Source organism: Nicotiana sylvestris, chromosome 10 (assembly GCF_000393655.2).
Source record: "Nicotiana sylvestris chromosome 10, ASM39365v2, whole genome shotgun sequence".
Classification (NCBI taxonomy): Eukaryota; Viridiplantae; Streptophyta; class Magnoliopsida; order Solanales; family Solanaceae; genus Nicotiana; species Nicotiana sylvestris.
The window spans coordinates 30,575,546-30,647,634 of NC_091066.1; the positions used below are offsets into that span (position 1 = coordinate 30,575,546).

Below are 72,089 nucleotides of genomic sequence, written 5' to 3' on the forward strand. Positions count from 1 at the left end.
ACAAGCTTATTTGAAACCCTAGTTTGGATTTGTGGAGAAACTCTGTCAAACTTGTGGCAAGCTTCTTTTTCAACATATTGTGGTGAAATTATTAAGTTTGTTGTTAGAGAATTTGAGATTTTGAAAGTAAGAGATTTAATCCCGCTTTTGAACTGGGCAGTAGTTAGTATTTTGAGCGTAACGTTTTCTCTAAAACTTGGATTGTAGTGCTTAAAACATTTATAGAAAGATAAGGCATAGATCTACAATTGTTATGAAGACCAAAAATGGTCAGTTCTATTGTCTACTATGTCAAATGAGGGCTGAAATACAGGGCAGAGTTGCTGCCAGATTTTTACTAAAATAATTGTGACCCATTTAGTCCCCCTTTTTGATATTCATCATGATTTGGTTTAAACATATTTGAATTTCAGACCTTAAGTGAGTGTTGATTACGTGTTTAAGGTACAACAGACATTCATTCAAGCTAAGGAGCACACCTTAGGAAAATCGCTCTTTTCTTGGCTTAGAAAATCTTAAATCCCTTGATGTCATTTGAGCTTTAGAAACACTAAAGCTCCAAGGTTTGCACATAACTTGAGTGTTTCTTTCACTTTAATTTGTTGAGATATTGTAAGTGGTTAAGGTTTGATGAAATTTAGGTAAAATTTGTCGTCATATTGATTTGGTTCTACTTTACTAGTTTACTTGCTTTGTTGCTGGAGAAAGAATATCTTGAGGCATTTTGATTTATTAGTGGTCATTAAGGGTATAATTTCGTAATAGAGTTATGAATATGTTAAAAATCATATGAGTGTCATGTGAAGTATTTTTGAAAGACAATTTAACTCGCCCACATATACCGATTGCTTGAGCATCATTGCATTCTTGTCAGGATTTTATCCCTTTGTGATGGTGACTTTATCACTTTTATTGGCATGCCTTTTGTTTGGATCTTGACCCATCTTGACTTTGGATTCACACTCCATCTTAATCATGGACTTTTTCCATTTTGTGTTGGATGGAAAAGCCACTTTCAATATGACTCTTGATTCTCTTGATAATTGGGTGACGACCCTACTTGATCTAGCACTCCGGTCCTTCTGGTTGCTTGATTATATTTTGATGTAATTGCATGATGCATGTGTTGGGAGAATCAACTAATCGGTGGACTTTCTCGGATTATAGTTGAAAATCTTCTTGATATTGGAGATTTTAAATAATGGTATTTTAAACTATTTTATGATTTGATATTTAGCCCTCTTGAGATGATTGTACCTTCATTAAGTACTTGATGCTGATTTTAATAAGCTCATATCTAGAATTTATTCCTTGTATTTCTTTCATAGCTTACCTTTCTTTTATTATGAAATATTAGTTAAGTTTATGTGGCAATAAGATTTATGCTTAGCGATAGTTTGTTACTATCGTAGGTGATGTGCCGGGAGATGCTTGAGGATATCATTTGAAATAGACTCTTTAGAAGATTAGATGAAGATCACACTTGCATAGGCATATGTAATTTTTTGTTTGTAGACTTTTGTGGACTTGTACATGATCCATATGATATACTTAGATATGCACTCTTGAATGATTACTATGTCATGACATTATTATTTTGTTAACCTAATCTTGGTAAATGATTTGACTATTTTGGGGGTGTTTATGCCCAAGTCTTATATTTTATTAAATTTGGTACTTGAATTGAACTTGGGAGATTATTTTTGAAGACTTAACTAGCTTTTATTTGATTGAGAGTTGAACTTTATGCTTAGTTTGAGTCTCGAATGGTGTATGAAAAAGATATTCTTCTACTAGGTTTGGTAAATTTTAATGTATAAATTTAACTTAAATAGATGTTGCCATTTTCTTCTTCTTTTTTTCCTTTTTTTAATAGTTGTATCTTGAAATTTTAAAGAGATTTTTATGAGATTTTTCTAAGTTGAGATGTCATATGTCGAAGTTTATTCACGGGAATATTTCTTTTCCTCTTTTTGATAGTTTATTTTATTAAAAGAATGGTTAAATTTATAAGTATTACATTAGTGTTTATAAGTAGCATCCTCCTAGGGGGTTGCTACACGGATCGAACCTCATCGTTGGCGGCCACTTTACCTTCGTTCTGAGTTTCTCCAGGGCATAGATTATTTCTGTAGGTGACACACAAAAATTGTGAGCAGACAGTAAGGGGGCATGCCTCTTTCATTCTGGTGAGTCCCCGTCCTCGGCTTAGACGGGCCATCATCATAGAAGAAGGAAGACCGGGAAGGGGGGAGGATGACGTATGGTTGACGTCGCTCCCTGTTTGGTTGTGAGACCAGGTGATCCCTCCTATGTTATCTCTACATTCTTTCCTGGGCTCGTCTTGTACCGAGATGAGCCGTTGGGTTAGTCTATTGAGGTCGTCATTATCTGATCGTACTTCGACACAGTAAGCATTGTGGATTTTATCCCAAGTGGTTAGAGGATACTTCATCAAACGGTTCAACAATTTTTTGGTTTCTCTTGAACCCTCTCTACTCAACCCGTTCTGAAACACTACGACTGCCATCCCTTAGGAGACGTTTGGTAGGGTCATCCTTACCTTGTCGAATCGGGCTAGGAAGTCCCTCAGTCCTGCTCCCAAGGAATGTTTGATGACGAGAATGTCATTTACTCTTGTTTCGGCTTTGTTGGCCCCAGCATGCGCCATTACAAACTTATCTGCCATTTCTTCGAAGGTTTCTGTAGAGCGGGCTGGTAGCTGTGAATACCATGTTAATGCCCCTCCCATGAGGGTTTCGCCAATTTTTTCAGCAGAATAAAGGACACTTGTTCTTTTGTGAGTTCGTTGCCCTTCACGGAGGTAACGTAATGAGTCACGTGATCTTCGGAGTCAGTCTTTACGCCATATATCCTGAGATATGGTGGAATTTTAAAGGTCTTTGGTATGGCATGTGGGGATGCTTCCTCGCTGTATGGCTGCTCTATGAATCTGTCGGCATCCCTCTTTTGCAGTAGCTTAGAGGCGCCCGGTATCTTATCAACTCGTTCTTTGTGTTCTTTCATTTGATCTCTGAACATTTTGTTTTCGTTCTTCATTTCTTCCGTCCTCTTTAGAATAGTGGCGAGGACGTTGTCATCTGCATTGTTAGTAATATTGTGAGTTATACCTAGTGTTGGAGGGTCTGGTTGGTCGCCCTGCTTGTCTGCTCATTGCACGGTGTGGGATCTTGTGGTCTTCATGGTCGTGCATGGAGTAGGTTTTTTGAGCATGCTAACTAGTGTATCGGTCAACCACGCTTCGAGGAGCTTTTTCATGGCCAATGGCGTCCTTTCTCCTGTAGACGTGAAGACCCCTTTTCCATTTGGTTTTGTTATGCCATAATGGAGGGGAGCGACCTCTCGCGCCTGGGGGAGGCAGTGGGTGTCGCGTCATCGCCCAGCATTTCACAGCTCTCATTGATAACGTTCATGAGGTTGCCAGGGAAGTCACCTACCACTTTAGTCTTATCTCCTTGGTTACCTGCTATGTAAGTATCTGTACGTGTAAAGAAAGAGAAAAACTTTGTGGTTCGTTAGGTTAGCTACTCACATGAGTTGTAGATCTAAAGGAAAATAAAAAATTAGCTAAGAATTCCCTACATACGGCGCCAAACTGTTTGATCCAAAAAACTAGATCCGGGTTCAACTAATTAGATTTAAATAAAGTATAGTCAATCTTAGTTAATATTAATATCCAAAAGACAATATGACTGATTTGTAATAAAATAATACGTATGTGTTAGGTCGGGTGGAAATAAATGTGAACAATGTCTACAATATTTAATGGCTCAAAGGGAGTGAGATAACATTAACTAACAATAAATAGCAATGGATGATATTTATTTAAATAAGAACGTATGAGTCACCCGAAAAGGGGTAAGATCCGTTGATATTCCTTTTGACAATGATGAATGATTGATAAGCCTTCGAACACTCAGGTTGTTCTTGGATCAACTGGAAAAGTTAGACAAGAATCTTAGTAAAATGGTATATTTCGTATGTTTGCAATAGGGTCAAATTCTCTCAATAAAGTCAATGTCTTCTCTTACAAGTGAATATCTTCTATCACCTATCATTGCGTCTCTTTCTATTTATAGGGAACATATTCCTAAAATCCCTAATAGTACTGGTACAGAGATATCCACTAGAATATTCTCTTTTGTGTCTTATCTTAAAATTAGTCATTATAACTCTGTTTAAGATGCTCGACCTTGACCTTGATCTATGACGACTTTACGAACTTGATCTTCACTGACTCCTCGATCGCACCCTTCATCGCCTCAAGGATACTTCGACCTAGGGCAGATTTTTGTTGAAATCTTACTGATATCACGTGGCGGCCGATGAAGGCTACCATGATGATGACGTGGCTTGCCTATATCAAAAGATATTTTTTGGCCCATACATGTTGATCATCTCTTACTTGTTATGAATTTATATTTTCAATAATGTTTGAACTATTAATTTCAAAGTTATAAGAAAATGTTTAAATAAACTTTTCATGTTTAGCAAAGAAAAGCAATGGTTATTACTTCTAGTTCAATTAACTTATATTCTAATGTACCTCAATTAAGATTTTCTCTCAAAATTGTACTTTCTTTTGGATAATGAATTAATGATACTAAATTTGTTTTGGTTTTCATTTAAGGCCAAATACATCGACAATCCCTTAAAGTTTTTCACACTTTTCACTGAGATACTTCATTTTAAGTATGTTCCTTTACTTTTACCGTATCATTCAGACACAATATGATAACAGGCAAAGTAAGTGTCTCTCACATTTTTCAAGCGCGTGAAAATGATCTGAAAAACAAACCTTTCATACTTGCCGAAAAATGAATATTTTTGATGAAAAAAATTTTCAGTGAAAATTTCTTTTAAATTTTTAGATCTTCCAAAAACTCTTCAGATCCAAAAAGCTTTGCGGTGAGACCTAATGGGTCGCAGGAGAATTTTGTCGGCACCAATTTATTCCGGCTAGGCAATGTTGAGAATATGCTTAACTTGTTGGTGCACTGGATAAACAAACTAAGACCCAAAAATTTGTTCCTATTGCAGCAACATTAACAAGAAAATTTGCTCAAAGGTTGTTTTTGATTGATTTGTCATTAAGAAAAAGGTATTTTTGGTTCCTCTTATGTTGTGATGGGCAAGGTTTCGCGTGAAGATTTGACGCCGATAGGCGGTGATCCGCGACAACAGCCATGGCGTTATCGGCTTCTCTTTGCCCCATTTTACACAGATATGAGCCTCAAGGATTTTCAGTAAAGGATGGTCGGCCCTCTCTGTCATGTCCATGATTTTTCCATTATTAAAACCAATAATTTTTTGAGAAAAGAAGAACAATAAAAGGAAAATATTGAACCATCTCGGCAGCACTCCTTTATCTCTGTAAAAGGGGGCTATTGTGCTCTTTCTCTTTCTGCTGTTACAACAACTAATTTGCACAAATAGCTGATTTTCTTCGCTAGAAATTTTTTTCTCCAATCATTTTGGTTCCAAACTCTCAGTAGTTTTAACCTAAAATGGAAGAATGAAGAAAAAGAAGAAAAAAAAGTTAAATTTCTGGAGGAGAAGAAAGAGCTGGAAAAGTAATGGCCGGACATTGATTTTTACACTGAGGAGGAATCGTTGGGGAAGATGACTCGTTTTTTTAATTTGATTAAGTTAAATCCACATGTCCTCGTCTTATTCGTTATTGTGGTGTGTGAATTACATGCACCTTTTGTGGTTGGCTGCTTACGAATTTTGTGTCTAAACGATACAGTAAAGGCCTGGTTAAAGTATTTAAATGGAACAAAGTTAAAATAAAATGTCTAAATAAAAAATGTGGACAACTTTAAGGGTCTGTCAATGTATTTGGCCTTCATTTAAAGTACACTAATAATACCTAATCACATGTAAATCATGCAAGTGAAGTGGGACCTTAAGCATAGCAGGGGCAAACAAATTTAATTCACAAAAGGGTATCGATTAGCAAGAACGGTAAAAAGTTGTCACATCGCCCCCCCACTGTTTCTAAAGAAAGAAAAAAAGAAAAGGAGGAATGTATATCTTTAGCAGCTTCCTAAAATATTAGCCGACAATATATATATTTTTTGTATATAGTTATACACTTTTCGACTAGTGAATGCAATTAGTTTCAGCCGACCGACGATTTTACATTTTGGCCAAAGGAAAAAAAGAAAAAGAATCTCAAAATTGAAATACAAGTTACATAGTCTTCCTCTTCCATATAAATTACAAAACCAGAAAAAGATAATACCATCTATTAAATACATTATATATCTTCCATCAATAAGTTATAGGTTCTTGAAAGATAAAATTGGTGGCAAACAAGAAAAAAAAAACATGGAGGCTACTCTTAGTTTACCCCACAACTATAAACCATATCTCAGTATATATGTCCTACACAAAAATCAACTCTTTCCATTTTTCTGATTGTTCACATGCTTTCTTTTGAAAGAGAAAGCCATCAAGCAGATGTGCACCACAAAACATCCTATAAACATAAAAAGTTGTTGCCACAAATAAGAAGAATGGCGGTATAAGCATGACTTACTTCCAGTGGTAGATCCAGAATTTAGATGTTGTGAGTTCTACATAATTCTATCGATATTTGCTTTTCGTGCATATATATAAAAATCAACCCACTTAGGTTCAGTCGAACCAACGAACCTTTTGTTGGATCCACCACTGCTTACTTCATTTTGTCATGCATTAAGGGGCTTAGATTATTCCCCTCTATTTTCTGAAGTCACTTCAGATGAAGCAATTGTACCGTGGAAGCTCTTTGATGCAGGAGTAGGATTATGTTGAGGTTCATTATTCACCTTCCTTTGGCCTGCCTCAGCTAGTCGTCTAAGAAGATTCGTGACTGTAGGAAGGAACTTTGTGGATAAAGAGAGAAGTCCAGGAAGCTGTCAACACATGTGTCAAGATCAGGTAACAGATAGATTGTTATTTTGAAAGTTCTCATCATTGTAATGGAAGAAATGAAGTGCAGCAATCATACTTATATCCCATCCGTTTGTATTGCTTCATGTATAGACCCCTTTTGTCCAGGTCTAAACAGTTAACTCTAAAAATGTTACAGAAAAGAAAGGAAGGTACAAATGTGTTTCATCTTAGCAGACTAGATTAGGAAATAACTCCTGAAAGCCCACATAAAACATTCCAAAGATTATGATGAATCGAAACGCCATTGAAAGGTTAAAACGTATTTGTGTTGGCGATTTTAGCTTTGCATGAACTTTTACAAGAACAACAACAACCCAATATAATCCCACAAGTAAGGTATGGGGAGGATAGTATGTATGTAGACCTTATGGGCAGAGAGGTTGTTTCCAATAGACCCTCGGCTCAACAGAATTCTAGAGAGTTGCAAAAGAAAATGGTAGGAAGTGTCATACTTTAGGACAATGGAGGAAGTTTAACAACAATATCTTATGAATGAGCAAAGACCAACAGTTCATACAGTTATTTGGTCAAATGCTTCTAATGCAACAAAACTGAAATTTTAACAAATCATATTCAACACTTACAGCGCCATTGCGGAATTCGCCCGAGATGTCCAGTTGCACCCAGAGGGCTTTCACTAGTAGAAAGGCAACAAATATGACTCCCAAATACAAAGGATTTCTGAAAAGAGTAAAAAACCAATGTGACATATGTGATTACGGTGGATACATGCTATCATCAAGTGGATATAAAAGCCTCTATTCGTCAAAAGGGGTATCATGACTAACAACAACAATAACAACCCAGTGAAATCCCACACGTGGGGTCTGGAGAGGGTAGTGTATACGCAAACCTTATCCCTACCCCGGAAGATAGAGAGGTTGTTTCCAATAGACCCTCGGCTAGGGGGTATCATGACTAAGAGTATCAAAAATACTCCAAGAGAATGAAACAAAATGGATAGAGAAATGTTGACCCAATTCTAACAAGAAATTGAGAGGTGGTCATTAGTGGGGAGGTTGGATTATGACCTGCTATTGAACATATATTTGACCCAACTCATGTTTACCCAAGCAAATATTAAACGAGTTGGTTACAGCCATACTTTTTAAAACTGTTTTGACTCGCGCAATCCAAACCCACTCATGATCCATAAGTAGGAAATGGTACCTCAACAGTGTCATGAATTCATTGAACCCCAGAATAAGCAACGCGACAACTGCCCATGGAGGTGGCAGCCAATTGTTATTTCTCCTGCTAGCCTCCTAAAGTTAAAAAAAAACTGATGGTCAGAAGCTAACAAAGGAGTCTACAAATATTACAACCCTGAAGAGAAATTTTTTGTCCTGATGGATATATCAAATAGAGATGTCACGGCAGATGTTAAGAAAAAGTGCTATGTTAACATACAATTAAAAGGCTCAGAGAATCGTTGGAATCAAATTATAGAGCTACAGATTAACGTGAATCATACCTTTAAATTTGTCTGATTCAAAGGTACTGAAAAGTGTTGTCAAAGGTGAAAATCATAAAAGAAGAACCAAGGTTGATTGGGACTTTAAGTGCAAAGTGCAATTAACGTGTGAGCTTTAGTTAAGAAGGTGCAAAATTAATAATATATAAAATATTACTATATGTCTGTCCGTTCGTAAAAATTAAATATACAAGGAATGAAGTCCTAAAAAGCACAAAGTTATGTGCAAGATGTAAGATAACGTGCCTGAGCAGCAATGGCTTGTGTAACAATGTATTCAGTCTCAGTGTTAAATTGCTTCCACAACGACTTGCATTGGATAGGTGTGATCAAAGTTTTTGATGCAGAGACCTGCAATGAAAAGTTAATCAAAAAAGATGACAGATATGACAGGTCAAATATGGAAAAAGAAAAAAAAAGGTTACTCAATAAATGTGTAAGTTCAAGAGATGAACTTTTACATCCAACTTTCTAATCATGAAGGTCTAAATATGTGACGACCCGACCGGTCGTCTTAAGAATTAACGCCTCGATCCCCTATTAACTGCTTTCCCCGTGTATATTTCTGCTATTTTGATTTGTCGGGATGTTCGGTTTTGAGTCTCGGACAGTTTTGGGGTACTTAGTCCCTAAATGAGAGCCAAGTGTTGGAAATTTGACCGTAGTCGGAACAGTGTGAAGACGACCTCGGAATAGAATTCTGATGGTTCCGTTAGCTCCGTTGGGTGATTTCGGGCTTAGGGGCGTGTTCGAATTGTGTTTTGGAGGTCTGTAGCTAATTTAGGCTTGAAATGCCAAAAGGTCGAATTTTGAAGTTTCCGGTTCGATAGTGAGATTTTGATCTGAGGGTCGGAATGGAATTCCGGAAGTTGGAGTAGCTTCGTAGTGTTGAATGTGACGTGTGTGCAAAATTTCAGGTCATTCGGACGAGGTTTGATAGACTTTTTGATCGAAAGCGTATTTTTAGAGTTTTGGAGTTCTTAGGCTTGAATTCGTGGTTGATTCGTCGTTTCGGTGTTGTTTTAGGTGTTTTAAGGATTGGTATAAGTTTGGACAGGGGTATTGGACTTGTTGGTGCTTTTGGTTGAGGTCTCGGGGGCCTCGGGATGATTTCGGGTGGTTAACGGGAAGTTGGAAAGTTGGAAATTGCAGCTGAAGTCTATGGGCTGCTGTCATAACCAAATCTGCAGTTGGTAGGCTGCAGATGCGACTACCGCAGATGCGGAGTTGAGCCGCAGGAGCGGCTAAGAGAAATTTGAGCAGGGACGCAGAAGCAATAGGATTACCGCACCTACGGGACCGCAGATGCGGCATCTGGGTCGCAGGTGCGGAGATGGAACTTTAAGTGAGAACCGCAGAAGCGGTATCGCAAATGCGATGGGTGGATCGCAGATGCGGGATTTGCTGGGCAGAACATATAAATAGTTGCCTTCACGAATTTGAGCTATTCTTTCACCATTTTCATCCGGGAAGTAGCTTTTGGGGAGGTTTTTGAGAGGGAATTCATGGAAACTTCGAGGAGGTAAGATTCTTGGAACCTAAACTCGTTATTGAGGTGATTTTTATCATTATAAACATAAAAATTTAAGGAAAATCAGTGGTAAATTTGGGGGTTAGGGCTTGACTAATTAGAGACCTTTGAGTGATGATTTGAGGGACCATTTGAGGTCCGATTTTGGTACTTTTGGTATGACTGAACTCGTGAGAGTGTGAGGATTCTGGAAATGTAAATTTTACCTGATTCCGAGACGTGGGCCCGAGGGGCGTTTTGGTCATTTTACTTAATTTCGCGTATTAGCTTAGAATTTCTTTGTAGAATCAGTTACTTGAAGTGCTATTTACATTATGAAATTGAATTGAATAGATTTGGTCCATTTGGAGTCAAGTACATGTGGTAAGAACGTGGTTTCGAGTTGATTTTGAGCCAGTTCGAGGTAAGTGGCTTGCCTAACCTTTGTGTGGGGGACCTTCCCCTTAGGATTTGGTATTATTGTTAATTGAAATGCCTTGTACGTGAGGTGACGAGTGCGTACTTGTGCTAATTGTTGAAAATCCGGTTTTCATTAAGTAATTACTAGTATGTTTCCTTCCCTGTTTATATTACTTGCACTTTAAGCCTGTAGTTAGCGTAGGAAAGCATGTCTAAGTGATTTAATTGCTTTATTTGCTCAAACTGCTTTACCTGAATTCTGTGCAGCATGCTAGACTAGAATTACTTGTTTGCCTTAATATGAAATTGATATTTGCTGAATATTTTCCTATTACTGATGTGTATTTATATTGGGACTACGGATGTGGGATTCCGGTAGATCCCCCTTGTCTGTTTAATTGGGACTACGGATGTGGGATTCCGGTAAATCCCCTTGCACAGTTATATGGAACTACGGGACTGCACCCGGTAGATTCCCCCAGTACTGGGTATTTATATTTGGGACTACGGATCGGGATTCCGATAGATCCCCGCGCACTGATAGTTGGACTACGGGACGGGATCCCGGGAGATCCTTCAGATATATATGATGGACTATGGGACGGCATTCCTGGAGATCCACTGGATAGATGTAATTGGGACTACAGGACAGTATCCTGGAAGGTACTCCCATTGTTATCTCTGTGTTGAGTTGTATTTCCTTTCTGTGATTATTTGTCTCTGTTCTAGTTGCTGTTGTTCTTTTTATTCTATGTTATTTCTTACTGTTGCACTTAATTATACTGTCTTATTCTACACTGTTAGGCCTTATATTTTATTTAACATCAGTAGGGCCCTGATCTTCCTCGTCACTACCCGACCGAGGTTAGGCTTCGCACTTACTGAGTACCGTTGTACTCATGCCCTTTCTGCGCATGTTTTTCATGTGCAGATCCAGGTATTGACTCACTCCTATCATTCTTGAGGCGAGGCGACTGTTTCAGAGACTTCGAGGTATATCTGTCGCGTCCGCAGACCGAGGAGTCCCTTTCCATTCTATCTTGTAGTGATAGCCTTTCTATTTTCTTCTGTTGATGTAGACATTCTGGAGTTAGAGCATTTTTATTATATTCGTAGCTTGTGATTCATGGGTTTCCGGGTTTTGGGAAAGTGTATTGGTTTTAAGAGTTAATATTGTGTATGCCGAGCGGCACTTTTAAACGTTGTTTTATTACTCTATTTTTATTTTAAATTGTTTTCTTTCTGCAAATTTGGTTTATCTTCCGCATCTTAGGCTTACCTAGTCGTAGAGACTAGGTGCCGTCACGATGGTTCACGGAGGGCAAACCGGGGTCGTGACAAAATACCAAAATGAGAAAGGTAAATAAATGCAAATGTTAGACTAAGCGGCATGATTAACATAGAAGGGTATATATAGTACTGCACTGATAAAAATTGATAATTTAATTGAGATGGTTCAAAGAAAATATTCACATTTTATGAACTCTATTAAATCACTTTGGACAAAACTTGAACAAATCTTGCTTCTCCTTTTTCTTTGATCATGCTTATCTTCTTGTAATTAACTTCTAAGACATACCATCTTATCAACTAAGCGAGTTACCTCATTCCAAGTGCTAGAAGCCAGAGGATCCAGAGATGCAATGCCTTTTTTGGTTGAAGCACCTCCATCCGAAAGAGCAACAGCGAGTGTATTCTCTATGCTATCACGTTCATCTTCCAAACGAATTGCAGCCATAACTGACAGGAGCTTCAGAGACTGAGGAGCGCATTAAAAGGACAGAGATTTATGTGATATTCAAACCTTAAACAGACAACCGAAAAAGAAAAATTAATTCAGTCAGTCATACAGCTGATCTGGCAGTTTTGGTAATAGCTCGAATATTTTCCTTTCCAGTCCAAACTCGTGGCATTGAATCAGAATCATAGCTAAATAACATTGAAAACCTGTCAACGAATTTCAGGTCAGTAGAATATGGAGTATTATATATCTAAAATATTACCATGTAAGAACTTCTGAACAAGATAACCAATATCACTACCTGTCCTTCATACGAATCAAAACCCTTCCAGCCTCTTCCTTCGCCTTTACTTCAACCACTCCACGTGCATAATCCTTCAATCTCAAAACCATATTTTCCCTTGTTTGTTCATCCATTTCAAAACCAGAAAGTGAAGCCGAAAACCCAGCGAGTGCTGTGTCAGTCTCACGCTGAAGCAGTTTTCTTATTGCTGGCCATGTATCATCAGCAGCTCCATCTAAAAGACCCTCCACAGGTCCAGCTAAAGCATCATTTAATTTGGTCTAGACAAAAAATCGAGAAACTTCAGTGCCAGTATAACTACATTTAAAGATACGGTCAATCTCAAAAGATCCAATTATAACAAGGAAAAATTTATTGACATTATGAATGTTGTAAGAGCCGTTCAGCTGTCAGGTGACAATGTTTTGTCATGTTGAACTTTTATTCCAACAAATGCCAGATTATTTGGATCTCAAAATCCTAGTATCTAACACTAGCCAATGATAAACCAAGTTTGAATAATTTTTGATACGTACTACAAAAGGACTAAAATATATGGTCACTAACATCGTACCTCGTAAAGAGTAGTAACTTCAGCCAGCTTGGCAGTACGAATTTCAGCAATATGAGCATCTATATCACGCTTGAGCTTATCCCTAACTCTGGATGAGTCCCATTTTGCTTGATCAATAACAGCATCTGCAAAATAATGTATCAGCCTACAAGTTTCAAAGAGCAATCTGCTGGGACTAAGCTCAACATTTTACGCTCAGCACAATTTATCAGTCACCAATGCTTTGTCTTACTCCACTTTGTTGATGCAATTGTTGAGTGTATATAAATAAAGTCCCACATGAAAAGTAGAAAAGAAAAATAAGCTACTTATAAGGAGTTGGATACTCTTAATGTTGTGAGGACTTTTGGGGAAAAAACTGTGCAGGCTTGGCCCAAAACGGATAATATCACACCATGTTAAGAGTATTTTTGGGCCTTTTTAGCCCAACAGCGATGTTCAGCAAGATATTTAGAAGAAAAATTGTAATGAACACTATCTGCTAAAGATTTGTCAGTTTTGCAAGTTTATCATATAGCAACAGCGGCTGTAATTTTATATCACACCCCTGGTAAACATGATCAGTAATGACAGTTAATATGATCTTATCTCACGAATAGATTAAATCGAGTGGGGTTACAGAAATGGCAGGTTATATCCTGTACCTGCGCATTCTTCATCAAACTGGGACATAAAAGACACAGTGCACTCATGAGCGGCCATTGCAAACCCTATACCTCCCTTCAGTTCCTTATCAAATGCTTCTTTGAATCTTTCCAAAGTATCAGATCGTATGCGTCCCAGCATAGATTGGTAGGCTGGTTGGACAAGCTACAACAGAATCATCACCGTAGCTGCATGAGAATCTTTATTGTATAGGTATAATAACACGTAGTTGGTACATCGTTCTAAGGGATAAACTCCAGTATCAATATACAACCACCACCACTACACAACTTAGATACCTCAGTAGAAAGTACATATACTATCAAAGTCTGTCATCAGGATTTCTTAGTTTAGTCTCTAAATTCAGTACTTTAATGAAAAAAAAAATTCTCTCCATTTCAGACATTCATATCAACACAGTGATATTCGAATGCAGAAAATGACAGAAAATTGTTAGGAATGCAGATGAAACTCATGGAAGAGTTTTAAAACTTTGATGCGAAGTTTTCTCTATCAAACTAACTTTCTACCATGGTTTTGCTATGTTTTCCACTTCTATAACACAAGTCAAGATGATTATCTTAAATGTGCCTAGTCAAACACCTTCATATAAACTTAATGTAGGTAGTATAAATTTTTCTACTGGGGAGGGAAAATGAAATGAGATCAGCAGTTCAGGGGGTAACTACTAAATTAGCACTGAATTCGTTGGGTCTAGGAAGTCCTAGTAGCTGGCATCAAACGAAAGGAATCCACCAAGTTTTATTGGTCAAATAATCAAAGGTAGAAAAGTGAATTCAGCTATATACAAAGGTGTATACACGGAAACAATTTTAAGGGAGAGCATTGTCTAGCTAACTAACCTGAAGCAATTTCTCTTCCAACTGCTTTCGTTTTGTAGATCTCACTCCTTCATCAAAGAATGTAGCCTCTGCATCATATCTGAAAAGAGAAAAATCTTATAGCCCAAGTACGTATGTGCTTATTATTGACAACATGCATACAAGTTCATAACATGCATTAAGTAGTTAGTCATGTATAGTATCCCACATCGGGAAGTAGATACCTATTATTATGTAATCACTGTATATAAATAGGCATTGTACAACACTTTAATTAATTAATAAGATATTTCTCCCGTGCATTCTCACATGGTATCAGAGCAACCGTGAGAAATTTATCGCTGTGCATAAATTCTAGCAATTCCGGGAAGAGAAAACAGTCAACCGGAAGCCCTTTTTGCGGCAAAAACAAGTTTGTCCGCAAGAACCATACTATCTGTCAGTGTTGTGCAAAAACCAGCACCACCAGGAAGTAGATCAAAGCTCGGCAACCAACCCTCACAAAGATCTCCGGCAGAAAATGACCCACGCGCCCTCACGTGCCGCCGGAAGAAGTTTTCCGGCGAAGCTTCGACGTCCACGCTTTCTTCAGAACAATCTCTTCTCCTCGCGAATCCGAGCCTACCCATCCAATTAAAATCAAATTTCGACCATTTTTATATTTTTCCGGCGTGAACAATGAGTTTTCCGGCGAGAACAGTAATCCATAGAAAATTTTTGCTTTTTCCGGCGTAATATTATAATGGCCTTCGTATCAGAAGCCTTTAACTCACAATCCGTTGGATCCAACGCATTGAATCCAATCCATATGGTTTCTTTACTGGATTATATGGAGTTCCTTAAGTACAAAGCATGTAAACAGACACATCTTCAGGGATAGCTTCCGTTGTTCAAACAGATAGTAGCGTGACTTGTGTCTCTCAATCTTCAACCTCCGAGTCTTGGGTCATTGATTCAAGTGCATCTGATCATATTTCTGGTAATAAATCTCTTTTCACTACTATTTTATGTTTTTAATCTCTCCCAACAGTCACAATGGCAAACGGGTCTCAAACCAGGGCAACTGGAATAGGTCAAGCAAGTCCGCTTCCTTCCTTACCTTTAGATTCAGTTCTTTATGTTCCCGGTAGTCCCTTTAATCTCATAGCCGTTGGTCACTTAGCCAAATCACTTAAAAGCTCTTATTTCTTGATGAGCTTGTTTTTATATAGGAACGCAGTACAGGGCATATCATTGGTACCGGGCGTGAATCAGATGGACTTTATTACCTTATCCTTGCAAAATCACATGGACTCATATCTTGTCTTCCTTCGACAACTTCTCCTATTATCGATTCACCAGATTTATTACATACAAGGTTGGGGCATCCCAGTTTGTCAAAACTTCAGAGAATGATACCTGGTTTATCCACTCTAGAGTATGAGTCATGTCAGCACGGTAAGCATACCAGCTCCCATTTCCCTCGGCGTCTTGATAATCGAGCAGAGTCACCTTTTATTTTAGTCCATTCGGATGTTTGGGGTTCTCGTCAGGTCAGTTTTACCTTGGGATTCCGCTACTTTGCCAGTTTCATTGATGATTATTCCAGGTGCACTTGGATATTTTTGATGAAAAATCGATCTGAGTTGTTTTCTATTTTCCAGACCTTCCACGTTGAAATTCAAATCAATTTGGGGTTTCTATCCGCACACTTCGTAGTGATAATGCCCTAGAGTATTTGTCTTCCCCATTTCAGCAGTTTGTGAACTCTCATAGGATTATTCATCAAACATCTTGTCCTACACATCTCAACAAAATGGGGTAGCTGAAAGAAAAAATAGACATCTTATTGAAACTGCTCATACCCTACTCATACAATCTCATGTTCCGTTGCGTTTTTAGGGGGGATGCAGTTCTTACATCTTGCTATCTTATTAATCGTATGTCATCTTCAGCAACCCAGAATCAAGTTCCATTCGCTGTCCTGTTTCCCCACTTACCTTTGTTCTCTCTTCCACCCCGTGTCTTTGGAAGCACGTGTTTTATTCATAACCTTACTCCAGGAAAACATAAGTTAGTTCCTCGTGCTCTTAAGTGCGTATTTCTGGGTTACTCGAGAACGCAAAAGGGATATCGATGTTATTCTCCTGACCTCCAGCGGTACATTATGTCTACTGATGTTAAATTCTTTGAAACCCAATCATACTTCACATGTCCCGGTAATCACTTAGATATTTCTAAGATGCTACCAATTTCATCTTTTGGATATTCAGTCACTATCTCCCATTCATCATCCTCTACAACACCAACTCCCCACCACCTATAGCTCCAGTTCCACCACTTATAGCTCAAGTTCCACCACCCAGTCCAGTTTCACCACCTACAGCTCCACCACCTAGTCCAGTTTAACCTTCTGCAGCTCCACCACTCTTGACTTATCATCGTCGTCCACGTCTAGCATCAAGCCTAGGTGATTCACGTCCTGCATCAGATTTTGCACCTACTGCGGACTTGTCTCCTCTTAGTCAACCAATTGCACTCAGCAAAGGTATACGATCCACACTTAATCCTAATCTCCATTATGTCGGTTTAAGTTATCATCGTCTATCATTACCTCATTATGCTTTTATATCATCTTTGTCCATTGTTTCTATCCCAAAGTCTACAGGTGAGGCATTATCTCATCCAGGATGGCGACAAGCTATGATTGACGAGATGTCTGCTTTACATGCGAGTGGTACTTGGGAGCTTGTTCCACTGTTGGTTGTCATTGGGTTTATGCCGTCAAAGTCGGCCCGGATGGCCAGGTTGATCGGCTTAAGGCTCGTCTTGTTGCAAAAGGATACACTCAAATTTTTGGACTTGATTATAGTGACACTTTCTCTCCCGTGGCTAAAGTAGTATTTGTTCGTCTCTTTTTGTCCATGGTTGTTGTACGTCATTGGCCTCTTTATCAGTTAGACATTAAGAATGCTTTTCTCCACGGTGATCTTGAGGAAGAAGTTTATATGGAGCAACACCTGGTTTTGTTGCTCAGGGGAAGTCTAGTGGTCTTGTATGCCGATTGCGCAGGTCACTATATGGTTTGAAACAGTCCCCTCGAGCTTGGTTTGGTAAGATCAGCACAGTTAATCAGGAGTTCGGCATGACTCGTAGTGAAGCTGATCACTTTGTGTTTTTATCAGCATCCGGCTCCTAATCTGTGTATTTGTTTGGTGGTTTATGTTAATGATATTGTTATTACTGGCAATGATCAGGATGGTATTACTAATCTGAAGCAACATCTCTTTCAGCACTTCCGAACTAAGGATCTGGCAGATTGAAGTATTTTCTAGGTATTGAGGTCGCTCCGTCTAGCTCAGGTATTGTTATTTCACAGCGAAAGTATGCCTTAGACATTCTTGAGGAGATTGGAATGATGGGCTGCAGACCTGTTGACACTTCTATGGATCCGATTGCTAAGCTCCTGCTTGGACAGGGGGAGCTTCTTAGAGATCCTACGAGATATAGGAGGTTGGTCGGCAAATTTAATTGCCTCACAGTGACTAGACCTGACATTTCTTTTCCGATGAGTGTTGTAAGTCAGTTTATGGATTCTCCCTGTGATAGTCACTGGGATGCAGTTATTCGCATTCTTCGGTATATAAAGTCAGCTCCACGCAAAGGGTTACTTTTCGAGGATCGAGGCCACAAACAGATTGTTGGGTACACATATGCTGATTGGGCAGGATCACCTTCTGATAGACGTTCTACGTTTGAATATTGTGTTCTAGTAGGAGGTAATTTGGTCTCTTGGAAGAGCAAGAAACAGAATGTAGTTGCTCGATCTAGCGCCGAAGCCGAATATCAGGCCATGGCTATGGCAACGTGTGAGCTAGTTCGGGTCAAGCAGTTGCTCAAGGAGTTGAAGTTCGGAGAAATCATCAAGATGGAACTGGTGTGTGATATTCAAGTTGCTCTTCATATTGTGTCAAATCCAGTGTTCCATGAGAGGACTAAACACATTGAGATCGACTGTCACTTTGTCAGAGAAAAGATACTCTCAAGAGATATTGTTACAAAGTTTGTACAGTCGAATGATCAGCTAGCAGATATTTTCACTAAGTCTCTTACTGGTTCTCGTATTAGTTACATTTGTAACAAGCTCGGTACATATGATTTATATGCACCGGCTTGAGGGGGAGTGTTAAGTAGTTAGTCATGTATATTGTCCCACATCGGGAAGTAGATACCTATTATTATGTAATCACTATATATAAATACGCATTGTACAACACTTTAACTAATTGATAAGATATTTCTCCCGTGCATTCTCACAACATGTATATCAAGGAAAGAGCATAGAATTATGCCTATGTTAAGATGAATTCTGCGCAATCCAACTTTGCTTAATAGACATAAAGAACATCACCATATAGATATGCTTCACTACAGACATAAAGATACTCCTCTCAAACGTCATTTGGTATCTGATATGTAGTACAGCTACTTTGGAAGGTATAAGAAAGAAGGAGAAAGTTGAGCAAAATTGTATAGATGTATGAAAGATTTATCCATACAGCTATAAAGCATGCATACTATAATGTATGAGATAGGTGTTCTTACTCTGATAAACAAGTGTTCAAAATGGAGCTAAGCTTCTTCCCAAAGCCACCCACAGGATGAGATTGCACTGCCTCTTTTAATTGACACCATCCCTATAACAAAAGATTAATCATTACCTATAATTAAATGCCGGTGTTCAAAATTGGTCAATAAAAAAGAAAAACGAGTAATTCACTAAAAAAATTAATAAAATGCAAATACCTCATTTGCTGTGAAAGAATCATATTTTTCATGGGCAATTTCTTCACAGCGTACGGTAGCTACCATAACCTGCACTTAGAGTACAACAAGCACATCAATGAGGATATAGATGATAAACTGAAACTTCACTTGAGCAGATTCCGGGGACGTAACCTTATGGGCAGGGAGGTCAAGGTCCCTGTTCTCCTTTATAACCTCCCACATATGCTGTGCACTAAACGAAAAACCAGAAGCAGGAACAACTCCCCGCCTATCTCCAGCAAGACCCCCAGGTGCAATAGAATGAAAGAATTGTTGTCTTAGACTAGCCACCTTTACAAGGATAACAAGCATAAACATAATATAAACCCAAAGCTCACTAAACAAAAGAGTTGATTATTTGAGTATGTCGGAAAACACTATACGTCAAAGTAAACAGATTTAAAATAATAAGAGAGAGAGAGAGAGAGAATAAAACGATCAACGAAGTTCAAGTAATTGATTTGTCTCTACCTGCTCTTTAAATTGCTCTTCCTTCTCTTCATAACTAGAAAGTGCAACAACCTCAACCTGGACACATATCGATCAATATCATTACATGCATATGTTAGAGAAAACCAGCTAATAAGAAGGCTACATAGATCTTAACTTAAGAGACTTACATTAAAAAATTCACTTAAAGGTGTTTCCTCATGAGCTTGCGGCTTTGGGACGGAATCCCATATCTACAGTCCAAGGGAATCGAATAAGAACCAAATAATTGAGTCTACAATAATATGTATATTATGAAGAAACATGCACATGGTACCTTCTGAATATCTTCCCTTAGAACAGGCTCCAAATTTTCAAGCGGAGTCTATCAAATATTATGGGAAATTCAAAAAGTTAGGCAATCTTCTCAACAAGATCTGCAGATATAATCAATGTCGGAATATCTTCAACTGGGGAAACCACACAAGAGAGAAGAAGGAACCTACCCTTGTTTTATCGCGTATAACAAACATCAATGTCGTTTTACGTGGACTAAATAACCGCATCATAACCTGTTAAGATTAATCATTTTAAAAACAATACCAAATATTCAGACAAGACAACACTTTGTATTGTACCTGAAAAACAGTCTTCAGAAGAGGCTTATTAGCAGCTTGCTCACGGCCAATATCATGACACCACCTGTATTTGAAACTTTTAAACAATTTGTCCATTTTGATTCTTTTTAAGGTATCAATTTAGCTTAGGTACATGTAATTCACACACTAAAAGGGAACTTACATATTGATTAGCACTATATCAGAAACAGCAAGGGCAAATAAGGCACTTTGCTTCTCAAATGTAGTGTCATCCTAAACAAAACATCAAAATTGAATGAGGCAGGCAGCATTCAATGAACATTGGTAGCAGGAAACTTGGTGGTACAAATCAGTCAGTGAAATTTGACAATTACCAATATAATACAGCTAACAATGGATCCATAGACAGGTTGGAACACAGATATGAGTACATTAACAGAGAGATCAGGGAAGGTGGAAAGCGAAGTATCTCATAGACAAGCAAATCATGAAACTTGTTCCAAAGTTATATCAGTGAAGCATAGCAGAAGGCGGCAAAAAGGAATTAAGAAAACTATGAAGATTGTGGATACTAAATTAGATTAGATCACTTTATACAAAAAGTTGTAGGATATAATTAAATTATAAAAGCAATAAAACAAGGAAGAAATGGACAAACAGTGTTCATATTAGGATGCAATACATGTTACACATGCAGACACACCTAACACTTTGGGAGAAACACATAAGTTGTTTATATAGTCACAGGAACTAACATTCAAACCAAGCAATGGGCAAAAACGAGTATGGGAAAGTAAATCATCATCTAGAAAGTCATTTCAACAAACCTCTCCGCGCTCTCTCCCATCGGTACCCTCCAAATCCATAACAAGGGTGCACGGCTCAATCCCGACGCATCGAGCCATCCATATACCTTTTGTGGTTTGTGACCTGAAAAGAATATCAATAACGCTCGCTTTTATTAGGATACACAGAATTACTATGATAAGCTAAAACACTAATCCATACCTTCCTTTATAAGCATCCATCTCTCTAAAGTTAGTACCAAATAGATGATTTAACAGAGTACTTTTCCCTGGCATAATCTCAGTTGAAGTTTGTCAGGAAATGGCAAGCAGAATATAGCATCTAGTAAGAGTTAACTAAGATGATATATAGAGCTCAAGTGAAGCAGTAAGCGAATCCTCATTTAAGCATACAGAACAACAAGATAAATTTCCGTTAATAGATTACAAACTGGAAAATGGATGATAGCAAATTGAATTTATCTAGAAAGAATTATTACCGCTGCTTTGTGGGCCCATAATGGATACTATAGCATATGAAAGACCACAATCTGCCAGTTTAACTTCCTTTATGAAATTTTCAACTCCAGCAACATTGAAAACGCCATCCCCATCAATGAGGTGTGTGGAACAACATCCATCACTTTTATCTGAAAGCATTGATCCGTTATAACGTCAGCAAGAGCCCAACATCTAAAGATGCCTTGGATTGAACCAGCATCCTTTGTTTGGAAACAAATCAAATCCTCAGGGCATCATAATTCTTCATAGCAAGATAGAAAAGAGACCACATTTCATCCAAAAGCTGAAGGCCATAGAGTCAAGCTCTTAATGAAGGTACATCTATCCATAAATAGGAAAAACTATTATGCTGTTCTTTATCAGTTCAAACAATGCACACACTGACCCCTCTCTGAGCTCCACCACATTCTTACCAGGAGAGAAGAAGTAAAGCAACCTAAGTAAGAACACGCAAGACTCACTAATACCTGCATAACTATAACCAGCAACTAAAGGGCCCTTTATTGGTTTACCACATAAAAATTATGTCCGGCATAGAACTCTACATTGTCACTACAACATTTAGTTCCCAACATAGAAATCTACATATCTAAGGCAACGTTTGGTTACCATTTTTGTTTGTAGCGTAAGTACTACTCACATAAATTCTGGGAAAATCTATGTTGTGAGATAGAATGTGAAAGAATAAGAATAAATTTGTCCGTAATACCTAAAGAAGAGCAGCTAAAATAACAAAAAAAATAACCTTAAAAGTATCTTATCAAAAAAAAAAATCCTTAAAAGAACGACATTTGTTTTAGTATAAAAAAATAAAATCTTTAAAAAAAAAATAACAACATGACAACATTCTATATAGAAAAAGTTCTTAACAATTTTTATTTAAATTAGTTAAAGTAAAGCATGTACATGTTTACTAATTAATAAAACTAATTCTTTTGGTGTCGCAGCCCTGCATAACAATATTTGTATTATAATTAACAATTTAAGGCATAGCAATCCACATTTATCAACCCTACGTAACTAGTTTGCGAACCAAACTACCCTCAAAGCATAAGGTGATCATCTTTCCTTGTCCGGAACATAATAATAAAAAATAAAAAAAGCACCAAGAACTAAACACTCCTTAAAGTAGTTTATCCAAAGCATTCAAACAGCCGGATGAGAAAAACATGCACAAGTGCACAACAAAGAATGCATTTACATTAACTAAATCATCAAAATTAAGGTATTTCAGAATTGCGGCCCCTGTCTTAGGCAAGTTTCACAAAAGAAAATCGACAATTTGACATAAATTAATCGACCAAAATACCAAGCAATAAATAAATATTTAATCTTTATAGTTACAACACATAGCCCGAAAAAAAAAAAAAGAGCTAACCCGTGGGAAGAAAATGATAATAGCACAAGAACAATTAACTAGCATTGGATTGCATATACAGAGCAATGACAAGATCGAATTAATGGCATTGATATTAAAAGCAGAGAATTAAAATGGAGGGTTTCAGAAAACAAATTGTGAATATTTGCAAGAATAAACCGCAATAGAAATGGATCAGAACATAAAGAATAAAATAAAAAAGTTGAAGGCATACCCATTAGTGAAAACTCAAAGCTTGATCAATGCTTGTGGATTGGAATGTACAATTATATGATCGAAGCCAGTGTTGCTGTGCGATTTCTATATTTATGCAATATTTACATTAAACCAGTTATTTTAAATTTTAGCATTCACAATTTCCATGTAACCAAACAGGTGAAAAACTGGGGGGGAAAACAGATAATCTTATGAATAGGACGTGCATGGATCGGATCCCATGTCGTTTTATGAAAATCTTCCCCTTTTCCATCGGATGTTCCTACAAAGGGACACGCCAAATGTTCAAAATTAGTTAAAGAAAGGCAGAATACGATATTATTATTATTATATTCTAATATGTTATTCCAATTAAAGCTAACTTTTACCGTACATTCTATTTCTCTTCTTCCTCTCGTGAACCTATCATTTTTCTTCTTAATTTTGTTTTTTAAAAGAAAGTTTAGTGTACATCTATTTGACTATTCTCATTTACCATGTTTGTTCTCTTTACACGACACTTGTAAGCTACACCAATTTAGACGAGAAATAGAGAGAATAACGTGATATTTCAGTGAAATCGAAACAAGAAGAAGTGAGATGAAGTTGAACGGAGGAAATTTTCAGTGAGCTTTTTAGGGTACTAAGTCACCAGAGCCGATGGTCAGGTTTTTCATTTTCTGAAAATGAGTTTCAATTTGTTTTGGGGGTTAATTCTATAAGATGGAATATTTTAAGGTGTTAGAGGCAACTGTAATACATGCGTTTAATTTTTATAATAATTTTTCTCATATGGTTTACAAAGTGTCTAATTGGCACAAATGTGGTTTAATTGAAGTGCCTAATAGGAACAACTCTATGATTGTCCAAGTGATAAAAAAAGATCAAGTTTAAGGGTCCAGTCATGTATTTTGCCTAAAGAAATGTACTTCATGTACGGAGAATTTTTGTCAACGTGCCTAATTATGTTAAATTATTGTAAATTTGATTATTAACCGGATACTTACGGAGTAACTTTCACCAATTCAAATACAATAACTTTGATTATTAATTATAGGGAAACTTACACAAATATCCCAAATAAAGCTCAACTTACCAACCTCTGGTCAATAGTCATAGACTTACTAAAACTAGCCAACAAAAATTGAAAAACCAAATAATAGGGTTCTTTCTCTCAAAGAATCACATGCAGAATCACCTTCTATATTTTTAAGCGTGATTAGCAACACTAGATACAAGACGGAAAGAAAATTTCACGAATGAGGTAGCAAATAAGGTGATGAAATACAAAAATATATACAATATTCCAAAAATCTAAACAAAAAAGGAACTTTTTCAATGGGTATAGTTGAAATTCATTGAAAATATATAGATAAGTCAATATACAAAATTTGAGGAAGATTGGAGGTGATCTGGATTGGTTTTGTATCAAAATTCGTAATTAAATCGAGTTCAAAAAAGTCTTCTGCGACACATGTATCAAACATGTATCACGCATGTATCTCACACACAGGTATGCATGGATAGACATGCGATACATGATTGATACAAATATGATACATATGTGATACATAAATGATACACAGTGTGATACACATAATTTTTTTGATGTTCAGTTTTTACTTCAAATTTTCAATTCAAACCACTTTAAAACTTCACCAAATCATCCAAAACTGAGATTCAAGCTCCTTAAGTTGTGCCCAATCTATTCTAATAGCACCCACTCAAAACAAAGCAAAAATTTAATATTTTTTTATACAAATAGCTAATTGGCTAATTTGGCTAATATTAATAATATTTTATCAATTGGCCAATTTTTGTAATGAACTACTTATAAATGGACATAACTGATAATTTCCCTTAATTATATATGTGAATTCAAGAATTCGTTATCACAGTTTAATTATGATAGCTAGATTATGACATATGATCACATGATACAGGCGGAGCTAGCTTATTAGGTATGGGTTTCCCACTCATTTTTGCTTTAAACATTATATATGTGCTAGAAACTTATTAAATATATATATATATATATATATATATATATATATATTCAAATCACATAAACTCATAAATTTTAAATACTAGGTCTCTCACATATCACTAATAATCAAGATGAGTGGCCCTTCCGTTGGTGAAAAAACAATTATATTTCTTTTAACATCAAACAAATGACCATAAATACACATCTTTTCAATGTTATAGCGATTCCTTTTATAAATATCATTTTCATATTTGCCTAATTTTTTGTGGGTGAAGTTATCTAATGCATGTGCCGATAGAAAGTAACTATTATTTAACAAAATAATTGAGGTGTGTTCAAGCTGATTTTAACACTATATTATCCAGAAAAAGAGTGATCTTTTTATAACCGAAAATTTTCAAAAGGTTAGTAATTGCATCATTCAAAATTTAATTCAATAAATAATGGATCTGCTTCTCAATCCTTTTCACTTAAATATGTAGTTTTCTGACACACATCACGCTAGGATATAAAGATAATGTATTTTAAATCATAAGAGTTTTATTAAAAATCAAGGAGCCAATGTTGGAATTGGATTGCAATTTATAACCTTATACATCACCAACAATCAACAATAACAAATCTAGTGTAATCTCATATGTGAGATTTAGAAAAGTTAATGTGTACGCAGACCTTACCCCTATCTTATGAATATGGAGAGGTTATTTTTGCTAGATCTTCGGTTCAAGAAATTATGAAAATAAAGCAACAAATAATTACAACAACAAATAACAAGGCAACGAAAACGACTGCCCAATATCTACTAATAACGAACTAAGAATAAGAAAATACAGCAATAGTACCGGTACTACTTGTAAGCCTAGAAGAGACTCGAGACTATCTGTCAACCTTCAACTCTAATACTCAACCTCCAAACCTTCCTATCGAGGATCATATTCTCGGTAGGCTGAACCAATGACATGTCCTGCCTAATCACCTCACTTCAGTACTTCTTTAGCCTACGCCTGCCCTTCTTCATACTAGCTATGGTCAACCTCTCACGCTTTCTAATCAAGATAGTTATGTCTCGCTTTTTTACGTATCGAAATAATTAAATGTCCGAACTATCTCAGCCTCTATTCCTGTGTCCTCCGCCGGGGCCCTCCCACCATATCCCTGATAATCCTTATACACCACAGTTCCTTATATACGTTTAATTTACTGTGGGAAAAAAGGTTCAATTAACCAAAATATAAAGGAAACAAAAGATGACATTAAAGAAGTGTACTTATCAAAAAGGTGGAACCTTGGGAATTTGTATAAAAGCTTCGACCTGACTAATAAAAGTGAAGCATGGAATTTCAGATGGATCGACGAAGATCATGCCAGCTTACAACCACCATCTTCTTCTTCCTCATATCGTCTACTCATTCGTTCTATCTTCCCGGGGTTGCTCCTCGTGATTTTCAATCGGTAACCATTTTCGCTTTTCTTTTTTCTATTTATGTGGTATGCATGCTAAAAAGAATAGTATTGGGACCAGATAATAATTCCCATAATCAATTTTTGAATAAATTTGATATCTTTCGATTTTGTGTGTCCGCTAATATCTATCCATAATCATTCATAATCGTTTCTAGGTGGCCAGTAATTTTTATCCATAATCATTTCTTGAATAATTCAGAAGGGGATCCTTTAAGCAACGGTCAAGTTGTATACCGTGTGACCTATAGGGTACGCGTAATCAGCCCCTGACGCACGGTTAGGCTGCCTACATCACACCTCCTTGGTCTGCGTGAATGCGGGATGCTTTGTGTACCGGACTGCCCTTTTATTTCTTGAATGTCTGATTCTGGGTGTCCCCCAATTTCTACCCATGTTCAATTTTCTGAATAATTTAGACATTTTCTAGTTTTGGGTGTTCAGTAGTTTCTACCCATATTCATTTCTTGAATAATTTAGATATTTACTATTTTGGGAGTCTATAAATTTCAAAAATTTATAACTTTTTTTGTGTACTTGTGAATCATAGTGGTTTGGATCTATTGATTTTCATCTACTGCTGAAGCTCTTATATTACCATGTTTTTTAATAAGGGGTAACCAGCGAAAATGTTTGGCTTGTAAAATGATTGTGAATATAATGACTAATGAACACAGGCGGATCCACAATTTAAGCTTTATGGGACTTTTAAGGTTCTTAGCTTTGAACTATTGTACTTCTATAGTTAGGGGTTCATATCTACTATTTTTTAGTGAATTTTTTACACATAAGATTATGCTCCGAGTTAAAAGTACTAGGTTCAGATGAACCTGAACCTACTACTGCTATGTTGCATCCGCCCCCTGCTAATGAAATGGCCTGTATAGAGTGGAATGATTTCATATGAAGGCGTGGTTGATTGGCTGATTGATTTATAAAATGGGCGTGATAATTGATCTCCTCTATTGCTAAACAAATCTTGGGAAAATAAGTCACATATGTATTAATTCTGATGAAGTTGATTATTTTCTGGATAGGCATGTTTAGTGTCTTATCCTATAATATGATATCCTCTTATATATATATATATAATTTTTTTCTTTAAATTTTTTAATACCTATATGTAGACCAAGTTTGAGACAGTGAATGCGTGTGCACCTACTACCTAATTTTGATTGCTGGATCGTCTTCTGCCTCTTTAGGAGTTTTCTTTGGGGCCTTTGTGGTTTTTGTGTTGGTCTGCTTGAATGAATGCCTTTGGCAGAATACATTTTATTCATGCGTTGGTCTGCTTGAATGATTGCCTTTGGCAGAATACATTTAATTCATAGCAAATGTGTGTGATAAGATTGAAAAACAGTGACTAATTCAGTGTGAACTCAATGTAGAATGCTGTATATTCTAAAGCTCTGAAGTATCCTTTCTCATACATTTTTCTATTGGTTTATGTCTTGAATATCCTGTGCAAGAAACATTGGGCATTGCAGTGATTTCATTTTCCCAGTTTCATCTGGTCATTTAAAACTTGGTACTTCATAAAGAATTTAACACTTTGTACTAGTTGCTCAGGTAGAAACATCAGAAAGAAGATCAATTGAAAGATACCATTTTGCTTTGTTTGATTGTTGCTATCTGTGATATGTATAATTGTCTCTATAACAAGGCTGTTCTTATCTATGTGCTTACAGGGTGATCCACTTAATGTCAAAGTAAACAAGCTGTCATCTACAAAGACACAACTACCATATGACTATTACTACTTGAAGTATTGCAAACCTACTGAAATTTTGAATAGTGCGGAGAATTTGGGGGAGGTTCTTCGAGGGGACCGCATAGAGAATTCAGTTTATACTGTAAGGATATATGCTTTTTCCTTCTAGCTTGAAATTGGCATTAAAAAAATGTTTGTTCGTGTACTTACGAGTGAACAAGCTGAATTGGTTATATCTTGTGAATTAATACACAGTTCCAAATGAGACAAGAACAGCCATGCCAAGTGGTTTGTCGACAAGAACTTGATGCTGAATCTGCAAAGAACTTCAAGGAAAAGATTGATGATGAATACAGAATCAATATGTAAGATTAATCTAGTGTAGTTTTGTTCCAGTTCAGTCCCACCGCAGCATGATATCTTTGCTCATCTTTTTGCACCGCCACAAAAATTAAACATTGATTTTTCAAATAATTATGCAGGATTTTGGATAACCTTCCTGTTGCTGTTCTTAGACAAAGGCGAGATGGAAGTCAATCAACTACTTATGAGCATGGTTTCCGTGTTGGGTTCAAGGGAAATTATGCTGGGGTTAGTGCAGTCACTGAATTGCTATAGAATGATGACTTAATCCTCGCTAAGTAATCTAACCCTTAATGCATTTACTTTCTTCTGCCAGAGTAAAGAGGAGAAGTATTTTATCAACAACCATTTAAGCTTTCGAGTCATGTACCACAAGGACCCTGAAACTGATACTGCTCGTATTGTTGGGTTTGAAGTCACTCCAAATAGGTTTTAATGCTAACCTGTTCCTTTCTATTGTTTCATATTCTTTATTATTGGGGAGAGGAAGGTATAATTATCCCTAGCTGTTCTTTTCTCACTTGTTTTTTTTGACAGCATTAATCATGAGTACAAGGATTGGGATGAGAAGAATCCTCAAGTGACGACGTGCAACCAAAATACAAAAAATTTAATTCTAGGTGGTGTTGTGCCCCAAGAAGTAGATACAAATAAGGAGGTTGTATTCACCTATGATGTTTCCTTCAAGGTATTCTCTTACTGAACCGTTATCTGTCCTACTTCAGGTGTGATACAGTATTTTATTGTTTGTTGATTTCTTATCTGCTGCTATCTGTTTTCTGCAGGAGAGTAATATAAGGTGGGCTTCTCGTTGGGATACATACCTTCTCATGAATGATGATCAGGTTCACTGGTTTTCCATCATAAACTCCCTTATGATTGTCCTCTTCCTTTCTGGTATGGTTGCGATGATCATGATGAGAACTTTGTACAGAGATATTGCTAACTATAACCAACTGGAAACACAAGATGAAGCTCAGGAAGAAACAGGATGGAAACTTGTTCATGGAGATATTTTCCGCCCACCTATTAATTCTGGATTACTATGTGTTTATGTTGGGACTGGTGTCCAGATATTTGCAATGACACTAGTGACAATGATCTTTGCTCTGTTGGGTTTCTTGTCGCCTTCTAACCGTGGTGGACTTACGACTGCCATGGTTCTGCTCTGGGTCTTCATGGGTTTGTTTGCTGGCTATTCTTCTGCACGTCTTTACAAAACATTCAGGGGAACAGAGTGGAAGAGGATTACCTTGAGAACTGCTTTTATGTTCCCCGGTATACTTTTTGCTGTCTTCTTCATGCTGAACGCTCTCATCTGGGGAGAGAAATCTTCCGGGGCAGTGCCTTTTGGGACTATGTTTGCTCTTGTGTGCTTATGGTTTGGAATCTCAGTACCTTTGGTGTTTGTTGGCAGTTACCTCGGCAATAAGAAAGCAGCCCGTGAAGAGCCAGTTAAGACAAACAAAATACCTAGACAAATACCGGAGCAGGCATGGTACATGAAACCAGCCTTTTCAATTCTTATCGGTGGCATTCTTCCATATGGGGCTGTTTTCATTGAGCTGTTCTTTATTTTGACTTCCATATGGCTGAATCAGTTCTACTACATCTTTGGCTTCCTGTTTATAGTTTTTCTGATCTTGATAATCACATGTGCGGAGATAACTATCGTCCTCTGCTACTTCCAGTTGTGCAGTGAAGACTATTATTGGTGGTGGAGAGCTTATCTGACTGCTGGATCCTCGGCTTTATACTTCTTTCTCTACTCTATTTTCTATTTCTTCACCAAGTTGGAAATCACAAAGCTGGTTTCAGGCATCTTGTATTTCGGTTACATGTTGATTGCATCGTATGCCTTCTTTGTGTTAACCGGAACTATTGGTTTCTATGCTTGCTTCTGGTTTGTCCGGAAGATTTACTCCTCAGTGAAGATTGACTGATCACGAGATAGCTCATAAGTTGTTGCAAGGATAGTGAAAATGGTCTGGGGTTCTGATGATTTTGAGATTTAGGAAAAAAGGTCATGTGGATTGCATCATATGACTTTGTGCCAACCGGAACAATTGGCTTCTATGCTTGCTTATGCTTTGTTCAGAAAATATATTCCTCGGTGAAGATTGACCGACTGTCTGACCAAGAGATAGCCATAAGTCCATACCTGTATAGAGGTCTGAATTCTGATGATTTTGATATATAGAAAGAAAGTAGCAGGTTTTCGTGTTGCATAGGAGTGAGGCTGAAGTCTGCCTGCCAACGACTGTTTTGTGTACGTTCACAGGCTTGACTTGTTTCTTGTCATTTAAGTTTATTTCATTTGTTTTGTTGGTTACATTGTTGCAACATTAATTGTAATTTTTTTAACAATACATATGGTAGAAATGTTACCAGAAATTTTGTTCTGTCGTGAAAACTTATGATGATGCATCTACAAATGTATGCAAGCTTGTCCTTTCAATTAGCAAATTGAAAACCATGAGAAACATTTATGCTATACTTCTGCATGTGATTAGGATAGCATTTCATATTAGTTGTCAAGAACAACACCAACAAGTGCTAAACAATGCAAGCACAGAATGCAAACCTCGGTATCTTGACAGATAACACATGCAGATGAATAAGAATGAGAAAAAGGAGCTTGCTGTTACTGCAACATTGTTAAACTATTAATGTGCAAAGCAATGAATAATTGCTTTTCTTACATTGTTTATACAATGGAAGTTCATGGAAGCGAAATGCTTGCCAAGTCTAGCGCAAACAAAATTTGCACAAAATGGACTCATTACAGATCATCCCTATGTGCATTTGGAACAAACCTCAAATTCTTGTTTTACAGTAGCAGGCCAACACCAATCTCAGTAACTAACATGTACAGAATCAGGTGAGCTTTGATGAAAGACGTGTGTTGCTTAACTGTACAACTTCATCCCCAGCAAAGCCAAAAAATGGTAGGTGCTGATTTTTGGATGTGTAGTAGCTTCTTCGAGAAATGTTGAGTGTTCAAACTATTTCTGTCGCGGTGTTTAAGAAAAATCACTGAAAACCACTAATACCATCATGGTGATCAACTGCAAATGGCTTCCACTGAGAGTTTCTTCAATACATTTCGACATGGATCACCTCCGAAATTCTCTGGTGTCACACTCACTGAGCAAGACTCTTGCCCAACACAATTCTGCAAAATAATAACAATAATTAAAGATGCAAGTAGGTTTCTCATGTTTATACAAAGTGAGAAACTCAATTTTGATTCCAAAAATGAAGGTCAAGCTCATCAAACTATGATTCTTAAATACCTTTTCAAAAGCGTCATATGAGTGTCGGGCATGGCAACTTCCCTGCTGAAAGCTTCCACAAACTCCCTCTGGTGTTCCAAAGCTTGCAAATTTGATTGAAGAAATCTTCTGACCAGGTGCACACCGAAGATGGGCTTTAGGTCGGAGAGGTCTGTCAAATTTACCAGATGCTAGCCTCTGCCAATTCAACAACTGTGGTTGCCACTCATATATATCAGCACAAACACTTGCTATTTCTCTTTTGACTAAAGTGATTCCATAAGGATCTCCTCCCCATTCCTCAAATACAACTAACAAATTTCCAGTAGGATGTAGCCACGACCGGGGAACATGGTACCTGAATTTATGCTTCTCAGTAAACTAATTGGAGCTTCATGTTACATAAGAGGAAAATCAACCAAAGTTTGCCATGCTTACCATCTTTGTGAGCCCTCTCCGCAGTTACTTAGGCACTTTTTCTCGTCAAACCAGCCTGTATAGTAACAGGCAGTACAATTACCAGATGATTTATATCCAGGCCAATGGCGTCCGAGGCTCTGACCATTTATCCATACTTGACCTTTTCCCATGGTGTTCATATCTAAAGCCAAAGGCTCATTTCCAGCTGGAGCATTGAATGTAGTCTGCAAATTCAGCAAAGGGATTTAGTGGCTTTTACTCAGGTCTTTTGAAGGCAAAGAAATTTGAATTCTTGATATGAGCTACAGTAAATGTAAGCACTGCACCATAAAGCTAACTCCTTTTGGTGATGCCCGTCACCTATGCTAATATACTGAGCTTTAGAAGAACCTAATATTCCTGACTTATAGAAGGACAACTTTACTTTTATAACTAACCATGATAGAAAAGATATGAGTTATGCACCTTATACCAAGAGAGTGGCTGTTTCTGAGCCACTAAAGAGCCCTCAACCCACTCAACAGATGGGCTACCGCTGAGCGAATGAAGACTCAGGGCTTCTCCTTTTAGACCAACCTGGTCAAAGAAATGAACAGTCAGATAGACGGGCATTTAAGCAAACAACTCTTTTTTCAAAAATCTAAAAAGACAAACCTTGTAGAACCATTTCTGCCATGTTAAATCTCTTGTCCCCTCGTTAAGACCACTAAGTGAAACCGGTCCAAGAACACCAGCATTCCATGTCTCAAAATGAGGGCCAACATTCTACATTCAAGCACATGTAGAAGCAAGCCAAATGATGAGCATATTCTGGAATTACTGAAGTATAACTCTCAAAATCAGTTTTACTCGAATGCAGCACACAGAGCCATGCAGCTGCCATGAGGAGACAAACAGGCATATGTATGATATATGCACGTGGAATAGAGAAGAAGAGGGTGGGGAGAGAGGGACAAACCGGAAGACCAACAGCAATGCTTAGCAGAGAAATCTTGTTTACGCCAGCTCTCAGATTAATACCATTGCTGAAAGTTAGTTTTGGGTTTTCTAAGCTTCCGTACACAGTTCCTGCAAAACGAATGGATGTACAGAAATGATAAATAACAATGTTCAATTGACCTGGACATCAGTTTTTCTTATTAAACCAAATTGTTTCCTCGATTGGGTCGTAAATTGCATACGAAAAAAAGCCCGAAATCTCTGATTAAAAAAAGCCTCGACTCGCAATTGTATGTAACAAAAAACATCACGGACCTGCTAATTGACCATTCACGAACACATGCAATGCATGGCCAGCAGAGAAGACTGTAAGCCAAGGCCAATTTCCGCTATTCAAAAATCCTTCTGTTGGATCAATCTCGACGCTGCGGGTAAACATATTCAATCATAAACATGTGAGCAATCTAAAGTAGTTCGAGTGAAATTAACTTCATTCGTTTGTTTGTGAAGCAATACCAGAAAAAGAGCACTTACTCAGTCATGTACCACAAATAATCAGATACATCTCTTGTGGTATTTATCTGCTCCAATAACCCAACTGTGTAAGTATTGTCTTCATGCAATGCTGCGTCTTCGTTATATGACTGCCAAGAGAATCCTCTAATGACTGGACTCATCTTCATCTGTGCACTTTGAGCACCAACCTTCACATTAAATTAAGAGTGTGAGACATCTTCATTGTTATGCACTAATAGCATAAGTAATTCAGGAGAAGTGCCTTTTTCTCACCCTCGCAGTATTATATACAGTGTTCTTGCAGTCGGGAAGAATGCTGATAGACCAGGGCGGCAAGTTATAATGCATGTTCCCAAATGCCACTTTAGCAAAAGAGTGCTGGTTGTAATTAGCAAGGAAGGCAGCGCAGGCCCCAGACTCCGACTTAAAAATACGGGCCTGTAAGAGAAAAACAAAAAGTTTGATTTCACTTCAAATATGGCAATGCTGACTGGTTTAAGAAGAATTTAAATGAATGTCACCTCTTGATAGTTTCCTAAGGGTGTCACAGTCGGATCAGCAGATACTAAAGCTGGCTCACAAAGCTTTATCGCTCTATGCAGGTCTTTCAAATGACCCCATTTAGGTTGACGTAATAACCCTGAAGATCAAAGGGGGAAAAATCACTTTGGCTAAACAATGATTTCCACTTCAGCTGCTCTTTTTCTTATCTTTTACATCTTCGCCCTAATTCTAATCATGGATTTGATAGTAAAGAAACCTCATAAGTAAGTTTTACTCAATAGCAGCGTGACAAACTGAACAACATAATATCATGTAAGTTTATCAACAGCAATAAACTAACCGAGAAACACAATATCATTTATGATGAAGAACAGGATTTCCAAGTAATTAATTTGATTGAATTGTTAATATCAGCTGGTTGAACTTAATAATAAGCAGTAGACATAGATGTCAGCAGCTTTTGCTTTAAATGCAGCTTGCATGACCTACTATAACACATGCATTTGCCTTCTGAACTAGATTCACTTAAAATTAGTAATCACAGTGTTCGGAACAAATAGAACAACGATTTGTTTTTGGGTAAGTAAGTCGTACAACAGGTAAAATTGTTCCTCAATCCAAACAGAAGCACAGATCATTCGGTCAAGGAGTCACCCTTTTCTGCAGCTGTGAAATGAAAGAGCAGACCCTCGAGGGTGATGTGAAAAATTTAACAGAAACCAGTGTACTAGCGAAGCTAGGGGCTAACACGAGAAAAAAGATAAACCAAAGAAAAAAATAGAAGAGTAGACCAAGTAAATTCTGCTTCTCCCTATTCAAATGGTTTATGGAACAAAACAGGAAGGTATTTTGATCCTTAACCTTCTCCTTAAACTACGATATTCAATCCAAACATTGATTCTAAGAAAATACATACCAAATTCATCAAGAGGTGCATCATAGTCATAACTAGTGGCGATAAATGGGCCACCAGCAGTCCTTCCAAAGTTTGTTCCTCCATGATACTGACAAAAATAGGGAGAAAAAAAAGGAAGTCAGAACAATGTATCCTCCTTGGATTCATATAAAACACTTAACTTGTTAAAGTAAAATTCCAATGAATTACCATGTAGTAATTGACAAAGGAGCCTCCCGTTTGTATAAATCTTGCGACAGCAAATGCCATATCCTCTGCAGGACGGTAAGGAACTGGACCTCCAAATTCAGTAAACCTGCCAAGAATATCAAAACCGAAATTATCCCGTCGTGAACTCTAGCAAAGATGTAAAATAAGATATTATACTATAGCTTATGAGAGATGCATGTGAAATTTACCAAGCTGTCCAGGCCTCAGTCCACATCTTGGGTTTATTAGCCTTATTTGGTAAGAAGTAGTCACAGTAGAAACCATTGCAAGTATTAATCTGCCCAGGGGAAGATATACATTAACATAAAGTACCAAAGTAAATTTAATTTAAAAAAAAAAAATAACAGAAGACATGCCAATACAAGCTTTTCTACTGGATGTTTTAAGTATTAGTAAAGTTAGTTATCACAAAATATGTTGCTCGGACTCTTCGAAAATGTTGCTGGGTGCGTGTCGGATCCTCCAAAAATAGTGTATTTTTGGAGGATCCGATACGGGTGCGGCATCATTTTGGAGAGTCCGCGCAACATAGATCACAAATAGAGCAAGTACAGTATCCCTTTGTTTGTAAGTTTGATTCAAACAGGTAAAAGAATGTTCTTTTACAGACCACTAAAAAGCAAACATAGTCACAAGTCGGTGACTACAAGAGTAAAAGGCAACTGAATATTTTTTTAAGAGACATGAAAACAGAAAGGAGTGGGAACATAAGCCACCACATGTGCAGGAGTTAAAAGTATTCTATTTAATTCATGACTATACATGGTGACAACTGACAACTGACAATAATTGTTGCATAAGAACCCCACTAGAAATGGGAACATAGCAGGAAAGATGCAAAGAACAAGAAGAAAATATACAGACAATAAGAATAGAAAATCAATGAAATGCTATAGAATCCACTTACTATAGGATCAGGGACATCATCTTGCTTGCACATGATCCATGGGACACCTGTGCCAAGATCCACTGCCATTTTTGCCGCCCACTCTGAGTAAGCTTTACCAGGTTCACCTAGTTCCCACTCCATAGGTCCATATTCATTTTCGATCTGTCATAATTTTTCAAAGACGGTTATTTTCACCCAATTTACCTTTTAGTTTTAGCTGTAGGAAGAACCTTGAAATTTGCAAGATTGAAAAGTTTTAACAACCTGAGATAGAATAATTGGACCACCCTGAGATTGATACAACCGTTCTGACTTCATCATATCAACAATCTTGGTAGTGAACTTTTGCATTGCAGCCTATGTTGTAGCATTTTAGATAAAAAGAGTAACACCCAAATTAGAAACCAATCACATCAAAGTAAGACTAGTAACAAAAATTGTTGCTATGAAGAATTTTTCATTTGGCAGCTCAATCTAACCTTGAAAGGCTCGTTGTCTGTTCTGAAACTGATACCTGGAACATACTTTAGCCAAACTGGAAAACCCCTGAAATTGGAACAGGTAATATGATCAAGAACTTAAACTTTATGTCTATATGGGGTATCATTATTTTGGCAGATATGACCATAATTTTGAACATTACCCAAAATTCCATTCAGCACATGCATAAGGTCCAATCCTGAGATGGACATAAAGTCCTGCTTCTTGCACCACTTTAATAAACTTCACTAAATCATACCTCCCTTCAAAATAATACTGGAAAATAAAACAAAAAAATAAGTTAAATAGCAGCAAATGATGAAAACAGTAAAAATTGAAAAAAGGAGTCTACTTTACTCACCTTCCCTTCTTCAGACTCATGTCCATTCCAGAAAACATAAGTTTGTATCACATCCACTCCTCCTTCTTTTGCCTTCTGAATAAGATCTGGCCACATCTGTGTAATCAAAAAACAAGGATAGAGATAATAACCTTATAAAAATCCGATTTTAAACAAAAACAACAACTATACCCCAGTCCTAAACAAATTGCAGTAGGCTATATGAATCCTCACTGCTTCATTTATACTCAACTAATGTCATCATCATACCAAAAGATTGTCTAAACACCCAATCTTTAAACAATAAAAAATAAAAGTTTAGTCAGAGAGTGAGAGAGCAACTAATTTAGACACCCATTTGCCCAAAAAGCCAATCTTGAATAAAACATGGAATATACAACAACAACAACAACAACAACAAGGTAGAGAGGCTGTTTCCGTTAGACTCTCCGCTCAAGAAACAGTGAAAATAAAGCAACAACAAATGTAATAGGGTAACGGAAGCAAATGACACAAAAATAAAACATGGAATATGGAATCAACATATTGAAGTAAAAAACAATTAGAAAGATAACATAAGCATATAAAAATCCAATCTTTAAACAATAAAAATTCAAAGTTGAGTTAGAAAGGGAGTAAGCAACTAATTTAGGCACCCATTTGCCCAAAAAAAAATCTTGAATATAACATGGAGCATGAAATCAACATGTGAAGTAAATTGTTCCCATGAATTATACCTCAGGTATGCTTCTTGGGTAATGAATGGAGCCAGAAATGAGGATTTTTCTTTGGCCATTTACAATAATAGCCTTATGGTCATATGACACTGAAGCAATTCCACAAGAAACCCATGAACTCAATAACACCAATAAAATCAGCAACACATTCCACATTGCAATCCAAGAACAATCCATGTTGGTCAGCATTGAGCATTCAGCACCCCTTGTACCTCAAATTCTTGCGCCTTTTACAAGGCACTTAACTTTATTCCTTCTTTTTTAGTTGCACTTTATTCTATTCTTGCATTATATAGTGAGAGAAAATGTAATAGTACTACTAAATATAGTATTGGGAGAGTGGCGAAGAGAAACAGCTGTTTTTGTTTGTCTTTAGATTTTTCTTTTTCCTTTTTTTGTTTATAACATACTTTCCCTTCTAGTGCAGACTGCAGAGTAAGAGAGAGAATAAAGAAGAAAGAGAAAAATGCTGTCCAAATAAAGGAGTACTGTCGTAGTAGTAGTATAGTTCTGAGTGACAGTGTGAATGTGTGACCAAGTGTGGACATTTTTCCATTATTAAAAAAATAAGGTTTCATAATTAAGATTTTTGTTTTTATTCTTATACTTACGTTGAATCTGGTTTTTATTGGAACTCTTTTGGTTTTATTCGAGACATACTATATGTCATTTTGTTACACTTTTTAAAAATGATATCTAACAGTGTTAATAATTACTCCCTCCCATCTTGACCTTTTACTTGTCATATTTGGATTAGTATTAATTAATAAAATAACTTAATTAAATTATTTTTCTTTATTCTTTTATTTTAATTCTTTTTTTTCATTACATTAATTTTTCTCCACATTTATTATGTAAGACTAAGGTAAAAAAGTAATTAATTCTTCCTTGGTTTTTTAAAATGACATTATTTTGGATCAACTATTTTTAGTAATCATGGCAATTAAAAAAAATGAGAGAGAGTATAGATATTTGGATAAATAATTTTTTCCTTTCTATAATCATGTCATTTAGCTAACACTCTATTAGTTGAACTGTAAGGATAAATTTAAAAAAAGAACTATAAATGTCCTCATATGTTTTTTAAAATATTAAATATTTTCAAAATAAATTCAATCTACTAAAACAACTACAGTAATATTTAAGGTCAAAGGTAAAGTGTGTTACCGTAAAATATGTCTAATATATATTTGTAAATTATTTACAAAAATGAGTTAATATTGTAATTAAATGGATTTTTTTAAACATTAAAAAGTACGAGGATTCCTATAATTTATCAAATTAATGTAGAATTAAAACACAATTAGTTGATCGAATGATTAAGTGAGAAATCGGGATCTCATAAAATGGGGAGAAATTCAAAAATAGCCAGATTTACAAGTAGTCATTCAAAATAGCCACAGTTTCAAAAGTAATCGAAATTTAGTCACTTTTTATGTACGGATAAATCTGAACAAAAACATTGTTCAAAATTCAAAAAATACTCCAGCATAATATATAGGAGTTCCAGTATATAATACTGGAGTTTGGAGCACCGGTGCTCCAGTCTCCAGTATATTATACTGGAGCCAGCAAAGTATATCGGTCCAGCATAATATGCTGGAAGTTCATACACAGGTACACCGAACTCTAGTATATAATGCTGGACCGGTCTCTGTTACAACGAAATAGTGATTATTTTTTAATAACTTGACAAATACTGGCTATTTTTGAATAATCAGTCCATAAACTAGCTAAGACCGCGCTATTTTGTCGTTAAAATGGGTAACTAGCCTATACCTCCTGTTATAGGTGCATGAATATTATTCATCCCACTATAATAATTATTGATGGTCCCACTTATCTCTCCACTTATCCGCAAAGCTTACATTCAATGAACGAATTTCCCCGCTGCCATTTTAAGCATTTGATTTTTTCATTAAATTGCAAGTAGAAAGGTTAATATTTAAAGCTGCTGTTGGAGAAGTGAATTAAATTGCGGGTTTTTAAAGCTACTGTACAAAGATTCCTTTTTTTGTTTTCATTTTCTTATACCCCACCAGCACCGGCGTACCGTAAAAATATTCCCGCCAATCCTTAAAGGGTCGGTTCCGGGTTTATGGGTCGGAACCGTAATATTTGTTCTTGTTTTGTCAAACGACAAACGCGCGTGACTTCACGCTCTTGGGATAATAGTGGCAGCTATGATTGAGGATGATGGTAGCGTGGTGGTGGTGATGGTGGTGATTGAGCGTGGTGATGGTGGTGGTGGTTGAGTGTACTGGTGGTGATGGCATGATGGTAGTTGATAATGATAGGTGGTGACGACAGTTAATAATGAATATGTGATAGTATCTTAACAAAATTAAGTCCATATTATAGATCTTAATCATACAGACTTATTCAGACCTATTAAGTGGTTGTGAAGTAAAAAAAATAAACACACTTAATGATTAAGATCTAAATAATTAAGATTCAGACTTTAAAAACAAACGCACTTAATATCTGAGATCTGAATGATTAAGATTCAAACATCCATTAAGTGCAAACAAATAGGCCTTAATCCGTTGTTCAAAGTATTTTTGTGGTCGCCCAACCTTTCAAAATCACCTTACGTTGAGAAGCCCTTTTTATACCATAGAGTTCCAAGCACAATTAAGAAAAAATAATGTGGTAAGCGGACATCTAGTTCAAAACTAGTGAATATGGTGAATTCTCATAATACAAAATGTATGATGATGTATGCATGCAATTAGACACGTATTACATAATACTAGACTGGTACATACTTTAATAAGTTGACATAGATGATGATGATTATATATCAAAAAGTACTTTGGGAGAAATAGCAAATTGTGTTTTATCAGACATTTGGAAAGTGCTTCATTTAGTATTAGAGGAACAACTTATGTTTGGCCTATAATTTTTAACTTGAGTGTCAAATTAAGGAAAAAAAAACTTTATAATTATTATTATTATCGGTAAGTGATTTTAAATATCTATTATGAGAGGTCTTAATAAAGTTTTTCATGCTAATATAATTAAGATGTAAAGAATCCCAAAGTACATTCAAAATCTAAATCAATATTTATACAGTTAAACCTAAATAATAATATTGAACATCGTATACAATTAACTAATATTTATATGGTGATTTAAGTAAAGTTGTATTGTGAAAAAAGGAGATTGCAGGTTTATGAGATTTTGATCATTGACATTGTATACGGGTGGAACCGGGCTCATGGTATACCTCGGTCTCCGATAAAATAAGCCAAGCTCGAGACATGATGACATGGGACCGAAATCGAGGCAAGGGCCTCGTCGAGTCAGAGTCCGGAGATATGAGGCTCGCCCTCGAAAATATAGGGTCATGGTCCGGGATCGGTCCTAACCCTGAACGACCTCGAAGAACACTGTAAGGCAATCAAGCACGACCAATAGAAGGCCGTAATATCCGCGATCGGCCGGATATCACGGCGTGAATCTTGGCACGTATCGATGAAGAACCGACAATCAGTTAAACAGAAGATTTTTTACCTTTTGTGGAATTGTACCTAGAGTAAGATTCCCCTACTATATAAAGGGGTCTGATAATTCATTAAACATATTGTATCACGCATTCCAAAGCAATATATTATTATTTTCTCTATTATTTAGCTCTTTTTCCTGTTCATTAGTGTTAGCTATTGAGAGCCCGATCGAGGGCGAATATTTCACTAAGGCTAAAGTCGTCCTCCTCGCGTGGTTTGAATTCATTTTATCTTTGCTTCTTCAATCTAATTCAATTTATCTCTTTGTGTCAAATTAATCTGTGTATCCTTAAAACCACTTACAAATTTAATTGTTATCCGATTTTGAGGGTAAACAGTTTGGCGCTCACCATGGGGATAAGGATAATAGTGGCTATTTGATATAAACTTCTATAACATACCCTATTTTACACTTGTTCTTTGGAGTATCTTTGATTTCAAGTTAAAGTTTGAAATGTCGAACTCCCAGTCTGCCCTCTAAACATGCATGCTGAATCCGGCCATCATCACGAGAATAACAATGTAACACCCGATAACGAGGTGCCCCCCATCGACCTCAACGGAGTTCCAGCCGGATACCCGATCAACGCTAGCTCGCATGTGGCCATCAATGCAAATTTGCCTATCGATCCTGAGAACATCATCCACAGGGAAGTCCGATCGGTTGCACAAAATACGCACAACGATGAAAATGATGGGATCAACTTGCGTGTGAACTTCGAAATGCTATAAGCTCAACAAGCAGCAATGCCCAGCTCCAAAACCAAAGCCACGCCGCGAGTAGAATTGAGCCCGAGCCGTCCCGGGAAGTCACCCGCAGAAATAAACCAGTCACGGAGAGGCCGAACGAAAATGAATTGGGAGATAACCCTGGGATCATAAAGATGCTCGAGGAGTTGACAAAACTGGTAGAATCTGAAGAAAAGAAAATCAAAGCCAATGACAAAAATGTGGAAACCTACAATTCCAGGGTCGACCAAATCCTAGGAGCACCGCCGTTATTAAAAGGCCTGGATTCCAAGAAGTTTGTTCAAAAACCTTTCCTCCGAGCGCAGCTCCAAAGCCGATCCCTAAGAAGTTTCGGATGCCCGAGATTCCTAAGTACAACGGAACAACCGACCCAAATGAGCATGTGACCTCCTACACGTGCGCCATCAAAGGGAACGACTTGAAGGATGATGAGATCGAGTCTGTCCTGCTGAAAAAGTTCAGGGAGACTCTATCACCGGGATCTATGATATGATATCACAACCTACCTCCTAATTCTATTGACTCGTTTGTTATGCTTGCAGATTCCTTCGTAAAAGCAGACGTCGAGGCTATCAAGGTCGAGACCAGGAAGTCAGACCTTTTCAAAGTAAAACAGAGGGATAATGAGATGCTTAGAGAATTTGTGTCCCAGTTTTAAATGGAACGGATGGACCGGCTTTCGGTCGCGGACGATTGGGCTGTTCAAGCCTTCACCCAAGGACTTAATGTTTGAAACCCGTTGGCTTCACAGTAGTTGAAAATCTGGTAGAATATTCGAATGTTACTTGGGCCGACGTGCATAACCGGTATCAATTAAAAATAAGGGTCGAAGATGATCAGCTTGGGGCCCATTCTGGGTCCGTTTATCCCGTCAGAGCCGTCGACAAATTCAAGAGAGATGTTGATCGTGAACCAAGATCAAACAGGGATCAGTATCAGCCATACAATGGAGATCGAAGAGGCAAGGGTCTGGACGAAACCCTGTGAGAAGTGAAAGGAGTGATCGAGGTCAAAACAACCGAAGACTCATGAGCAAAAACAGTTTGGACAGGCCCACCGGGCCTAAGGAAGCACCAAGGTTATCGGAGTACAACTTTAACGCCGCTGTCGCCGCTATCATATCTGCCGTCGGACGCATCAAAGACATCAAATGGCCTCAACCTCTATATTCCGATCCAGCCCAAAGAGATCCTAACCTAATGTGCAAATATCATGGCACTCATAGCCATAGAATAGAGGATTGCTGACAATTAAGAGAGGAAGTAGCCCGACTATTCAACAACGGACATCTCCGAGAGTTCCTAAGCGATCGAGCCAAGAATCATTTCAGGAATAGAGATTCTAATAAACAGATCGAGTAGGAAGAACCTCAGCACGCCATTAACATGATCATCGTGGGGTCAATGTTCCCTAGGGGCCGATGCTAAAGCACACCAAAGTATCCATCACAGGGATAAAACAGACTCGGGATTATGTGCCAGAAGTAACCTTGTCTTTCAACGACGAAGACATGGAAGGGATTGTGCAACCCCACAATAATGCACTGGTAATATCTGTACTGATAAATAAATCTCGAGTTAAGCATGTGTTAATTGATCCAGGTAGCTCGGCCAACATCATCAGATCGAGGATCGTGGAACAGCTCGGTCTACAAGATCAAATTATGCATGCAGTCCGAGTTCTAAATGGATTCAACATGGCATGTGAAACCACTAAAGGGGAGATAATATTACTAGTGAATGCTTCCGGGACCATTCAGGAAGCCATGTTCTATGTAATCGGAGGAGATATGAGGTACAACACTCTGTTTGGAAGGCCATAGATCCACAACATAAGGGCAATACCCTCGACCTGTACCAAGTGTTGAAATTCCCAATGCTAAGAGGGATTAAAACAATCTACGGAGAACAACCAGGCACAAAGGAAATGTTCGCAGTAGAAGAGGTAATCCCGATATCCTCACTTACAATGATAAAAGATCCGAGCTCGGTCGCCAAGGAAGGAACCAAATAGCAGTCACCGACACCAATCCCAATCGATCCGAAGAAGCAGGGGACGGTGAGGACGACAACTACGGAGTCCCCATGTCCTTTATAATTCCCTATGATTCTAAAGCCACCAAATCAATGGTCGAGGAACTGGAGCAGGTCGTATTGATCGAGCACTTGCCCGATCGTACGGTATACCTAGGCATAGGGTTAAATCCCGAGCTCAGGAAAAAAACTCATTCATTTCCTTATAGCTAACATAAATTGTTTCACTTGGTACCACCTTGATATGATATGGATCCTGCCGGAAATAACTACTCACAAACTGAGCCTGGACCTGAAGTTCCACCCGGTCAAGCAGAAAAGGAGGCCTCAGTCCGAAGTCAAGCATGCATTCATCAAGGACGAGGTATCTAAACTCCTTAAAATAGGGTCCATCTGGGAGGTCAAATACCCGGATTAGTTAGAAAACGTAGTGGTAGTCCCTAAAAAGGGAAACAAATTAAGAATATGTGTAGACTATAAAGACTTAAATAAAGCATGTCCCAAGGACTCTTTCCCTTTTCCCATCATCGATTGCATAATTGATGCAATAGCCGGCCACGAGATCCTCAATTTTCTCGACGCTTATCTGGGTACAACCAAATTCTGATGGACCCGAGTGATCAAGAAAAAACGTCCTTCATCCCTAAGTATGGTACCTACTGCTATAACGTAATTCCATTCGGACTAAAAAACGCCGGTGCCATTTACCAAAGCCTAGTAAATTGGATGTTCAAAAAATAGATAGGAAAATCAATGGAGGTTTATATTGATAATATGTTGGTTAAGTCCCTGCGAGCAGAGGACCATTTGATGCATTTGCAGGAAACCTTCGACATATTGAAAAAATACAATATGAAGCTGAACATTCATGGTGTATAACCGGGGGATCGAGATCAATCCTGATAAAATCAAGGCCAAAAGAGAACATTACCGTAGTGGACAATGTCAATGCCGTATAAAGGTTAATCGGACGCATATCCGATTTGGGTTGACTCATCTCGAGGTCCTCCGACAATAGCCATCGGTTCTTCTCACTATTGAAGAAGAAGAATAACTTCTCTTAGACTCCGGAGCCAACAAGCCTTGGAGGAACTCAAACGGTACCTCTCGAGCCTACCTTTGCTTCACACTTCGAAGGCAAACGAATAGTTATACCTATACTTAGCAGTATCCGAGGTGGCGGTAAGTGGAGTCCTGGTTCGGGGAGAATAAGGTACGCAATTTCCTATATATTATGTTAGCAGAACTCTAGACGAAGCCGAAACTAGGTATCCTCACCTAGAAAAATTGGCGCTCGCTTTGCTAAGAGCCTCTAGGAAGCTAAAACCATACTTTCAATGCCACCCCATATGTGTTGTAACTACTTACCCATTTGAGGAACATAATGCATAAACCCCAGCTCTCAGGACGACTGGCCAAATAGGCCGTGGAAATCAACGATTACGATATCGAATATCAACCCTAGACCACCATCAAATCTCAAATTTTGGCAGACATTGTGGCCGACTTTACGTCGGCCCTAATACCCGAGGTCGAAAGAGAGTTGTTGTTGAACTCGGGGACTTCTTCGGGAATTCGGACCCTCTTTATGGACGGTGCCTCGAATGCAAAGGGGTCCGAACATGGCACCGTATTGAAGCCACTGACGGGTAATGTAGTTAGATTATCTATTAGGATTGTGAAATTAACTAACAATGAGGTCGAGTATGAGGCTATGATTGCAGGCCTCGAAGGGGCTAAAAGCTTGGGGGCAGAGGTGATCGAACCTAAGTGCGACTCCCTCCTTGTGGTGGACCAAGCTAATGGGACGTTCAAAGTCAGAGAAGAGCGAATGCAAAGATGCCCGGATAAAATGCAGGTAACACTACACCGGTTCAAGGAGTAGACTCTACAACATGTACCTCGGGATCAAAACAGTGAGGCCGATGCTCTTGCTAACTTGGGATTGTCGGTCGACGATAATGAGTTCAACTCAGGGACGGTCGTGCAACTCATGAGATCGATAGTGGAAGAAGGTCACACCGAGATAAACTCAACAAGCCTAACCTGGAACTGGAGAAACAAATATATAGAGTATATAAAGACTGGAAAACTACCCTCGGATCCTTAAGGATCGAGGGCTTTGCTTACGAAGGCGGCCCAGTTTAGCTTGTATGAAGACGATACCTTATTCAGGAGAATGTTTAATGGCCCACTCGTAATATGTCTAGGACCGGGAGATACCGAGTATGCTATGAGGAAAGTCCACGAAGGCACCTGCGTAAATAATTCGGGCACCGAACTATTAGTTCGAAAAATGATCATAGTTGTCTACTACTGGATCGATATGGAAAAGGACGCAAAGGAGTTCGTATGAAAATGCTACGGTTGTTAGAGGCATGCTCCGATGATTCATCAGCCTGGGGAGCTACTGCATTCAGTCTTGTTACCCTGGCCGTTCATGAAATGGGGGATGGACATTGTCGGCCCCCTGCCATGGGCACCCGGTAAGGCTCAATTTATATTATTTATGACTGACTATTTGTCTCAATAGGTGAAAGCCCATGCATTTGAGAAAGTCAGGGAGAAGGAAATTATTGATTTCATCTGGGACCACATAATATGCTAGTTCGGAATGCCGGCCGAGATCGTGTGCGACTACGAGAATTAGTTCATCGGCAACAAAGTGAGCAAGTTTTTCGAGGACTATAAGATCAAAAGAATCCTATCGACACCCTATCACCCTAATGGGAATGGGCATGTGGAGTCCACGAACAAAACCATACTCCAAAACCTCAAAAAGAGGTTGACCGATGCTAAAGGAAAATGGAAAGAAATCTTGCTCGAAGTCCTATGGGCATATCATACGACCCCAAAATCCAGTATCGGGCCACCCCGTTCTCGCTGATCTACGGTGTCGAAGCTTAATACTGATTGAAGTGGGAGAACCGAGTCTTAGGTTCCGATATGCCACCAAAGAGTCAAATGATGAGGCCATGAGTACGAGCCTGGAACTTTTAAATGAAGGGCGCAAGGCTTTCCTCATCCGATTGGCTACCCAAAAACAACGGATCAAAAGGTGTTACAATTGGAGAGCTAACCTTCGACACTTTAATGTCGGGGACTTGGTGTTAAGAAAGTTCATACTAAGCACCCGGAACCCGAACGAAGGGAAGCTGGGGATGAACTGGGAAGGTCTGTATCAAATTATCGAGATCACCGAAAAAGGATCATACAAACTCGGAGCAATGAACATTGAGCGACTACCGAACAATTGGAACATAACTCACTTGAAACGATACTACTGCTAAGGTACGACCCCATTTATTCTTTTTCTTTACATATTAGACTAACACTTGCAGGTAACGACCAAGGAATGATACAACTGTTTAGGCCTGAAAGCACGCGTTGCACTCTTTTTTCCTTGAACCGATTTTTTCCCAAATGGGTTTTCCGGAAAGGTTTTTAACGAGGCAACATCGAATCATGCTAACTTAGAATTGAAGACCGACTATGAATCAGTGTCAAGGATCACATCAACACTATTCGAGTCTTCTCTATGATTGGCCTCGAATACTGGGGGGATCACCCTCGGATAATGATTTTAGCAAGGAAAGAAATTTTGTGCTCGAATAGTCTAAGCTCGGTGGATAGAATTTACTGTAAGGGCCAAATGGTCAAATGAACCATACCCACATAGACCATCCGAGCCCTAACATAAAGCTTGTACACATGTGTAACCTTGTATATTACGCACAGAATGAAAGAAAGTTTCTACCTTGCGAATAAATAATTTGTCCCTTAAATTTTTTTTCTTTTTTAAATTTGGTCCCCTAAAGACATCGAGCCCAAGGGCCACCTCTATCCGGATCCAAGAGATCACCCTCACTCGGGGACTATCGTCTAAGGTAGGCTTAGACTGCTCGGGATATCGAAGCCCGGGGGCACAAAGCCTATTATGTAGTTCCCGAACTTTAAAGTCTACGACCATCCCCATTAGGGGACTATTGTCTTGGGGTAAGCCTGTATGACTCGGGGTAACAAGCTCATTAGGAAACACCCGAACTCAAAAGGCTACGACAGTCCTAGAATGGCTCGGAGACGTCCGAGACCCGTAACCAAAACATAAGGTCTTCAAAATTTCTAAACCGGTTCAAAAGGCTACCCTCGGCAAAATTGTAACCTAAAATATTCTAAGTACTTTGGGGAAAGCTTCCGGTCATACCGAGCCCCCACAAGTCTTAAGCAAAATAATATCAAGAACGAGCCTTGTTCGAACCTCCGAACAAGACCTAATTATACGTGCTAATGAATTTGATATCTTTGCAATCATAAAGAAAAGAGCAAAAGGAAACAAGCTTAGAAATTGTCGAAGGGATAAAGAGCCAAACGACCTCAACAAAAAATACAAAGGTGCAAAAATAAAGAAAAATCTACAAAGCACCTAAACAGCCTGGTTTTCACCGGAACCAGCTTTGTCATCGAGACCACCGGGGTCTTCTCCTCCCCCAAATATGCTGGAACCCTCAGAGTCTTCTTTGTCCTCAGGATATGCCAGCTTCTTGGCCTCGTCCTCGATCCCCTTAGCATTTTCAATCTAGGCCGATAAATCAAAACCCTGGCATGAAACTCCTCGAGGGCCTCCCTACGAGACTGCCACTTCACATATTCAACAATGTCTTTCAAGTGGTCCTTGGCTGCCTCAGCATCGGCTTTTTACTGGGCAACCATCTCATCGGCATCGACCTTGGTTATTTCAGTCACTGACTTGGCTGCTTTAAGCTCTTTGGCGAGGGTCTCCCGATCGGTAACAACTAAGCTCAGTTGAGACTGGAGTTCCTCAATTTTCTGGGACCGTGCCTCAGCCTTCTCCCTCATCGCATGAAGTTGAGCCTCCATCGAGGCCAACTGCGCCCGGGCAGGATCCTTCTCCGAGGCCAAGCGATCTATCTTGACCTTCCACTCTTCGGCCTTGACTTTGATTACATCCATCTTGGCTCGGAGTTGGTCGATCCGATCAAGCTTCTGTTGGACCTGCGGGTTCTGACCGTTAGTCACCGTGTCTAGCTCGTCATCGCTAACTTTACCTGTTCCACCAGGCTGGCATGTTATTTCTGAACCACGTCCAGCTCATATCGAAGGCTCTTGACTTTTCCCTGATATTGCTCACTAAGAAGTTTATACATATCTCTCTTCTCAGCAAGCACTTTAACTTCGGCCTCCAGCTGGCTCAGCTCATCCTGATACCAAAGGAAGGTTTCATGGTAAAGCACCGAAGCCTGCAAATATGAGAAGAGATATTAGGATCATCGAGAACTAAAGTTGAAAGGTAAAAAAGTTTGGTAACAGCTTACCCGGTTCAGCACCTACTGTGCTTCATTGAAAAGGCATGGGGCATCCACCTCGTTCATTTTGGTCTGGTCTTCATCGATTACCAGGCACCAGAGGTAGCTAGCTACCCCGATGAGGGCGGAAAGAACTCGGGCATCCTGCGGGATGGTGATGACGATTGAAAGAACCTTGAGTAACGGAGATAAAAGTGCTAAAGAGTATTGGGTACGAGCATAGAAAGTTTGATGTAAAGTGACAAATGAACAAAGGAGGGGGTATTTATAAAGTTTCCACGATGTTTCGCGTCCAAGAACAGTTAACCGGTGGCTGACACGCATTTAAGGCCATTATGACATGATTGACGAGACGTTTCAGGTTTTTTGTCGTTTGTGACACGTCATATCGAAGAGGAAATCAGGGAGCTCATGTCGTTTCTTGTCAACTTACTCTCCGAGAAATAAGGGGACTATCTATATACGGGTGGAACCGGGCTCATGGTACACCCTGGTCTCTGATAAGATAGCCAGGCTCGAGACATGATGACATAGGACTGAAATGGAGGCAAGGGCCTCGTCGAGTAAGAGTCCGGAGGCATGACGCCCGCCCTCGAAAATATCGGGGTCATGGTCCGGAATCAGTCCTAGCCTTGAACGACCTCGAAGAACACTATAAGACAATCAAGCAGACCAACAGAAGGCCGTAATCGTGACCGACCAGATATCACAGCATGAATCTCGGCACGTATCGATGAAGAACTGACAATCAGTTAAATAGAAGATTTTTTACCTTTTGTGGAATTGTACCTAGAGTAGGATTTCTCTACTATATAAATGGGTCTGATAATTTACGAAACACATTGTATCACACATTCCAAAGCAATATATTATTATTTTCTATGTTATTTAGCTCTTTTTCCTGTTCATCAGTGTTGGCTATTGTTAGCCCCGATCAAGGACGAATATTTTACTAAGGCTAAAGTCATCCTCCTCGCGTGGTTTGGATTCATTTTATTTTTGTTTGTTCAATCTGATTCAATTTATCGCTTTGTGTCAAATTAATCCGTGTATCTTTAAAATTACTTACAAATTTAATTGCTGTCCGATTTTGAGGGTATGCTCTTGGCTATGCTTATTATTGGTTTATGCTTACTGTGGGGATAGTTTGATAAATATAAAATTTTGACAGGAATATCTTCTCCAAGAAAAAATAAATAAAAGTATCTCTTTTTGCTCCACTTAAATTTTATCTTTTTCTCCGTACCTAAAAAAATAAAAAGGCTGCTTTAGACGTTAAACCTTTTGAAACGTGGAAAAGTATAAATTTCACATGAAGCACTAATAGCATCATGCACTAAGTACTAAGTAGTTACAAATGACCTTTGACATAGCAAATATTTAAAATTGAAAAAAGCTTAGACTTATTTGAGGTGAGGCACTTTGAATATTTTGTCGATCTTTCGGTGGTACTCACTACTGTCCAACTAATTGTCGACATTTGACAAGCGTAATTATCGTCAAAATTAGAAAATATTTTTTTATAATATTGATGTCTGAACCAACTTACGTACATATCAACTAATTATGTATATTTTTTTTTAGGTTTTGAGCAAGTTTCTAATATGACATGTCTAGTATATACGCCTCCTTTTAAACTCCAATTTTTTGCCGAAGATTGAATCCTAAAATTGATAAACTTCAATACTTTTTACTATCGCAAATAATCTCTAAATTAATTCTGTTAAAAAAGAATAGCTCAGTATCGAATTGTGCATCAAATGTTGCCATGTGAAGGGCATAAAGTGATAGGGCAAAACCTTCATTTTCAATAATAAAAAAGAGAATGAATATACAGAATAAGAGCGAAAGTCTATGAAAAGTTAAACTTTACCAAAAAAAAACTTACTCCTATTAAGAAAAAAGTCTATGAAAAGTTAAACTTTACCAAAAAAAAACTTACTCCTATTAAGAATTTATATCAAACCACGATGAAATGGAAAGTACTTATAATAAATCAATGGAGACATACTTGTATGGGTCTGAATTTCACCAACCAAAACTTGCAATGAGCACAACAAATGGTCGAGTACCTGCGAGTCGACGCCAAGAAGGATACAACCTCGACAGTAGATTAACCCATCTAGGGGATGTCGAGAATATTCCTCAAGGATCTCTTGCATGTCATTTCTTTGGGGGGAGGGGATTTCTGAATATATAAGAAGAATGGGAGCCTTGTAAAGGAGGGAGGCACACTTTGAAAAACTTACTAGCCTTGAATGAAAAGAAAATTAACAACTCTCTTCTCTCTATTCTTATCATCCTAGAGTTTATTATCTTCAGCTACGATTTACCCCTTCATCTTTGATTGATTTGTCCAAAAAGAGTCTAATATCGTTTGAGTCAAACAATTTGGCGCCGTCTGTGGGGATTTCCATAGCTGAAATCATAGTTCTCATCTAGATTCTTGAGAGTGACGATTACTGTTCTTCAAACCTCATAAAAACCAACAATGACAGAAAAAGAAGCGAGGCTGAATACGATAGCAGATGTCTCAAATAATCTCCTGAACTCCTTCAACAAAGCCAGTAGGGAAGACACTGAGAACACAACACCAAGAGTTACACCGGAGGAGGAGATCTCACATTCTCCACACGGGGATCTGACGGTCTTGCACGAAAGGGGAGCCTCAACGTCTGCGGTGGGAGAAACACCACCAGCAGTCAAAAAGCTGCTAGAAGAATGGTTGACAAGTGCTTTGAGCAACATGCTCGAAAAACCTCCTCAAGGAAATGTTGAAGACCTGCCGCCTATAGGAATCACAGCTACCACTAATGACCAAGCACTACACGAACGGGCAACACCCGCACTGTCACTGATGCGGGTGATGATGCACTCATGGCCATCTTAAAGAAAATGGAAGAGATAGAAAATGAGAACAAGACGCTCCGTGATCAAATGAAGGAGCATCGGGAAAGGGTTGACAAAATACCAGGCGCTCCTGAGCTATTACCAAAATGCGATGTGGGCCGATTCGTCGAACAACCATACAAGGACGGGGCTGCCCCTCATCCTATTCCAAAAACCTTCAAAATGCCGCTATACTTGAAAATATACGACGGGACCATGGACCCGGAGGACCATTTAATCCATTATGTTACTACGGTGAAGGGCAACGATCTGTCAAAGGAACAGGTACCATCTGTGCTGCTAAAAAAGTTCGGAGAAACTTTGATAGGTGGAGCATTGACATGGTACTCTCAGCTACTGGCACGATCAATATCAATGTTTGAAGAGATAGCGGACAAATTCGCCACCGCTCATGCAGGGGTGAAAAAGGCTGAAGCTAGGGTCAATGATATCTTCGCCGCCAGGCAAACGACCGGCGAGGGATTCAAGACTTTTTGGCCTGATTCAACAGAGTAAGGATGAGCCTTCCAAATGTATCAGAAGGGATGGCAGTGGCAGCCTTTCAAAATGGGTTAAACAGGAACGGATCAAAGGCAACCAAAAAATTGCTCAACAGACTCATGAAGTACCCCCCACCACATGGGAAGAGATCCATAACGCCTATTGCGCTGATGTAAGAGCAGATGAGGACGATCTGAATGGCCCGATTCAGCGATTAATGTCAGTTCAGATCGAGGCAAGGAGAGATCGACGTAACGATGGACGAAGATATCAACCCCCACATTTCAATTGAGAAAGGCATCAGCCTTATGTCCGAACATCTAACCTGCCCCCTCCAAGACACGTTGATGTTGTACTGTGACACACCGCACCCCTTCGGAACGAAAGAGGTATGCCTCAATTGCTATCTGCTCATAACTTTTGTGTATCCCCTTCAGAGGTAGTGTACGCATTGGAGAAGCTGGGGACGAAGGTGTAGTGGCCGCAAAAAATAAAATCGGACCCAAGCACCAGGAGGTCGAACGTCCTCTGCGAATTCCACCAAGAAAGGGGACACAAGACTAAAGATTGCATAGGTCTGCGGCAGGAAGTAGTTAGGAGGTTGAATCAGGGATACCTGAAAGAACTGCTCAGCGATAAAAGAAGGGCCAACTTCTCTAGGGGGCGCGATTCATCCCAAGGACCTCCAAAGCCACCATCGCTAGTACATACCATATAGATGATCATTGGCGGCAGCGACGACACAGTAATCAACCATGTGAAGTTCACCACCACGCATAAACTCAAACGAACGGTCGCCCACGAACGGTATGATGACCTCGAAGACAGTATCATCTTCGTTAATTCAGATGCCGACGGTTTGTCTTTCCCTCACTATGATGCTTTGATTATAACTTTACGTACTAGCCTTGAATGAAAAGAAAATTAACAACTCTCTTCTCTCTATTCTTATCATCCTAGAGTTTATTATCTTCAGCTACGATTTACCCCTTCATCTTTGATTGATTTGTCCAAAAAGAGTCTAATATCGTTTGAGTCAAACAATTTGGCGCCATCTGTGGGGATTTCCATAGCTGAAATCATAGTTCTCATCTAGATTCTTGAGAGTGACGATTACTGTTCTTCAAACCTCATAAAAACCAACAATGACAGAAAAAGAAGCGAGGCTGAAGACGATAGCAAATGTCTCAAACAATCTCCTGAACTCTTTCAACAAAGCTAGTAGGGAAGACACTGAGAACACAACACCAAGAGTTACACCGGAGGAGGAGATCTCACCTTCTCCATACGGGGATCTGACGGTCTTGCACGAAAGGGGAGCCTCAACGTCTGCGGTGGGAGAAACACCACCAGCAGTCAAAAAGCTGCTAGAAGAATGGTTGACAAGTGCTCTAAGCAACATGCTCGAAAAACCTCCTCAAGGAAATGTTAAAGACCTGCCGCCTATAGGAATCACAGCTACCACTAATGACCAAGCACTACACGAACGGGCAACACCCGCACTGTCACTGATGCGGGTGATGATGCACTCATGGCCATCTTAAAGAAAATGGAAGAGATAGAAAACGAGAACAAGACGCTCCGTGATCAAATGAAAGAGCATCAGGAAAGGGTTGACAAAATACCATGCGCTCCTAAGCTATTACCAAAATGCGATGTGGGCCGATTCGTCGAACAACCATACAAGGACGGGGCTGCCCCTCATCCTATTCCAAAAACCTTCAAAATGCCGCTATACTTGAAAATATACGACGGGACCATGGACCCGGAGGACCATTTAATCCATTATATTACTACGGTGAAGGGCAACGATCTGTCAAAGGAACAGGTACCATCTGTGCTGCTAAAAAGGTTCGGAGAAACTTTGATAGGTGGAGCATTGACATGGTACTCTCAGCTAATAGCACGATCAATATCAATATTTGAAGAGATAGCAGACAAATTCGCCACCGCTCATGCAGGGGCAAAGAAGGCTGAAGCTAGGGTTAATGATATCTTCGCCGCCAGGCAAACGACGGGCGGGGGATTCAGGACTTTTTGGCCTGATTCAACAGAGTAAGGATGAGCCTTCCAAATGTGTCATAAGGGATGGCAGTGGCAGCCTTTCAAATTGGGTTAAACAGGAATGGATCAAAGGCAACCAAAAAATTGCTCAACAGACTCATGAAGTACCCCCCACCACATGGGAAGAGATCCATAACGCCTATTGCGCCGAGGTAAGAGCAGATGAGGACGATCTGAATGGCCCGATTCAGTGATTAATGTCAGTTCAGATCGAGGCAAGGAGAGATCGACGTAACGATGGACGAAGAGATCAACCCCCACATTTCAATTGAGAAAGGCATCAGCCCTATGTCTGAACATCTAACCTGCCCCCTCCAAGACACGTTGATGCCGTACTGTGACACACCGCACCCCTTCAGAATGAAAGAGGTATGCCTCAATTGCTATCTGCTCATAACTTTTGTGTATCCCCTTCAGAGGTAGTGTACGCATTGGAGAAGCTGGGGACGAAGGTGTAGTGGCCGCAAAAAATGAAATCGGACCCAAGCACCAGGAGGTCGAACGTCCTCTGCGAATTCCACCAAGAAAGGGGACACAAGACTAAAGATTGCATAGGTCTGCGGCAGGAAGTAGTTAGGAGGTTGAATCAGGGATACCTGAAAGAACTGCTCAGCGATAAAGGAAGGGCCAACTTCGCCAGGGGGCGCGATTCATCCCAAGGACCTCCAAAGCCACCATCGCCAGCACACACCATATAGATGATCATTGGCGGCAATGACGACACAGTAATCAACCATGTGAAGTTCACCACCACGTATAAACTCAAACGGACGGTCGCCCACGAACGGTATGATGACCTCGAAGACAGTATCATCTTCGTTAATTCAGATGCCGACGATTTGTCTTTCCCTCACTATGATGCTTTGATTATAACTTTACGCATCACTGATACAGATGTAAAAGAATCATGATGGATGACGGAAGCGGCCACATGTATTGTTCACCCACGAGTTCTCATGCAGATGAGGCTTGAGGATAAAATAATACCGCGTTGCATAACACTAATGGGTTTTAACAATGCAGTAGAGAGGACGTCCAAAGAAATAGTGTTGCCTGTCCTAGCAAGAGGAGTCATCCTGGAAACAACATTCCACGTCATGAATCAGGAAACAACCTATAATGCCATCATAGGGTGACCATGGATACATGCCATGCAAGCCGTCCCTTCAAGCTTCTATCAAGTGATCAAATTTCCCACCCCGTGGGGGATATTCAGCATCCGAGGCGAGCCACGCACTGCCCAAGAGTGCTATCGAATCGCCTAATATTGCACACATACCAAACAACTGAAAGGTGCAAGTGCGGAGGCATAGCAATCAGCCATGTCAGGAACTGAACCCGACCCACAAACAGAGGCCATCAAAGACCCAGACATAGTAGAAGCCTGCAAGGCAACTATATAGGATCTTAACCCCATCTAATTAGACGACGCCGACAACACAAAAAAAGGATTACATAGGGCACAACCTCTCGTAGCCAGGTAAGTATCATGAATTTTTAACTAACAATGCCGATTTGTTTGCCTTCTCCCATTCAGATATGCCAGGAATCCCAAAGGACATCACCACTCACAAACTAAATGTCGACCCACTCTATTCGCCGGTACGACAAATAAGGAGGAAGTTCAATGCTGTAATTAATGAGACAGTCACCGAAGAGGTAGATAAATTGCTCGTCAACAGTTCCATCAGAGAATCAAAATACCCCTAATGGGTCGCCAACGTAGTCATGGTCAAAAAGAAGAATGAGAAATGGCAAATGTGCGTAGACTTCACCGATCTAAACAAAGCATGCCCGAAGGATTCCTTCCCGTTACCCCATATCGATCAACTGATCGATGCAACGGTGGGGCACGAGTTGCTGAGCTTCTTTTATGCCTACTCCAGTTACAATCAAATTGAGGATCAAGAAAAGACGACTTTCATCACTCACCAAGGAATGTACTGCTATAAAGTGATGTCGTTCAGACTCAAGAATGCAGGGGCCACGTACCAGAGGCTAGTCTCCAAAATGTTCAAAGAACAGCTCGGCAAGACCATGGAGGTGTATATCGACGACATGACGGTAAAGTCGACAAAGAAAGAGGATCACATTAGCCATCTGAAAGAGGCCTTCGGAATATTAAGGCAGTATGGGATGAAACTAAATCCCGAGAAGTGCGCCTTCGGCGTAACCTCAGGAAAATTCCTCGGCTTCCTCGTATCACAAAGGGGAATCAAAGTCAACCCGGATCAAATCAAAGCCATCGACACAATACCAGAAGTACTGACCAGCAAAAAATAGGTACATAAGCTAATAGGGCGAATAACCGCTTTGTCGAAGTTCATTTCACGATTCTCGGACAGATGCCACAAATTCTTCAATGTGCTGAGAAAAGACCATGGGTTGCAATGGAACGAGGAATGTGTCAATGCCCTGAGGATGCTAAAAGCGTATCTGTCTTCACCGCCACTACTCGTCAAAGCGGATCAAGGTGAGTGTCTTCTCGTGTATTTGGCGGTTTCGGAAGTCATAGTAAGTGCAGTCTTGGTCCGCGAAAATAAAGGTACGCAGTCTCCAATTTACTATATCAGCAAAACTTTAATAGATGCCGAGACTAAGTACCCTCACCTTGAGAATCTAGCTCTGGCACTAGTCGTAGCTTCACGCAAGCTTAGACCATATTTTCAATGTCACCCCATAAAAGTGGTAACAACTTTTCCCCTAAGAGGTATCCTGCACAAACCCGAACTCTCAGGTAGACTTTCCAAATGGGCCATAGAGTTAAGCGAGCACGACATAACATACCAACCGCGAACTGTCATTAAGTCGCAGGTGCTCACCGACTTTGTCGCTGATTTTAGCGTGGAAATATTGCCCAAGGCAGAACAAGAAGCACTTCGTGCTTCCACACGTACCGACCTCTAGGTCCTCTATACCGATGGCGCCTCGAATGCCTCAGGATCGGGACTGGGACTCATCCTAGAGGTCCCTACAGGAAAAGTAATTCGCCAGTCCATACGATGCCCCGAGATGACTAACAACGAGGCCGAGTATGAGGCTGTGATTGCAGTTTTGAAGTTAGCCCACAAATACGGCGCCCGACGACTTGTCCTCCACTGCGTCTCTTAACTTGTTGTGAATCAAGTTACCAGGACTTTCCAAATCAAAGAGCAGAGACTACAAAGGTACCAGTCGAAAATCCACAAATTGTTACCGAAGTTTGACGAATGCCACCTCGACCAAATACCTAGGGCGCAGAATATTGAAGCAGATGGCCTCGCCAAACTAGCTGCGGCCACCAAGAATATTGTCAAAGAAAATGTGGTCACCCTTCTTCACTTCGCAATAGACCACGTCGAGGTACATTCCATAAACCTAACTTGGGACTAGCGTAACCGCTTTGTAGCCTATTTACATGATGGATCGCTGCTGTAAGACAAAAAAGAAGCCAAGAAACTCCGGATACAAGCAGCCCGATACAGCCTAGTAAACCATGATCTCTACAAAAGAACATTCTGCGGCTCCCTAGCCAAATGTCTTGGACCACATCAAACAAGGCGAGTATTGGAAGAAGTACATGAAGGGCACTACGGTGCCCACATGGGAAATTGCGCCCTCGTTCAATGCCTCATTCACGCCAGTTACTACTGGCCTACCATGAAAAAAGAAGTCGCGGACTATGTCCGAAGGTGCGAATAATGTCAAAAATACCCCCTATAAAGCATCAAGCAGGGGAACTCCTCCATTCTATCACTTTGCTATGGCCATTCATAAAATGGGGAATGGACATAGTTGGCCCACTCCTAGCAGGGCGAGGTAAGTTACGTTTCCTTTTGGTTTTAACTGACTACTTCTCTAAATGGGTGGAAGCAGGTGCATATACTCAGATACGTGAGCAAGAGATCATCGCCTTTATATGGAAAAATATTATATGCCATTTCGGCATCCCCAAGGAAATTAGCTGCGACGACGGACCTCAATTCATCATAAAAAGAACAACTGAGTTCTTCGAAAAATGGCACATCAAATGGATACTCTCCACACCGTATCATCCTGCCGCCAACGGCCAAGCCGAGTCCTCCAACAAAGTGATACTAAATATATTGAAAAAGAAGCTCGAAGAAGCTAAAGGGCTATGGCCTGAACTACTACCTGAAGTATTATGGGCATACCGCACTACGCCAAAATCTAGCATGGGAGAAACGCCATACTCACTGGTCTACGGGACCGACGCAGTTATACCCGTCGAGGTCGGGGAGCCCATCTTAAGATACTACAATGAGAGCGGGGCAGATAACGACGAAAGTAGGCTACAAGACCTAGATGAAGTCGAAGAACGAAGAGACATGGCCCACGTAAGAATGGTAGCCCAGAAACAGCAAGTGGAAATATACTACAACAAGAGAGCCAAGTTGCGATCACTCAAAGTTGGCGACTATGTCCTCAAAGCCAAAACGTAGGCATCAAAAGATCCAAATGAAGGAAAATTAGGAACAAACTGGGATGGACCGTATAAAATTTTAGCAGTAGCAAATAAAAGGGCATTCCAGCTAGAAACAATGGAGGAAAAACTGCTCCAAAACAACTGGAACACCGGCCACCTCAAGTATTTCCACTTCTAAAAGGTGTCACCTAAGTCGTACTCTTTTTTCCTCGGCCAAGTTTTGTCCCAATCGGGTTTTCTCGGGGAGTTTTTTAACGAGGCAACAAGGGGGACGCTTTATGGATCGACGTGCTGTTCATTACCTCGACCCGTCAATGTGATCTTCGGATCGAAGCAATGAAGGGATTACATATAGATAATCAAAATCGCCATTATATGTACGGAATCAAATCTTCATTGTATGAGCAGAATCAAATCTCCATTGTATGAGCGGAATCGTATCTCCATTGTATGAGGGGAATCGTATCTCCAGTATATGTACAGAATCAAATCGCCATTATATGTACAGAACCGTATCTCCATTATATGTACGGAATCAAATCTCCATTGTATGTATGGAATCAAATCTCCACTAGTCGACATGTGATGTCTTCCTATGGGAATGCAACCATCGACACAAATCTAAGTTCGACATCATCGACATGTGATATATTCCTACGGGAAAACAACCGTCTCCAAAAATGTGAGTTCGACCTTGTTCGAACCATGACGAGATCCTACTTCGACGACAGTTTGAAGCAACATCCCAATGGCCAAGGCCATCGACAAAAGCATGAGGTCGACCTCGTTCAAACCACGACAAAATCCTACTTCGACGACAGTTCGAAGTAACATCCCAATGGCCAATGCCATCGACAAAAGCACGAGTTCGACCTCGTTCGAACCACGACGGGATCCTATTTCGACGACAGATCGAAGCAACATCCCAATGGCCAAGTCCATCGATGAAAATATAAGTTTGACCTCGTTCGAACCATGACAGGATCCTACTTCGATGACAGTTCAAAGCAACGTCCCAATGGCCAAGGCCATCAACAAAAGCACAAGTTCGACCTCGTTCGAACCACAACGGGATCCTACTTCGATGACAGTTCAAAGAAACATCCCAATGGCCAAGGCCATCGATAATAGCACGAGTTCAACCTCGTTCAAACCACGACGGGATCCTACTTCGATGATAGTTTGAAGCAACATCCCAATGGCCAAGGCCATCGATAAAAGCACGAGTTCGACCTCGTTCGAACCACGACGGGATCCTACTTTGACAACAGTTCGAAGCAACATCCCAATGGCCAAGGCCATCGACAAAAGCACGAGTTCGACCTCGTTCGAACCACGACAGGATCCTACTTCGACGACAGTTTGAAGCAACATCCCAATGGCCAAGGCCATCGACAAAAGCATGAGTTCGACCTTGTTCGAACCATGAAGGGATCCTACTTCGACGACAGTTCGAAGCAACATTGTCACACCTCCTTTTTACTACACCCCGTAAAGGGCATAAATACAAGGGAGTTTTTCCAATTAAAGGACAATCGAAACGGGATCGTTTATTTATTAAATATCAGAGTCGCCACTTGGGATAATTTAGGGTGTCCCAAGTCACCGGTTTAAAATCCCGAATCGAGGAAGTTTGACTCTATTATCGGTCCGCGAACATAGAAATCCTGGTAAGGAATTCTGTTAACCCGGGAGAAGGTATTAAACATTCCCGAGTTCCGTGGTTCTAGCATGGTCGCTTTGATCATATTTGGCTTATTAAAATTATTTAATTACTAATTTTAAATCTTATGTGCATTTACCCTCTACCACTTTTAAATCACTTGATTATTCGTAGTTAAAGAATTGAGTTACGCGTACGTATACTCTTTTCCTTTGGCGCATCAAAAATCATGTCACGCGAACGTTTCCACAATTAATAACGCTTTATTATTGTCAAAAAGGTTTGACCGAAGTAGGCGGACGTATATGCGGTCATGATAGTGTATTAAATGTGCCTAGAGCAAACTACCAACATTTGTCATATTTTTATCTAGGCTATTAACATGATGGCCATGAATAATTAAATTGTAGACATCACGCTTCAGAACTCTTAAAATTGATTAGTGGCCTGTTAGCAACCGTTTCTATTGTTGAAGGAAGTGGTTCGAAGTTGCGCGAACGCATACTCCAATTTTATTTTTTTGAAACCGTAATCATGTCACGCGAACGTGTCCACAACCACGATAGTATTTTTAAACGGCCCTAAAGGTTTCTCTACGAATATATGTTATTTTACATTTATATTATGAAATTAACACAAGAGCCAATTGTTACTAAGCGTCTAATTATAGCTTGCCTCCAATTAATTACTACAAATAGTTGAACTAACACGATTTAAGGCCTAGGTGTCCAACTGTTAGGGAAGGGGGAAGGCGTTAGATGTTCAGAAGCTGGGCCGCCCCTATTAGTTAACAACAATAAAACTTTTTAGACTTAAAAGGAGGCCTAGGACAAATGAGAGCGGCGAGGACACTCCTCACTTCCAAAGGGGCCTCCAAGACCAGGCCCAAAAGTCAGTTGGGCCTACTGGCCCTGGCCAACACATGATTGACTGGTATGCATATACACCAAGGTATAACTGAACAAAACGCCTCACTTGATTTTTTTTAAAAAAGAAAAAGTGCAATAGAAGATTATAGTACAACACTCTGATTCCGAAAGAGAAAAATAAACTAAGCTGAACATGAAACCAATTTGAAGTAGATCTAAAGAAAAGTAACGAAGCAAATTTAGACCCCTGCTAACAGATATTTCCTAACATCGACGCTTATCATACAAATCAGACTCAAAAGCTGTGGTATTGAACCACCGATTCAAATTACATACAAGATTCAAATCCATACTATAGCAGCCTTAAAAACCTTACTTAGTACACATTTAAAGTCTAAAAAAAAATCGAATTGACTGCATTCGAACAAGTCCAAATCCTGACCTTAAAATGAAGAAGTAATGCAAATGACTACATTTAAAGAATCAGACTAAGATGGATATCAAACTAAACTACCAAGTCGTATAATATTTAGAAATTACAGGGTGATCCCATTGTTCATAGTTGAAAAGCAGTAAGTGACATGTCCAGCAAAACAGAGTAAACAAGCATGCTATATTCCTAATTTAAACTCAAATTGAATACAACTCAAAGCTCCAGATTCCATTTTCTGATTTCCCACATCAAGCTTTACATTCGAATAAAGTGCAGAGATGTGTACTTGGGAATGAATAAAGACAAAAATGAAAAAATCAACAGGAGCAGCAACAAGAATAAGCAATGAGACAGCCAGCAAAACCAGTCCCAACCCCAGAAATGATGTACAACAGCTCAATACAACAAAATTCAAACACTCGGCAACCCAACAAAACTTTAGACCCAACTTTGGCAACAAAGTTCAGTCCCTTTCCCACTTGGACGAGTAAAAATCCACAATCACTGAACTTCAATGAAACAGTAAAATTCCTGCCATTTTTGTATTTTTCTGAGCTCTTCTTCTTTTTAGCTTTTGGGTTTCTGCCTTGAAAGGAAAGAAATGATGCCTTTATAGGCAAGAAACAGGCAGCCTAAAAAATTCAGTTTTGCACTTCCACCCTTTTGATATTTTCATTCTTGCTTAGATATCCCTAAGTTAAAAAATAGATTTTCACATTAACCCCCATCCCAGCTTCCAGGAAGCTTCCTTAATCAGTTATTCAGAGATTCTCTACCTAGACTTCCTAATTTACCCTTCAATACCCCGATTATTATCCCTGAAGCAAGATAGAATATGGGTCAAATTGACCCAACTCAATTTGGTGTGGGTCTGTATAACCCAGGTTGAATCCCCTCTTGGGCTTTCTGTCTTCAAAACATAATTCGAGCCCCAATCAATAATCAAAATGTAATGGGCCAAACAGAATTTCCAGCAAGAAAAACCAGCAATGTTTTTTTTTTAAAAAAAATAGACCAACACAAAAGAAAAAGGGCCATAAACGGATTAACAAAACCATTAGGCTAAGCTCGTCATTAAGCTAATTATGCAACCAAAACAAACGACAGATGAATACATAAGAAAAGAAAAGAGAAAACAAAAAAAAAAGATGAAAATGATCTTAAAAGAAAGAAGAAGAAACATGCAAGAAAAATGAAAAGAGACTAAGAAGTACCTTTAGAACTGGTCGGGCCTAAACTTGAATTCAATCCTTGAACTTTCAATTTTGACCGAACTGGTTTTAATCATGTGTTCTCGAGTGAAAACACATGAATAAAACCAATTTCGACTTCAAAACCTCAGAAGGCACACTGATTTAGGTTTTTGGAATTTTAGGGTTCGAATCTTTGATTTGGGATTCGAAGAATTTGGGACAGATTCGAGGGAAAAGAAGCGAAGATTTAGAATGAGGAGATAAAGGGGAGTCTGGGGTGTTAATTTGGGGTGGTTTGGTAGTGGCGCCGCCGGGCAGGGGTTGGGGATTCTAGGGCGGTGGTTAGGGTTTGAGGTTTCAAATCGAGATTCGAACAGTTGGGGTTTGATTTGAGGGAAAAAGGGTGTGGATCTGGGTGGTGGAGATGGAGGAGGGTATTTGTTGTAAGTTTGGGGTTGATTGGAGTACCGCCACCGGCAAATACGATTTTCGGCCGGTGGTTCCGACAAGGATGGTGAGAGGGGTGAAAGAGATGAGAGGGGGGGGGGTAGGGCACGTTTGGACATTTAAATATCACCTGACCCGGGCTTCAGGACCGTCAGATCAAGAAACCTCGACGGTCCTGATCTATTGCCCATGAAACGACGTCGTTTGATTTACTGGGGGGAATCAGACCGGGTCAATCGTGGGTTAGGTCAGGTATTGGGTGGTTTCCATTTGGGCTGGGATGGTTGGATTGGGCTTGATCCCAGATTTAGGTCTTCTTATTTCTTTCTTTTCCTTTTTCATTTTCACAATTTTTTTTTTCCAAAATTAAAATAAATCCTAGCTTAATTAATAATAATTTTTAAACTAAATTATCCTACCCAATTAGATTAATCACTCATCATGGTATTTACAATAACTAATTAAATCTTAAATTTAAAGAAAAATTATACAATTCAAAATTAAAAAAGTAAAATGCAAAAGGAATTATTTTTGTGATTTACATTTTTTCTAAAACAAACTAATTTGCTAATTAATCTAAAAATATAAAATTAAATCCTAAATGCAGATGCAACATATATTTTTGTATTTTTCATGAATTAAATGAAATAAACGTGCACAAACAAATGCAAATAATTAATAGAAAATGCCACAAAATCCAACAAAATTGCAAACACTGAAAGAAATTATTTTGTTTTGAATTTGTTGGAGTAATACATATAGGGCAAAAATCACATGCTCACAGCTGCCCCTCTTTGCCCGGAAACACGAAGAGTTTTCGTGGAAAGATAAGTGAGCGGATACGAGCGATTTTTGCCCGTTTGAATACTCCGTGGGAAGCATTTTTGAAAGAGCTGACCGCACCCTACTTCTGAGGTTGCCTACATATCCTTGGCTAAAAAGGAATCAGGTCAGTGTAGTTCAGGAATATTTGGTAGCTGGGACTACCATGAAGCTGGGCTTTCACTGTTGTTGTTATTGCTGCTACTGCTTACTGAACCCCAAATTACACCATGTCAAAAATAAAAGAAGCTAGACTATGATATATGTTTTACAAATTCCTATCTAGGTCTTCAAACTTGCTCTTGTGTTTCTTGTTGCCTTGTTGTCCTCTATTCTCTCGGTAATATCCATTTGTTGTCCCCTTGAATTGTAAGTTGAGATGTCTTCCCCTTCTTCAGGTGGGTGCCTGACCGCTGAACTTGATACGTATTCCCATGCTATCCAGGCGGGCTCCTGACTTCAAAATGTGAACGTATTCTCACGCTATCCGGGCGGGATCCGAATATCAACAAGAACTTGAAAGCTAAAACTTGAATTGTACTCCCTTGTTCTCCAGGTGGTCTCCTGATTGCTGACTGGAAATGTGTTCCCTGCTCTCCAGGCGGGCTCCTGACTACTGAACTTGAATGTATTCCCTGCTCTTCAGGCGGGCTCCTGACTACTGACTTGAAATGTATTCCCTGCTCTCCAGGTGGGCTCCTGACTGCTAACTTGAATGTATTCCTTGCTCTTCAGGCGGGCTCCTGACTGCTGACTTGAAATGTATTCCCTGCTCTCCAGGCGGGCTCCTGACTGCTAACTTGAAATGTATTCCCTGCTCTCCAGGCGGGCTCCTGACTGCTAACTTGAAATGTATTCCCTGCTCTCCAGGCTGGCTCCTGACTTCAACATAAACCGAGCAAAGAATTTGAAAGCTAAAACTTAAATTGTACTCCCTTGTTCTCCAGGCGGGCTCCTGACTGCTACGCTTGAAAGTATTCCCTGCTCTCCAGGCGGGCTCCTGACTTCAACTTGAAATGTATTCCCTTGTTCTCCAGGCGGGCTCCTGACTTCAAAATAATCAAAGCAAAGAAAATTTCCTGCCCCGGTATGGTAACTGGGCACATATGTGAGTGTTAAACTGAATCATATTACCAAATATTACTAAGAATTTGAAAGCTAGGTCCCATTATCCAGGGGGTCCTGACAACTCTTAATTTAAACGACGATTTTAAATCTAAGTTATATCTTCTAAAGGTGTGACTTATGCTAAATCTTGTTATCTAAGAGGGTCTTTAAACTACTCCCCATTATCCAGGAGGGTCCTGAAAATCAAAGGTCAAATTTTATCTTAAGGGCAATAACTTTCATGTCTGAATTATACTACCCTACAACAGAGTTTACGCTAAATGTTGTTATCTAATTGAAATCTTAAGCTAAGTCCCATTATTCAGGAGGGTCCTGATAACTCCTAATTGAATCCTATCTTGAACATGCAAACTTCTAATCTAACTTATATTCTTTTGGGATACATTTATGCTGGATTATGCTATTTCTGAACTTTAAACTAGGTCCCATTTTCCAGGAGGGTCTTGAAAATCAGAAATCAAACCTGTTTGGTGACTGCCTTTCTCCACGGAGAGTTCCTCTGAACAAACGAACTTTTCTGCCCCTATTTCAATCAAAGAAAATTTGTCAGTTTAAAATGGTGGTTAGCCGATGGCATTCTTGCTGAAGATCTTTTCGCTGAATTGTTTTGTTCTGACTGGCTTCCCCGAACTGGCCCTGAACCGCTTTGACTTTCTGACTGACTCTCACACCCCATGACCTTTGACGAACCGAGTGTTCTATACCCATGCTGTTGTTTTACCTCTGACCTTTTTGTCTGAACCTTTGCATCTCCCTATGACATTACCAATCCATTCCACCGATGAAGCTTCCAGTGATTCCTTATACCCCTCTCTTACATCATGTTATCCTTAGTGTGCTTTGACCACTCCGTGCTTTGCAATTTTGGAAATCAGTAGTAAGCTTTGAAATCCTTTTCACTTGATTTTGACAAGATTGATATTGAAATATCTTTAGATAAATACTCAAAAGAAAATAAAATGCAATGACTTTGTGGGTTAAAGATAGGAAGAATCCAAAACCAGATGACTGCTACAAAAGGAAAAAGAAAAAGAAACTTATCTGAGTGGAACAGCTGGTATCAATGATCATGATATGCATTTCAGATTAATCAGCCCAATTTGTCCAACCAATCAACTTTCAGTTACCGTACTTCGTTGCCCCAGAATTTCCATGGCCTGATTACTTTACCCAAACCTTGACCTTGTTCATCCTGCGGCGCCTTGAAGGATTTTCACCAGCAGACCCCTTTCATTCGTTCATCTCTCAACTCACTTTCGCCTTACGGTGCCCGTGAGGGTTTTCACCAATAAGACTCTCTCATTTTTATTTCAACTCTCGTCGTCTTACGGTGCCTGTGAAGGTTTTCACCAATAAGACTCTTTCATTTTTATTTCTCTCAACTCCCGTCGCCTTACTGTGCCTGTGAAGGTTTTCACCAATAAGACTCTTTCATTTTTATTTTTCCTGCTTGAACCAGAGTGTTTCCCCTGACATGAATTACGTTTACCTGCTCGACTTGGCATTTCTCAAAGTCTGATCAGAAGGTCTTTCTTTGGACCGTAATGTGGGCTTTTGGACAGGGCTAGGAAGAAAGGGTATAAAAGGCTCAAAACAATTCAACTGAGTTAGAATTACAACTTTCGGAATCAGGTTTCCCACAACAACCACGACTTCTGCCCCAGTTTCTTGCTTGAGGGCTTTTGGATTTTGTTTAATGAGATCGAATCGTGAGGCTGCCTACGTATCCTTAAAAGGAATCAGGTCGAACGTAGTTCATGTCATAGGAATTACTTTGTTGTTGTGATTTTCTCTTTTCTCTTTCTTTTTTTTTCTTTTTGCTTTCTTTTTCTCTTGTTGTTCTTCTCTTTTTTTCTTTCTTTCTTTTTTTTCTTTTTTTTCTTTTTTTTCTTTTTTTTTTCTTTTTTTTCTTTTTTCTTTTCTTTTCTTTCTCTTTCTTCTCTCTTTTCATTTTTCTTTTCCCTTCTTGTTCATTCTTTCTTTTCTTTTCACTTGCTTATCCTTCGCACTTGCGTTTCTGAATTGTGCCGTTGATCCCGAAAGAGGGGTATGAAAGAAAATAAATAAGGCTCAAAAGGGGTAACAAAGGGTAAAGTGTTTAGATAGCAGAACAAAACGCCTTCGTCATTTCATTCTTCAAAATATGCCAAATACAAACAAGTACAATCAAAGGAAGAAATCATACATAGTATCTTTTGACTGCATCAGAATTGATAGCCATTTCTACACATTTCACTTCTATATCTGTCAAATATAACGCACCATTGGACAACACTCTAGTTACGACAAATGGCCCCTGCCAGTTTGGGGCGAACTTTCCTTTTGCTTCAGCCTGATGAGGCAAAATACGTCTCAACACTAACTGACCCACTTCAAACTTCCGTGGACGTACCTTCTTGTTATATGCCCTCGCCATTCTCTGTTGGTACAATTGGCCGTGACACACTGCTGCCAATCTCTTTTCATCAATCAGACTTAATTGTTCCAAGCGGGTTTTGACCCATTCAACATCATCAATTTCTGCCTCAGCGACAATCCGAAGGGATGTGATTTCAATTTCTGCTGGTATCACCGCCTCCGTGCCATACACCAACAAATAAGGAGTGGTACCTACTGAAGTACGAACAGTAGTGCGATAACCTAGTAATGCAAACAACAACTTTTCATGCCACTGTCTAGAACCTTCCACCATTTTTCGAAGTATCTTCTTTATATTCTTGTTGGCTGCCTCGACTGCTCCATTTGCCTTAGGGCGATATGGGGTGGAATTGCGATGTATAATCTTAAACAGCTGACATGTCTCCGTCATCAGATGACTGTTGAGATTAGCGCCATTATCCGTGATGATTACCTTCGGGATCTCAAACCGACAAATGATATTTGAATGCACAAAATCAACCACTACTTTCTTGGTCACAGATTTGAAAGTTTTCGCTTCAACCCACTTGGTAAAATAATCAATGGCTACAAGAATAAACCTGTATTCGTTTGATGCTGCTGGCTCGATTGTCCCAATGACATCCATGCCCCATGCAACAAAGGGCCATGGTGCCGACATTGTATGCAATTCAGATGGTGGGGAATGAATCAAATCTCCATGCACCTGGCATTGATGGCACTTGCGCACAAAACTGATGCAATCTCGCTCCATAGTAAGCCAGTAATAACCTGCTCGGACAATCTTCTTTGCCAGGACGTACCCACTCATATGCGGTCCACAAACTCTGGAGTGTACCTCAGTCATGATTGTTATGGACTATCTTGCATCTATGCATCTTAGCAATCCCAGATCTGGAGTTCTTTTGTACAATACCCCTCCACTGAAGAAAAATCCACTCGCCAATCGTCGAATTATTCTTTTCTGATCACCAGTGGCCTATACCGGATATACCCCCATCCTAATGTATTCTTTGATATCATGGAACCATGGCTCCCTATCAAGTTCTTCTACCATATTACAGTAAGCATGCTGATCACAGACCTGAATCTGCAAAGGGTCCACATAAGCCTTATCTGGATGATGTAACATTGACGCCAGAGTAGCCAAAGCATCGGCGACTTCATTATGGATCCTTGGGATATGCCTGAATTCTATCGACTGAAACCGTTGACAAAGATCATGCAAACATTGTCTGTACGGTATGAGTTTCAAATCCCATGTTTCCCCATTCTCCCTGAATTTGGTGCACCAGAAGGTTCGAGTCACCCAAGACCAAGACTTCCTGGATACCCATATCCACAGCTAACCTCAAACCCAGAATGCAGGCCTCGTACTCAGCCATGTTGTTGGTACAGTAAAAACGAAGCTGAGCCGTAACAGGGTAGTGTTGCCCTGTTTCAGAAATAAGTACCGCTCCTATTCCCATACCCTTCATGTTTGCAGCCCCATCAAAGCAAAGTTTCCATCCAGGCTTCTCAACTTGCTCCAACTCTTCAATGTACATCACCTCTTCATCGGGGAAGTAAGTTTTCAAAGGTTTGTAATCTTCATCAACCGGGTTCTCGGCCAAATGGTCCGCCAAGGCCTGTGCCTTCATTGCAGTTCGAGTCACGTAGATAATGTCAAACTCTGTGAGCAGGATCTACCACTTTGCAAGCCTCTTTGTGGTCATAGGCTTCTGGAAGATATACTTCAATGGATCCAAGCGAGATATGAGATAGGTAGTGTAAGATGACAAATAATGTTTCAGCTTCTGCACCACCTATTTAGGGCACAACATGTCCTCTCAAGCTGAGTGTACTTGACCTCGTACGGTGTGAATTTCTTGCTGAGATAATATATAGCCTACTCCTTCCTGCCAGTGATATCATGTTGACCCAATACACAGTCGAATGAATTGTCTAATACCGTCAAATATAGAATCAAAGGTCGCCCTGGTTCTGGAGGGACCAACACGGGTTGATTTGACAAATACCCTTTTATCTTATCAAACGCCTCCTGACATTCATCTATCCATTTGACCGCGACGTCTTTCTTTAACAGTTTGAAGATTGGCTCGCAAGTTGTCGTGAGCTGAGCGATGAACCTACTGATATAATTCAATCTCCCCAACAAACTCATCACCTCAATCTTGTTCCTCGGAGGTGGCAATTCCTGGATGGCCTTAACTTTCGATGGATCCATTTCAATGCCCCGGCGGCTGACTACAAACCCTAACAACTTTCCAGACGATACCCCAAAAGCACACTTTGCACGATTAATCTTGGGATTGTACCTGCGAAGCCTTCGAAAGAACTTTTTCAGATCACTGACATGGTCAGACTACTTTCTAGACTTCACGATCATATCATCCACGTACACCTCGATTTCCTGGTGTATCATATCATGGAATATTGTTGTCATTACCCTCATGTAGGTTGCCCCAGCATTCTTTAAACCGAATGGCATGACTCGATAGCAGTACGTTCCCCACGGCGTGATGAATGCCATCTTTTCTGCATCTTCCTCGTCCATCAAGATCTGATGATAACCCACGTAACAATCCACAAAAGAACCAATCTCATGTTTGGCATAATTGTCAATCAATATATGGATGTTTGGCAGGGGAAAATTATCCTTCAGACTTGCTTTGCTGAGATCCCGATAATCAATGTACACCCTGGTCTTGCCATCCTTCTTTATCACAGGCACACATTGGCTAACCAGGTGGGATACCGCGTGACCCGAATAAATTTCGCATCAAACTACTTGGTGACCTCTTCTTTGATCTTTACACTCATATCCGGTTTGAACTTTCTCAGCTTCTATTTGACGGGAGGGAATGCCGGGTCAGTGGGCAACTTGTGAACCACTAAATCAGTGCTTAGACCCGGTATGTTGTCATAGGACCATGCAAAAACGTCTTTGTATTCGAACAATGCTTTGATTATCTCCTCCCTGAGTTGAGGTTCCAGATGGACACTTATTTTAGTTTCATGGACATTTTCTTGGTCCCCTAGATTAAGTGCTTCTGTGTCATTCAAATTAGGTTTGGGCTTTTCCTCAAAATGACTTAGTTCCTTACTAATTTCTTCATAGGCCTCATCATCCTCAAATTCCAACTCGTCATCACACTCAATTTCTTGTATTATTATTTCAGAGTTAGATTGGCTTTTAAAACTGGGCCGAAGATTCCTCATGCATGTCATGTCATTGATATCAGCATAAAAAGAACTGTACAAAAGAAGAAAACAAAAAATAAAATTAGAAGAAATGAAGGAAAAGGGACAATCGCATTTCATTGAATATAAAGATAACATGGTTTTAACACATCCAACTGGACGGAACATAATATCTGAATTACAGACCCTGGAATAATCCAGACAACTAAAAGAAAATCAAAACCCACTACCAAGACTCCCTCCGGGTAGGAAGAGGAGTAGCTTCCCAGTTGTTGACTTTTGCACGTGGTCCCACGAATTGCACATCTGCCCTGCTGGACCCTTTCCCATCCTGAACCATGTTAACCTCGGCGAATAACCTTTCGAACCCCTTCTCCAAGTCTCCATCGGCACCAATCAGTGGTCCTGGTGCCTTTGACAGCAGTTGCTTTCTGATACCTGGCCTGATGAATGATCTAGACAGACGCGGGATTGGCTTTGGCAATGCCCATGCTTTCTGTTTTATTTTTCTAGCTCTTCTCAC

General features: G+C 39.4%; 3 protein-coding genes and 1 long non-coding RNA gene across 4 annotated transcripts; 2 read left to right on the top strand and 2 right to left on the bottom strand.

Annotated features, from left to right (window-relative positions):
• Positions 1 to 6,664: 6,664 nt before the first annotated feature.
• On the bottom strand, positions 6,665 to 21,731 carry LOC104232472 (protein ROOT HAIR DEFECTIVE 3-like). Its single transcript, XM_070160082.1, has 22 exons — positions 21,572 to 21,731; positions 21,295 to 21,361; positions 21,114 to 21,216; positions 20,489 to 20,559; positions 20,326 to 20,389; positions 20,194 to 20,259; positions 20,025 to 20,072; positions 19,879 to 19,941; positions 19,730 to 19,786; positions 19,391 to 19,549; positions 19,238 to 19,306; positions 19,037 to 19,128; positions 14,474 to 14,552; positions 13,610 to 13,775; positions 12,966 to 13,090; positions 12,410 to 12,672; positions 12,218 to 12,314; positions 11,971 to 12,126; positions 8,684 to 8,788; positions 8,134 to 8,228; positions 7,548 to 7,644; positions 6,665 to 6,923 (listed from the first exon to the last, which is right to left on the bottom strand). The coding sequence occupies exons 1-22, from the start codon at positions 21,729 to 21,731 to the stop codon at positions 6,738 to 6,740; spliced, it is 2,388 nt and encodes a 795-aa protein (XP_070016183.1). The 3' UTR covers positions 6,665 to 6,737.
• On the top strand, positions 6,812 to 11,616 carry LOC138880319 (uncharacterized). Its single transcript, XR_011402865.1, has 2 exons — positions 6,812 to 6,948; positions 11,299 to 11,616. It is a non-coding gene; the product is annotated as an uncharacterized lncRNA (long non-coding RNA).
• A 4,569-nt stretch (positions 21,732 to 26,300) lies between the features above and the next one.
• LOC104232473 (transmembrane 9 superfamily member 7-like) lies at positions 26,301 to 31,101 on the top strand. The gene is made up of 7 exons (XM_009785690.2): positions 26,301 to 26,605; positions 28,303 to 28,467; positions 28,581 to 28,690; positions 28,808 to 28,916; positions 29,005 to 29,117; positions 29,226 to 29,376; positions 29,474 to 31,101. Exons 1-7 carry the CDS (start codon positions 26,486 to 26,488, stop codon positions 30,629 to 30,631), a joined length of 1,926 nt encoding a protein of 641 aa, XP_009783992.1. The 5' UTR covers positions 26,301 to 26,485; the 3' UTR covers positions 30,632 to 31,101.
• Positions 31,102 to 31,332: 231 nt separating this feature from the next.
• Positions 31,333 to 38,206, bottom strand: LOC104232474 (beta-galactosidase). The gene is made up of 19 exons (XM_009785691.2): positions 37,915 to 38,206; positions 37,199 to 37,294; positions 37,001 to 37,113; positions 36,837 to 36,903; positions 36,622 to 36,714; positions 36,376 to 36,519; positions 35,657 to 35,745; positions 35,448 to 35,553; positions 35,259 to 35,346; positions 34,360 to 34,478; positions 34,112 to 34,276; positions 33,857 to 34,026; positions 33,638 to 33,747; positions 33,342 to 33,451; positions 33,038 to 33,148; positions 32,849 to 32,959; positions 32,402 to 32,607; positions 31,985 to 32,321; positions 31,333 to 31,863 (listed from the first exon to the last, which is right to left on the bottom strand). Exons 1-19 carry the CDS (start codon positions 38,101 to 38,103, stop codon positions 31,753 to 31,755), a joined length of 2,535 nt encoding a protein of 844 aa, XP_009783993.1. The 5' UTR covers positions 38,104 to 38,206; the 3' UTR covers positions 31,333 to 31,752.
• Positions 38,207 to 72,089: the final 33,883 nt, after the last annotated feature.

Bases quoted from the DNA above. Each gene is read 5' to 3' on its own strand.
- LOC104232472 (XM_070160082.1), bottom strand. From the start codon at position 21,731: ATGCTTTCAGATAAAAGTGATGGATGTTGTTCCACACACCTCATTGAT. The intron at 21,362-21,571 runs GTAATAATTCTT...AGATTATGCCAG, and splicing joins TATGGGCCCACAAAGCAGCG to GGAAAAGTACTCTGTTAAAT. The intron at 21,217-21,294 runs GTATGGATTAGT...TATTCTTTTCAG, and splicing joins ATGGATGCTTATAAAGGAAG to GTCACAAACCACAAAAGGTA.
- LOC104232474 (XM_009785691.2), bottom strand. From the start codon at position 38,103: ATGCTGACCAACATGGATTGTTCTTGGATTGCAATGTGGAATGTGTTG. The intron at 35,746-36,375 runs GTAAGTGGATTC...TCCCCTGGGCAG, and splicing joins ATGATGTCCCTGATCCTATA to ATTAATACTTGCAATGGTTT. The intron at 34,479-35,258 runs GTATGTATTTTC...TTTGATCTTCAG, and splicing joins TGCACCTCTTGATGAATTTG to GGTTATTACGTCAACCTAAA.
- LOC104232473 (XM_009785690.2), top strand. From the start codon at position 26,486: ATGGAATTTCAGATGGATCGACGAAGATCATGCCAGCTTACAACCACC. The intron at 26,606-28,302 runs GTAACCATTTTC...ATGTGCTTACAG, and splicing joins CTCCTCGTGATTTTCAATCG to GGTGATCCACTTAATGTCAA. The intron at 28,691-28,807 runs GTAAGATTAATC...ATAATTATGCAG, and splicing joins GATGAATACAGAATCAATAT to GATTTTGGATAACCTTCCTG.